Source organism: Gymnodraco acuticeps, unplaced genomic scaffold, assembly GCF_902827175.1.
Source record: "Gymnodraco acuticeps unplaced genomic scaffold, fGymAcu1.1, whole genome shotgun sequence".
Taxonomy (NCBI): domain Eukaryota; kingdom Metazoa; phylum Chordata; class Actinopteri; order Perciformes; family Bathydraconidae; genus Gymnodraco; species Gymnodraco acuticeps.
This window is the reverse complement of record NW_022991921.1, coordinates 1-71,930: the sequence shown is the minus strand read 5'-3', so window position 1 is coordinate 71,930 and position 71,930 is coordinate 1. Positions and strand designations below refer to the sequence as shown.

The 71,930-nt window shown below is 41.7% G+C and overlaps 4 protein-coding genes across 8 annotated transcripts; 2 read left to right on the top strand and 2 right to left on the bottom strand.

The window, feature by feature from the left end:
- Window positions 1-6,976: 6,976 nt before the first annotated feature.
- Window positions 6,977-9,138, top strand: LOC117535694 (GTPase IMAP family member 8-like). Its single transcript, XM_034200214.1, has 2 exons — window positions 6,977-7,649; window positions 7,729-9,138. The coding sequence occupies exons 1-2, from the start codon at window positions 7,094-7,096 to the stop codon at window positions 8,433-8,435; spliced, it is 1,263 nt and encodes a 420-aa protein (XP_034056105.1). The 5' UTR covers window positions 6,977-7,093; the 3' UTR covers window positions 8,436-9,138.
- A 3,236-nt stretch (window positions 9,139-12,374) lies between these two features.
- LOC117535690 lies at window positions 12,375-23,837 on the bottom strand. 4 transcript variants are annotated; one of them, XM_034200204.1, is made up of 12 exons: window positions 23,681-23,837; window positions 21,210-21,345; window positions 20,929-21,091; window positions 20,611-20,803; window positions 20,254-20,319; window positions 18,781-18,861; window positions 18,157-18,253; window positions 17,729-17,799; window positions 15,616-17,638; window positions 15,169-15,309; window positions 15,037-15,084; window positions 12,375-13,219 (listed from the first exon to the last, which is right to left on the bottom strand). In XM_034200204.1, the coding sequence occupies exons 2-12, from the start codon at window positions 21,319-21,321 to the stop codon at window positions 12,987-12,989; spliced, it is 3,228 nt and encodes a 1,075-aa protein (XP_034056095.1). In that variant the 5' UTR covers window positions 21,322-21,345; window positions 23,681-23,837; the 3' UTR covers window positions 12,375-12,986. The 4 variants fall into 4 exon arrangements, with proteins under 4 accessions (XP_034056095.1, XP_034056098.1, XP_034056096.1 ...); XM_034200207.1 differs by having other exon boundaries at window positions 15,037-15,081; XM_034200205.1 differs by lacking the exon at window positions 23,681-23,837 and adding an exon at window positions 22,418-22,463.
- Window positions 23,838-27,054: 3,217 nt separating this feature from the next.
- si:dkey-260j18.2 (uncharacterized protein LOC325231 homolog) lies at window positions 27,055-36,196 on the bottom strand. Its single transcript, XM_034200209.1, is given in 6 exon segments — window positions 27,055-30,441; window positions 30,443-31,421; window positions 31,865-32,092; window positions 32,657-32,735; window positions 34,189-34,342; window positions 35,797-36,196. Coding segments are annotated over 5 exon segments (1,956 nt in total). The 5' UTR covers window positions 35,797-36,196; the 3' UTR covers window positions 27,055-29,925.
- A 395-nt stretch (window positions 36,197-36,591) lies between these two features.
- Window positions 36,592-67,548, top strand: sars2 (seryl-tRNA synthetase 2, mitochondrial). Of its 2 annotated transcripts, XM_034200211.1 has the most exons (17): window positions 36,592-37,029; window positions 38,880-38,975; window positions 39,405-39,434; window positions 39,526-39,666; window positions 42,618-42,672; window positions 42,776-42,839; window positions 55,192-55,297; window positions 55,390-55,437; window positions 56,653-56,761; window positions 58,283-58,328; window positions 58,414-58,501; window positions 58,885-58,997; window positions 59,193-59,286; window positions 61,609-61,701; window positions 61,817-61,882; window positions 63,911-64,078; window positions 67,388-67,548. In XM_034200211.1, exons 1-16 carry the CDS (start codon window positions 36,760-36,762, stop codon window positions 64,049-64,051), a joined length of 1,560 nt encoding a protein of 519 aa, XP_034056102.1. In that variant the 5' UTR covers window positions 36,592-36,759; the 3' UTR covers window positions 64,052-64,078; window positions 67,388-67,548. The 2 variants fall into 2 exon arrangements, with proteins under 2 accessions (XP_034056102.1, XP_034056101.1); XM_034200210.1 differs by lacking the exon at window positions 67,388-67,548 and having other exon boundaries at window positions 63,911-64,352.
- The last annotated feature ends 4,382 nt before the right edge of the window (window positions 67,549-71,930 follow it).

Genomic DNA, 71,930 nt, shown 5'->3' with positions numbered 1-71,930 from the left:
ATCAGTACTTTGTAGGTTTATATGTACGTAATCTGCGTGACTTGCGCATCCACATCTCCACCTGCAGTGCTGCATAAACATGGCTGAGTCAGCGATAACTCTCGAGGGGTGGAGGTATGCCCATTATTTTGAGTCCATCCGAAGAATAGACAGGAATGTGACGGTGAGGTGCAAACTGTGTCTAGGCCAGAAGCTGTTATCCACTGCTGTAAACACCACGTGGTCAAACCTCAACAAGCACCTGCAAAGAACACATGCTAAGGTGAAGCAACCGCACAGCTATTTATACATATACACACTACCGCCGCCTGCTGGTAAGGAAAGTTATTGCCACTCAGGCATGCGCAAGTTCGTACGTGCTCGGCGAGTAAAGTAACGAGTTACTTTATGTAGATAGTAACGAAGTAGTGTAATATATTACTTTTTTAAAAGTAATATGTAATATATTAAAACAAATTAGTAACGACCCCATCTCTGGAGTTGGCGTTCTCTACTCTGATTTACATGAAGAACAACAGGAGGTCACGGGACTCACGGCTCTCTGTTGAACAGGACTTGCGAGTGGCCCTCTCCTCCGTGCCACCAAGGATAAAAAAAATCTGCGCACCCCGACAGGCACATGTATCTCACTAATTTGTAAATCGGCAAAAATATTTACAATAGCACATGTTTCAATGCTGATTGCTGAAATGTTAATTTTGTGACCTGTCTGGTTTAAATGAGTGTGTTGCTGCTTTGATGAAGCCTAATTTGATAAAGTTTCAAATTAATTTCTGAAATATTTCGTTAATAAATATTTCATGAGTAATATAGTTGTCTTTGTCACATTTTATTTGGCATTAGTAAATAATTATGCACATTTACAGATATTTTACATGATATGAGTGATAACACGTGTTATAAGGGCTATTTTGCACAATAGGTGTGCCTTGAGATTTTTACTTGTCCTTTGGTGTGCCTTGGGCACAAAAAGTTTGGGAACCACTGCACTATAGGCCTCAATATATTTGATCACTTACTTTTCTTTTGTTCAGTATAGATAGCCTATGCTACCTTAATTATGTATACCTACCTCCTTTGAGCTGAGACCATAATATAAATCAGCTGCCTCCATCAGGTAGTTTCTCAAAAGCATTTCCTGCTCTGTTGAGAACACCTTCTTTGGTGTCCAGTAGCCTACTCCAGTACAGGCGTACTGGAGTACAGGTGTACGGACCTCGGCGCAAGCGCCTCGGTCCTGCCGCAGTACTGTCGTACCAATAATGACGTTCAAGAACGGCCTCAAGTGTATGATTACGATTCTATAACACAAACTATCATTGTAATCAACAATATCGTAAAATAATTTCATAATGTGGGCTAATTTGCTCCCAAACCTACGCTTTCTGCTTGAGTTAATCTCCGTCAGAAAGTAGTTCCCAGGGTAACGATAGCCGATCAATCGAACACTCCTGCTACCCCGTTTACAGTTATTGATATCATTATAGTAGCCTAAATAATATATTATTAACCAATTTATTGAAAACAATTCTTGAATTAGGCTATTTAAATATCTGAGTAATCACTGTGTGGGATTAGCGCATTGATTGATTGATTGAAAAGTTTATTAACAGCTTGTATATTGGGTACAGTACAGTACAGCTCAAAACATACAATTGTTAAGGGGATGCAGACCAGAGAAAGACTTTCGTCTTGTTTACATCAGGGTCCCCCATTTCCAATTCATCATGTCATTTAAGACATATAAGACATATTTGACATACAGATGGCTTATTTACAATTCGCAGGGATGGGGAACCTCCGGCCCCCGGGCCGTATACGGCCCGCAAGACCATTTGGTGTGGCCCTCGAGGTAATTTATAAACACAAGCAAAAAAGAAAAAAAAAAATCTAGACCGCAAAATAATTAAACAAGTGAGTGCCTGTTTTTCCTGGCCAAGGTCAGGGTCCTTGAACACAACACAAGCCTACCGTGTCATCACGTGGTATATGTCTCGTCTGACAGGGGTGCAGTTCTGACGGAGAGCACCAGAACGCCGCTCCGCTCCGGCACTTCCAAAAATTGCAGTACCCATAAGGAGCCGTACACATGCTGCAGTTTTTGCGTGGCTGTGTCTTAGTTGTAAGCCCAGTGGCGATCTGTCATACTGATCATACAGTCAATAACTTTGTTGTTATTAGCATCTGGTTAGCTAGCTATGCTAACGAATATAATAAGCTTTTTCTACAACCAGTGAGGTAAAGGCACATCTTTATATGATCATTATAGTTATAAAACAAATAAGAGAATAAAGTAAACAGGTATAAAATACTATATGACAGTAAAACAAAGTTGTTAATTAATAAACAAGAATACAGTTTGAAAGGAGAGTGATTTGTAAAATATCCATAAAGAAAAAGAAAATCTGCTTACAGTTTCATCTGGGTGTTGAGAGATGTATCCATAGATCTCCTAATGTTGCTCTCAAAGTGCACCAGATTGATGCTTTTAACTTCAACATTTAAAAAACAAATCTTCCCGGGGGAGCATACCCCCCGGACCCCCCTAGAGGAGGTTAGGTCCCCCCCCCACTTAAATCATGTTCACAGGAGTCTAAATACATTTGCACACATCTTGTGTCCATATCTTTCTGTTGTGGTGGTCATGCCACAACCGTGCACGTGCATGCGTGAGTCATGGCAAGATATCTGGATTAAGAGGTTGCTTTTTCTTTGCACAGCATGAAAGAAAGGTGAAATGAGTGGGCTGTGATTTTTGTATTTTTAAGCAGAGGTCAATAATTTGTACGGCCCTCGGAGGATGTTGAAAACATTGAAAAGGCCCTTGAGAGGAAAAAGGTTCCCCACCCCTGGATTAGCGGAACAAATCAAATCAGGCTGTCCATGGTGCTGAAACAATTTGGGTTCAGAATGAAGGTGGATGCTGCCATTAAAAATGCAATTCTTGAAACAGCTCTCCATGAACTCCATGCCAGACTTTTTTGCAGGTGGTGCTGTGGTGTTCACGGATAGGACTACGTTATAGGAAGACCTTTCCTCCAGTGGCCGTTTCATGGCGTGTCCCGGACCGGCAAAAAGCGCGTTGCTCCACATCTTTCTGTTGTCTAGAGATGGAGCCCAGTAGCTGCGAAGCGATGACTCGTTTTTATGTCCACTAACGGACATGATTTCTCTGGCCGATTTCCAACGAGAGACAATGTATAACAGTGTAACGGCTGTGTGTCGCTAAACGTCGCTATGGAAACCACACGATGTAGGCTCATGGAAGTAGTTTCGGTAGGCTAGTGTCGTGTGTAGGCCACTGGATACTTTGTGATTAGGCACGTTCTATTTGATCGTTGTTTGATCGTGGAATCAAACACGCCTATTGACCAATCAGAGAGCTTGCTCAAACCTATGTGTTATAGAATAAGCATTTTAAAACGTATGTGGTAAGTTGCCAAAGTGCTTTGTTCTGAACGTTCATCAGTATTATAATCAAAAAGAGAAGAGGGGGAGAGGGGGGGCGTCTAAAGTCAAAGATTAATCTTGATTGGGCCCAAATTTGACCCCGAGTCACCCAAAACAATTCTGCTGGGTCTCCCCAGACCCGAACACCAAATTATACACACTATATATATATATATATATATTGTGGTGACCACCTATTAATACACTGGGACATAATTCATACATGGAACTACAGTTGGGGCTATTGTTTCCACACGGACATATATGTGTTGTTATCTATATATGTTGTGTGCCCTCCTGGCTCTTTCTCTTGTCGTCCCGGGCTGCGACCCAACAACATCTACATTTCTGCTGCTCATTAAAGCAAGCTTTGTACCTCCATTACACCGCCTCCGACTCCCTATCTCTCGGCACTACACTGGTGACCCTGACAGCGTCTTGGGAAGTTTCCGAGACGGACCCGAACACGGCAAAGGAAACTCAGGTTTCTTTCTCGAAATGCCGGGGATTTTTTGGAGTCGACCGTGGCTGCTACAGGCACGCGGACTGAGGCTCGGTGCGCGCCTCTTCGAATGGCTGGGGATGTTGCTCGTCATTCCCGCATCTGCCTTCCGACTACAGAGGGGACGATGCACGACCTGCTGGGTAGGGATGAACCCGATTGCTGCCTCGTGGGGTTTCTTCGGGGCGTGCGGCTGCACGTCCCAGCTGCGCTAGCTAACGACAACTAGCAGCTAACCACGTTGGCTAACTACGGCTAGCAGCTACCGATGGCTGCCAGCTAACGGCTATCTACCCTTTTGAGTTTTTGTTTTCTTTCTGGTGCCGGAGAGGAGGTTCGACCAGCCGGTTGACCTCATGTGGACACTCTCACCTTTTTCACCACCTCCACGGCGGTTCCAGGCGCCACTCACGTTTCCATCGACGCCTGGGTGGTGCACTCCTGGACCCCGTCTCGCCTCGACGGTTTTGGACGTCGCCCATGCTGCCATCGGCCCGTGGGTGGCGCGCTCCGGAGCCTGTCTGGCCTCTCCTGCCTTCCGGGGATATCCAGACGCCACTCACGTTCATCGGCGCCTGGGTGGCGCACTCCTGGACCCCCTCTCGCCTCGACAGTTCCGGACGTCGCCCATGCTCCATCGGCCCATGGGTGGCGCGCTCCGGGACCCTGTCTGGCCTCTCCTGCTTCCCGGGGATGCCTCCGCGCCTGCTGAGGACTTCATGCCCGCCGCCGCAGCACGTCTGCCTGCGGCCGGGTTTCTCTCCTGCTTCCCGGGGATACCTCGACATCTGCTGAGGACTTCATGCCCGCCGCCGCGGCACGTCTGCCTGCGGCCGGGTTGCTCTCCTGCTTCCCGGGGATGCCTCGACGCCTGCCGAGGACTTCGTGCCCGCCGCCGTTGCACGTCTGCCTGCGGCCGGGTTGCGCTCCTTCCTCCCGGGGGGACTGCTCCTTTCTTCCGGGGATACCTCGACGCCTGCCGAGGACTTCGTGCCCGCCGCCGTTGTGCGTCTGCCTGCGGCCGGGTTGCGCTCTTTCCTGCTGGGTTCTCCGCGACACCTACTGCGGCCCCCTTACGACGGCCCGCCCCCGGTGTGGGTGCCCTCGCCCTCGTTAGGGCCCCTGCGGCCCCCTTTTCGTGGCCCGTTCCATGGCCCGGTCCTCACCTGCGGCCCCACCCTCCTCGGCCCCTGTGGTGCTTCCTCCACGGACTCGAGGATTTTTTTGCCATGTTTGAATTCTGGGGGGGCTTGTGTGGTGACCACCTATTAATACACTGGGACATAATTCATACATGGAACTACAGTTGGGGCTATTGTTTCCACACGGACATATATGTGTTGTTATCTATATATGTTGTGTGCCCTCCTGGCTCTTTCTCTTGTCGTCCCGGGCTGCGACCCAACAACATCTACATTTCTGCTGCTCATTAAAGCAAGCTTTGTACCTCCATTACACCGCCTCCGACTCCCTATCTCTCGGCACTACAATATACACATTATAGACCTTCAGACTCGGCTAAAATTGTCAAAATCAGTTTAGTAGTGTTTATATATCTGTTGTGGAGGATATCATTAAGCCTTGTTCCGATAGCGTAGTTATTATATAATTTTAACTTGAAACAGGTCACGGGAGACCCGAACACAACATAAGGGTTAAATACTTTTTTTTGATTCCCATCATTTTTTATCTGTTTTATTAGGTTTTTTCTTTCTTCAGGGTTGGTTGACTGTTCAACATGTTATTACCCTAGACTGTTTTATAATATAAGAGATGTCTATTATTTTTTGTTTAATCTGGGAGAAGTTAAGGTGTGGTAGATCATATCAGCACCATATTGTACCCATCAGACACAGAGGTTTTAAATAGAAGCCAACTTGTTCTAGAAGTCCCCAACATGCCTGCACAAAACTGGACAAGCAGCTTTAAACACTGATCGAACAGAATGAAGTTGGACAGGTCAGAATGATCAGAGTTTGTTTGGACAACAAACTGAAAGTGAAAACAGCTTAAACATGTACTAGTAAGTCAAGTCAAAGTCAACTTTATTGTTAATCTTTCAGTTTGTGTGTACAGACAGAGAGATCCAAATACTGTTTCCCACAATCCAGAGGAATACAAAAAAAAAAATATATATATATATATACACACACACATAAATAAATAAATAAAGGCACAACAATCAATATATACCAAATAACAGTCACTTCAAAATGGATGAGGATGAATATATCAATCAATCAATGTTTATTTATATAGCCCAATATCACAAATGTTACATTTGTCTCAGTGGTCTTCACAGTGTACAGAATATCAGTATGACAATACGACACCCTCTGTCCTTAGACCCTCTGTCCTTAGACCCTCACATCGTACAAGGAAAAACTTCAGAAGAAAACCCACAGTTTAAAGGGAACATGGGAGAAACCTCAGGGAGAGCAACAGAGGAGGGATCCCTCTCCCAGGACGGACAGACGTGCAATAGATGCCGTGTGTAAATTGAAAAGATAATACATTTGCAACATAGGTAGTCCAAATGTTTGGAAATGCATGTGTGTATAATAGGAAGATGAATCCACGAGGATATCCATCCAGGACCTATGATCCAGGACCACAGCCACGACTCAAGATCCAGGGCTCGCGATGCAGGACAGAGGAGCGCAGGACCATCCATGACTCAGGATCCCGGCGTATATAGACACCAAAAAGAAAGACATTTGGGGAAGCTGGGTTAATCGGAACATGAGAGTACACAGGTATAGACAGAGAGAAGGAAGAAGTAAGATGTCCCCCGACAAACTAAGCCTATATCAGCAAAACTAGGGGCTGAATCTAATCAGCCCTAACTATAAGCTTTATCAAAAAGGAAGGTCTTAAGCGCACTCTTAAAAACGGATAGGGTGTCTGCCGCCCGAACACAAACTATATATGAATATATTACAGTGAAAGATGTACATTAGTGCAAACATTTGTAATCCTTTAATGCACTGGACTATAGGGTAACAATAAATACAACATGTTGCTTTGTTTCCAATGTCACTGACCATATTTACCATAACTGAGAGAAATTATTTTAAAAAAACAGTTGTCCATAATTCTTACATTGTTTCTCTTACATTGTTTTCAGGCTGACAAAAAAAAATGGCTTCAGGTCCAAGTTCAGGTCTCACCATCGTCCTTCTGGGAAACTCAGGTGTTGGCAAAAGTGCTTCAGGAAACACCATCCTGGGACGAAAAGCATTTGTGTCAAAACGTTCCTTCACCTCAGTGACAAAAGAAGTCTCTAAACAAACTGACAGGGTGTGTGGAAAACAGATCTCAGTGCAGGACACTCCGGGAATATTAGGATCCGAGAAGGAGGTTAGAACCTTGTGTCAAGATCTCCTGAAGTCCGAGGAACCTTGTTTGTTCCTAATAGTGGTTAAAATAGATCGATTCACTATTGAGCAGAAAAACGCTGTGGAGGCAGCGATCAGAGTCATTGGCGATGAGGGGTTTGACAACTGTCACCTGCTCTTCACATCAGGGGATGCCCTCAATGACATGGAGTTGGATGATTTCATCAATGACGATCCAGAGAGTCCTCTTCCAACACTTGTTGAAAGATTTAAAGGAAGATATCATGTGTTCAACAATGAAAATGGAGGACCGGAACAAGTCCGACATCTGCTGAAGAAGTCCGGTCACCTCAGTGACGGTGAGTATTGAAATAATGGTGAGACGGTGAGTAATGAAATAATGCAAAATATGTAAAACGTTTTGTTTCTTTCCTTCAGTGGTGTCCGATCCTCCTGGTGCTGCGAGGAGGATGGTGCTGCTCGGTCTGCCTGGACAGGGACAAAGTGCATCAGGAAACACCATAATGGGATCCAATCAGTTTGAATCAGGATGTGGCTTTAGTGGAGTAAGTACAGAAGCTGTTTCTAAAACAGCCACAGTGGAGGGTCGTCAGGTCACAGTGGTCGACACTCCAGGAACCACTGATAAAGATCCTGAACACCTTTTCAGGGAGATCATGATGTCAGTAGAAAAGGCTAAACCAGGACTGCATGCCTTCATCATTGTGTTGAGAATAAACAGGATCTCTGAAGCAGAAATTATGTTGTTTGAGATGCTGCCAACACTCTTTGGCAAAGATGTTGGTAAACACATGATGGTCCTTTTCACTCACGGAGATGACCTGAAAGGCAAGTCCATTGAGGATTTGATTAAGGATGAGAGATCTGTGTCTGACCTAGTAACCGAGTGTGCAGGTAGATACAGTGTGTTTGACAACACAAAGAGAGGAAACGGGGTGCAGGTTAAACATCTTCTGGATAAAATGGATGAGATGGTAGCAGCCAATAACGGAGAGCACTTCATCTCCGAGAGGTCCACACAGGTTCAAATTGCATCAGAAGGAGGGTCCGAAACAGTCAGCGAAACGACAACTTCTACGAGATGGCAGAAGATCGGTGAATGGTTCATAAAGATGCTCGTGTGATTAGTCACGGCTTTTAATAGAAGAGCGGTAACGCATTAACCTATGAGACGGGTAGTCAATTGTGGATGGTGGTAATGCAGAGGCTGCAGGCTTAGTAGCAGTGTGGGATGAGGTTTCACTGCCTGTTTCATGAAAACAACATTTATACAGCAAAAAGGTTTCACTTATATTTTTAAAAAGACAAGTACTTGATTTCTTCATTATGATCATGGGAGGCGTGTGGCGCAATGGATTAGTGCGTTGGTGTTGTGATCAGGGGGTCACAGGTTCAAACCCCACTGCAGTCAGCATGTCGTTGTGTCCCTGAGACACTTCACCCCAACTTGCTCCTGTGGGGATTGCCCACAGTATTGAGTATGTTAGTCGCTCTGGATAAAAGCGTCTAATATGTAATTTCATTTTCATTTTTAAAATGGAAGGAAGGGCTCAAGTCACCAGTTACTAAACCATACAGTTCCCTTTGTTTCCAAACCTGAACCAGAGAAATGGTTTAATCAGGATTTAGTGAAAACAAATGAAACACTAAGTCAGGAAATGTTTTGCAGATACATTGAAACATCTCCTGTTGACAGGAAAGGTAATGCGTTAAGCATTTTGTTTATTTTAAAGTATATTTTCCATTAAGTACGATGGAAATGAAGACAGTACAGTACACTCTTTTAGTAACTGAGTGGTTTGTTGTATGTCAATCTCTGATTTTCACTTTGGGTCATTTTATTCGTTTTCTACATGAATGTATTTTAACTAGTTTTAATGTGTGATGATATAATCCGAATATAAATGATGTCAGCTGTTTTGTTATTGGATGATTAAATGTAATAAACTCATATAGAATATGATATAAGTTGCTGATAAATGATATGAATGAAAATTAAAAAAATGTAAAACATCATTCCATCATTGTTACAGTTTGGATTTGGAGAATTTTATTTTGACTTAAGATGTAATATGATTTTTGCTTGATTGTATTGATTTCATACAAATCAAAATAAAATCTCTACCGTGTTTGTCTTTTCTTATTATTTGAATGTTGATGTGATAAAAACTAAATCTGTTTGAACTTTTCATGCTTTAAAACTTCACCTCACACCGTGAATGTGCATTGATCTCTTGTGTTTTAATATAACTGTACTCAAGTTAGTCTAAATGGGGGCGCTAGAATATGAAAACACAGTTATAAATAAATAGAAAAGGGCCCTTAAAAGAGTGCAGACTTCAAAACAAAGAGTTGAATCTCACTCAGTTGTCCCTCTAGTCAAGCTGTTGTCGAAAACGGACGTTTATTTATCTTGTAAAATATTATTATTATTATTAATAATGCATTAATGTGTTCATCACAGCTGGTAAAGGTGAGCTGATTTTATTTACTTTGTATACTACAGCTGGAAGGTTTAACCCATATTTATTAGTTAATAATCTGAATCTGTAAAGTAACTAAAATGTAGTACAAGTTTAAAGTATCATAAAATGGTGTTTAAATTACAAGTACCTCCAAATTGTTCTACAGTACAGTACTTGAGTAAATGTTGAGTTACATTCCACCACTAGTAGTATGTAAGATTACAAACATACAGACAGACGGGCCGACATGTTGTGGACCTGTTACAGAAACATATTGTGACTTAGTGAATCAGTGCATGTGTGTTTTCAGAAGTCACTCACATGTTGCTCCTGGATGGGCGGTGTGCAGAGGCTGACCAGCAGCACCAGCACGGAGGTACAGAAGAACAGAGTGATGGCAAAGTGCAGGTAATGGATCCCACACACCAAGAAGGGGCAGCTAGAGGGGAAAATACAGCTTCCAGAACCGAACCAGAACTCAGGCAACATCCTGCAGACCCATCAGCAGGCCCCCCATCAGACCCCAGAACGCACCCTGCAGCGAAGGAGAGACTCAGCGTCTGAACAACAGCTATTGTATGTACCCTTTTAAAAAAATATATATAACAGAAGTCTTTAATACAGGGGAGTCCAAACTCTTTTCACCGAGGGCCACATACAGAAAAATATACGAAGGGCTGGGCCGCTCACTAGAGGTACATCGCCTCATAGGTTCAGTTATAAGTTAGCAAAATCAATCAAATGTCGGTACATGATGCTCGTGAGTGTTGGCAGCTCATCCCTCAGATTGATTATAATAAGGAGAAATATGAAAGGTGTATTTCAAGCTTGTAAATAAGTCATTGGGATTTTTTATCATCAACTAAGATATGTTAGAAAATGTTTCCAACTTTAATTGACTGGATTTATTTGAAAAGTGGTCTTATTACCACATGAATACTACGGTGTAATATATTTGTACATCTATATTTAAGAAGTACAATATAAGACGAGCACAAGTTTCCTTTGTGGGCCATATTCCATTATACTTTTAAAATTGGCTGAGGGCCGATTCAAAATGTCCGAATTTGGCCCCCGGGCCGTAGTTTGGACACCCCTGCTTTAATATAACACTCGTTTTAAAATGATGGACGGTATTAATTACAATACAACTATCACTTGTGTACTTGGTTTCAGCTGACAATCTTAATGGCATTTCTTCGGCTACATTTCCCACTGAAGCGTTCATTATTTAATATTTGTTATCTTGTCTACAATAGGGGAGAAAATGGTATACATAACATATATTTTGATCACCAAATTGTCACATTTTAAAACATAAAAATGTGCAACTTGATGCAAAATCCAAAAATGGGTCCTAACCTAAATCTTAAAAAGACGTCAATGCATATAAGTTAGAACAGGGGTTCCCTACCTTTTTTTCCAAGAGCCCCCCCAAATGACTCCTGTTGGAAGTTGCGCTCCCCCCCCCCCACACACAAGGGGGGGCGCAACAGCGGTAATTAAAGTTTAAAAGTCTCAAATGCTACAACTACTGTCACAAACTGGATGAATGTGAAGTATTTTGTTAAAGGAGGATGAAAGCGTAATTGGAGCACTATTGGAGTGACTTTGATGGTTATTGGACAAAAACAAAACTCTTATATTTTTCACACATCACCCTAACCACATCACATCCATGGTAATGTATGGCTTGGTTTGGACATTGTGCTAAATATAATCTTTCTGCATGTTAAACAACACTGTTAAAGTCAGCACACTGTATTCTGTGTCCTCTCCTCCTCGGCTCTCTAGTCCACAGTTGTTTTCTGACACTCAGGACATGAGTCAGCTGCTGAGTCAGCACTTTCCCCTCCATGCTTCACCACTTCTCAAAAGGACCCTAACCCTCCTGCGCTGGTTTGAGACCGTTAATATGTCGTCTGCCTCCTTCTTTGAGTGTCTGTAATCTACAGCAGGAGAACTCTGATGTACACTGACTGTGTGCAGAAATCAATAAGGCTGCAGGAGGGGTTTGTTTTCTGTTTGGCTTCAGATGAGGAGTTTAAAGGTTCTGCAGAGTCAGCGTTTCGGCAGATACATGAATGATTACTGACCCTGGTTAATCTCTTTGCTGCTGGGGAGGGACATAGTGCAGCCTGGAGGGACTGACAGGCGCCAAAAGTGTGTGTGAAGTGTGTGTAGGGTGAACAGAGAAAGCCTTTGGAAGATGAAATACGATGCTGCATAATTTACTTTCAGTAGCCGGTAAGGACGAAGGCTCCAGCGAACCTGAACACACACGGTTTTATGTAATAGCCGCACTTTTTCCCAAAACCGGCCCGGTGGTGGTTTAGATCGGCTACCTTTCCTGAGGTCCTACAGCTATGGGAGTTGGGTCAAAGTACTCCGCTCACTTTAGAGCTGATACACCCTTTAAAACACACCTACTTATATTGTGGTATACCCAGACATGTCTACTGAAAAAAGTGTGACTTATAAGGACCAAAAAAAACCTATGGAGTCTTTAAAAAAAAAAAAAAAAAAAAAAAGGGCCATTAAGGCCACTCCCACACCCCTCCAAATTTACATAAATACACAACCAGACAGGACACAGCATTATGGGAGCAGTCACTTTAATTGTAAAATAAAAAAGGTAGCATCAACTCTTCTCAAACAAATACATTTATGTTTAAACACATTCAAGTATACTATGCAGAAAAAGGTCCAGTTAACAGGCCATGTGACAAAAGTTGGAGCAGAGTAAACTGTTAAGACAGACCAACAGATGAGCTTGCTAGAGATAGACATACAGCTACACAGATCAACAGTCAGACAGTCAGCGACATACAGATCGACAGTCAGAGGAATTGTTGTTTGAAGGCAACCGAGAGAGCAATGAAACATGGTTACTAGGTTTCGATAGACACCAAAACACACACGTCAATGGGTTGTTGGCGAGTCAATGGCTTGCTTTTTTGAAGGAAAAATCTGCATAGTTTACCATTTAAAACAAATGTCAAAAAGTGCATTAGTATGAATCATTGGTTTAACATACAAAATAAAAGGGATTAGAAAACGGCCGGGATAACGTCCAAAATGTTACATAGCTTTGCTTTCCCATTATAATGCAATTTTTATCCAACTGACCCTTCGGTTGGACATGGGTGCTGTAATAAACTTGAAGTCCTCAGGATAACCACAACATAATACAAAACAAAACTGATGGTTTCACTGTGACTGCCTCTTTCGGGCGATTCCGCGATTGCGAACAAAGTCTCTTATATTTTGTACCGTTCGTTCATCAAGCACTTTGCCTTCAACCAGCTTGCAGTGCTGGCACTCAGATTTGGTGGCCAGATGTCCTTTGGCAATATAAAGCTTAAAATGCCGCATTACTGCAGCTACCTCATTCTTGGCCCACGCTTTCTTGATTGTTTTTCTGGCCTTTTCATGATCCTTTCCTGAAAGATATAAAAGTAAAACAAAAAATCAAATCAGTAGAATCAAATTTTAGTTGGAAATAACATCTGCTTTTTATCCGAAAACTGGATACGAGTAGCACCAGTGTTTCCGCCAGACCAGGGCTGAGAGGGGGGGGGTGACGTCATGTTGTGTCACGTGACTTGAGCCGTCCCTTATAGATACTATCTCTTTGCGTATTAGTGATGGGAATTCCGGCTCTTCTTAGTGACTAGTCAGTAGTCACTAAGAAGGGCCGGCTCTTTCGGCTCTTCATTTTACCACAGAGCCTCAGTTTTGCCGCTGCGAGGCTAAGGCACTCGCAGTTCACGTGCGTGCTCCACTAGCACTCCCCACCAAGGCTCGCCGGCAGTACACTTTCCGTCACAGGAATACGCTTTGCTGGCGGCGAAAATAATCCCACCAGACTCCTTTGCCCGTCCAACTAAGGGATGTCCTTGTCGTCATTTCAAGCGATAAAAACTCTTGATCTTTTTTTTTTTGGACGCCCTCGGCTCGAGTTCAGGGCGTTCCGAGCTAAATGACGGCAAGACGCCCCCCTGGCGGAAACGCTGAGTAGCACATACATGCCACCCTCTTCTCATTCTTCCTCCTCATGCCTGCCTCCTAGCCTTAACTTTAGGACAGCAATCCAATAAGCAAAGTGGCTATTGAGAAATCTTTATAAAAAAGGTCCTGTATTTTTTATTTATGAAATTGATCATTCTGGAGTTAAGTCATTACACATGTACATCGTACTATATGATGAAATTGAAAACAAGACTACTGGGTTTAGGATTGGGTTTTCAGTTTAAATTGTATTGAATTTACATTGGCGGTAAACGTGTTGCAATGAGTCGTTCTCGACCTTGATAATAGTATAATAGCTTACACCGCAATCTTCATTGGAAATGTTTCTTAGTGTAAGTGAGTACCACATTCGAAATTACAATTTGAAGTGCTGTGCTCCACATGTACCAGCCATTGTTAACCAATCAGAAGTGGCCCATGATAGAAGGTGATAGACAGATTGATCCAATCACCTGCCAAGTGCTTCTGAAAGTGCCTGCCCTTTCCAAATGGCTTCCAATGGAGCTTTAGATGCTTTGGTGAAACAAACCACCTGAGTCAGGTTAGTAATGCTCCATCACGTGTTTCTATTACAGGGTGAGTCTTAAACTGAAGCTTGACTTTAAAGCAACCCAACGGAAGTTTCATGTAAGTTTAGTTCTTTCACTCGTAGCTCAGGCTGCGAGGGTGCTAGAGACGGGAGCACGTTGATACGACCTTCCTAGCCGGAGATATGGCCGCATTTTACAATAAACTTCCGTTGGGTCGCTTAAAAATAAATATCCCAAATCGAATCGCAATATTTGTCAGAAAAATCGCAATTAGATTTTTCCCCAAAATCGTGCAGCCCTATTCGAAATCAATAACTAGTCAAGAAGATTGGCATTGTGTGACTCTTACCCCATACAGACGGACACAGCAATGTAGGCCAGACCCAGGGAGCGTCAGCCACAGTTGTCATATCAGAAAAAAGGGTACAGAAGTGCTACCCTTTTTTTGCCACTGTCTTTTAATAAATGAATTGAGGGTCATATATTCATACCTCCTATCTTTTTGGACAGCAGGGGTAGAATGATGGGTTGGACATTTAAAAAGTCCTAGGCTGGAAATGCATTCTAGTAATAATTGACCACTCCCAAAAAGGAAACTAATCAATACATTTCTGAAGATCAAAACTGTTTTGGCTAGGTCTTAACACCGTTTTCTTATAAGCTTATCTCAATGCCTTTTCCAAGTTCAACAACCTTACCTTCATAGGGAGGAGCCGTCTCACTCACTGTGGATGACAGCGTTTCTGCTTAACACACAAATGTTTTTGTTGTTAAATATATAATTTGTATTCTCTATTCTGTCAGACACAACTATAAGTGAGGCAACCTACCCAAATTGTCAATGTCTTGCTCTGTGATAACAGATGTGGATGCAGCAGTCACAGGTTCGCTAGTTCCACACTCTGTTGCTGCCGTCTCATCATCATCAGAATCACTGTTTACGTCTTCAGCGTCACTGAATGAAATTTCATCTAGGAAAAAGTAAAGGTAAAACTTGCATTAATATCTGGACATACATAAATAAAACATACCTGAATTATTTTAGCTTTAGATATATACAATTCTGTAATAGTTTAAACAACGCAAACTCAAGAAGCTTATTCGATGTAAGTGCACACTTTAAGAATCAAAAGCCAAAGTCAACCTCACTCACAATGCATTTCATTTGATTGGTTAATGTTGTTTGGGAATTCAACGTTTTCCTAGAGCATTCCAGGCTGGTAAGGATGAGTGCAAGCATGTTTTTGTTTAAAAAAATAAAATGTTTCTGTACAAACCTTCAATTTCAATCTCGTCCAGTGATTTCCCCTGAATGCTGGAAAGCTGTCCTTTCTCCATAGATAACAGCAGTTTGGAAATCTTGGCCAGTTGTGTGGTTGGAACTGGTAACCTGTAGAAATCCTGGTGTACCCGGATATCATGACCCAGGAAATCAGCTACCTGGTCCAGTTCATTGTTTTTTAAATTAAGCACCTGGGAGAGTGTTGCGACATGTTTTCTAAGGTGTGTCGACCTGATGTGCTCAGGGTGCTTTGCACCACACTTGCTTGAATGAAGACGCAAGCAGTCCTGTCCTCGGTAGCAGCTCATACATTTGGGTCTTGCAAACAGGAACACATTGGTGGAACAAACACCACATTCAGCTCTTTTACTCACAAGAAGGGACAGGGCATCCAACATGCTTGGTGAGAGCAGAACTGCAACCTTTCTGCCCCTCTTTCCCGTGATTTCAACTCGGCTGAAATAGTTGCAGAGCCTCTGTTCAGTCTTTGACAACCCCTTGACAACATCTTGATGCAGTTCTGCGTTGTCTCTTTCATTAAAATGTTTGAGGTGCATTTTTGAAACCTCCCCAGTACGTCTTCGATTAAACACTATGACTTGTGCAAGTGCAACTTTTGCAAGTTCAGCATAGTTCTGAGGTGTCGCCTCCTCTTTTAAGTTGCAAATGGCACTTTCTGCAGACTTGTCAAGGTGCCGATGAAGGATCTGAACATCTTCGGTGAAGGGTAATGTTGATGGTTTGTTGTATTTTGCACCGCTCAGAGTGTTCAGAGCACCGTGAGACACAAACTCAGACGACTTCGAGGTGTACAGTTTCTCGAACATTTTAGTTGATTTGATCAGTTCATCATCTTCTGCCATAAGGGCCCGACAGTGAATAATGTCATTTATTTTGAGTAGTGTATGTCCAAGTTTCAACGCCAGGCTTGGTGTTGAATATGTGTGGTGTTTATCATCAAATCCTGACACTTTCTTCACCGCTTGCACCACTCTTTGGAAGTTAGCAGGTTTAACAGCCTCCTCAAGGTTATAAACCGAGAATTCTGTTTGCAGACAAAGCAACAAACGTCCAACTTCACGTAGCTTCTGACGTATGTATTCATGCTTAGTAGGGTCTTGACCGTGTTTGTTGTAGAGTGACTGGGCAAACTGAATAATAGAGAAGTCATTTCGGACAACTGACGCAACATCATCCTGTCTCATCGCATTGAGTAGCTTCCACACTCCACTTGAGATCTGCTGAGAAAAAACTGACTCTTGAGCTGAGGCCAAACCCAGTACTTTGGTTCTTGCAGGTTTTTCTTCTTCTTTGGTTTCTGGCTTACAGGGGCATCTGCGGACATGTCTCCAAAGGTCCTTGCGGATGTACAATCCTTTACAGTGCATGCAGTGGATGAATTTTCCTGCCGGTGCTTCAGCCTTTGGTTTTCTCTTTACTTTTAGCTTCCCTGTTCCACTCTTTAAAACTTCAGTGTTGTGTTTAAAATTTCCTTTATTCCTCATTTTTTCTATTAATATCTTTCGCTCTTTCGAGTGTTCGGGAAGGGAAAAGGCATGTATAATTTCAGCATGCGTTTTGTGCGTTCTGAAATGGCGGGAAATTTTGCTTTGTGGTTCTCTACAAACGAAACAGTAATTTTTAGTGCTCAATGTCAGATGTTTGGGAAGCTCAGCTTTAGCCTTTTTCTTGTACGAGTCTTTGTTAGAAATCGATGGACCAGATGTTGTGGCATCGATAGCCATATCAAGAGGGGGCCAATCCTCGGATGTACTGGGCAATACTGGGAGGCTTGTGTCCGATGGATCATTTTTTCCAACATCAGTTAGTGTTTCAAATTGAATCCGTCCAGCTTTTGACTGACTAGGCATTAAGGGGATACTTGCATCTGAATAATCATCATCCCCTTGTGAGTCGGGTATGTATTCCCCACCAGACATGCACTCATCGGATATTTGATCCTTTTCTGAATCTGATTGGATTGACTGCAGTTCATCTCTGAAACTGTTTTCAGAAGGCTGTTGGAAATGGAAAAAAAAACGACATTTAGTTTTGACGTATAGTTATAGACAGCTAAAGGTTCAACAAAACCTTAAGCTCATGCTCACCTTAGGTAGATAATGGAGGTTATCATCCTGGATGTTTCTGAAGCAGGATTGATGCCAGACTGTTGAACACTCTGCAACACATTTTTTGTATATTATTGTAAATAGTACGGGTCTATTGAAAAGGTTTTGTTTGCACAATGAAATACAAAAGCGGGGTCAAAAAGATCTTCAGCATTAAACCATAAAAGATAAGGAAGAAAAATAAAACATTTGTAAGTAATCCAAACAATATACCAGTCTACAACTATTATAATTCAATAATGACCTATTTTTACGCAGCATTACACTAATAGTTGAGATATATATATATATATATATATATATATATATATATATATCCAATGGTGTAAACCAGGAATAATTTCCCCAAGGTGTATCATTCTAAAAAGTATACCAAACTACTGCAAATTCATACATGACTATCTCACCTTTGCATTCATATCCAAGCCACTTGGAGGAGGACACAGGTCCCACACAGGAAGCACACCTGTCCAATGAGGATACAGTTGCGATCCTCAAGCAATGCTGTTGGCAAAATGTAACAATTTTGTTTTTGAGCAGCAACAATTTCACATTGACATATTGATATCTACTTAAAGCAAATCCTTTAATAGCGAAGATCAATGTTTAATTAAATTTGCTTTTACAAGTCTCAAAACATTATATGAAAGCATCTAGGTTGTGTTTCTGAAGTCCAATGCAGTTCTGCTCGACAGGCCAAATGATTACAGGTCTTAGGTTATAAAAAGTATAATCCTTAAACTTACTTTTCACTTAGGAATTCAGGATATACTACATTTAGTTTACATTATATCTTGTCATAGATTACATTTATCATTACTTACTGAACAACTTAACATACAGATCACAGGCAGGCAGTGCAAGCATGAGTTACAGTCATGACTTACACTTTGAAAAGCATTTGAAGACGATGTCCTCACATACCATTGTCTTTATAAACCATATGATATTCAGACTACTGCATACACAGCCCAAAGAAACATGTCGGTATGTAAATAGATACAATCAAGTAGTATTTAAATGTCATGTACCTTTTCGGCTCTGCTGAGGGGAGAAAACACTTGACCTGTCGTCTTCGTGTAGCTCTCAGTGCAGTCGCTGTTAGTCACCATCTGTAGCAGATAAAACACAAAGAGAACAATCAATACAACAGAAAGTTGGAAATGTACTATCAGAGAATATTTGGAATTGAATAAAAGAATGGTCCTACTGATGACAGAAAGAATGAAAGGAAAACTTAGTTTAAAACCTTACTGGATCCAAAACAAAACATCAATTTGAGATATTAAATCTATGTTTAAGGCGAGACACGGCAGAAACATCGTTTTTCAAGTACTGATCAATTTTGAGATTTTGTGCTATTTTGATTCCATAACATGTTTTCTTTCAGGCTTTTGGAAGGAAAACGTACAAATACACATTTAAGTGTTTATTTTACTATAGTTTGTCTATTTGCGTCTGTAGATTTCTCCTAAATTCACCAAAAGTTAGCATTCTAACGTAACATAAAGTACCGCGACCGCTGTGTGCACCATGTCAACAGAGGTATCGCTGAAAAGCTCCGTCTCTCCTGCACAATCTCATCGGAACCAAATATGGTCATTTCCTTTGTATCAGCAACCAATCGTGAAAGCACAAAGGGGTCTTAAACCAAGAAACGAAATCTCATTGGCTGGTGTCAATTTCTGACAACGTGATTCGTTCAGATGCGTCACGTGGTGTGTTAAAACACTTCCTGGTTAGCTTTCAGCTAGAAATTGAAATCTCAAAATGCCAAAAGAACGGCGAAAAAAACGTTCACAGAGAAGACGACAACAATTGTCACTTGCACGAAGCAAGGTTATATAAAAAAAAATGACCCTGAACATGAAATACCTTCACGGAGTGCGTCGATGCGCAAGCTGTCATCCAAAGAACAGGAGGGTTTAGCTAGCGCCTCACTGCAATCTTTAAAGGTCGTTTTCTCAAAATGAGTTTTTTTCTCCTACTCTGAGCTCGAAATTTCAACTTCAGTAGCACATAGAGACACCAAACCTTCCAGTTATATTCCTATCAATATTATGAAGGCTTTTACAGAAGGGTTTGTTCATATATAATTCATAGCCTGAATTATACAACATTGTATACCTAAAAACATGGCGAAAATGGATATTTTAGGGCTGTTGACAGTATTTTCTGATTTATGGAATGATAAAAAGAGATATCCAATATCCCTTCTGTAAAAGCCTTAGATACTAATATGACTACAAAATGAAACAAGAATTTTGAATCTGGCTTTATCCAAAGTTCAGATTTAGATTCCTGAAATGTGTTAAAATATGTGCATATTTAATGATGATAATGGATAATTTGCATATTTAAACATGCTATTTCAGAAAACTTGTAATACAAAAGACAATTGCCTTATTGTAAGTAATTAACTGGAGAAATTTCTAGCTGATACCTTTAAGTTAAAAAATGTACCCTATTCACCTGGGGTGTCTCGCCTTAATGTAAAAAAATACCTCTTCAATGTTCTCATTTGGAGATGTGGCCCCACAGGTTTCCAGAGGCATCACTTCATCAAGACCCTGCCACACACACACACACACACACACCATTATTATTATTAGATGGGGCGTTCCCATGTACCTAAAGATTCTAAACCATCCATAGTTTGTAGTAACATGAAATTAAAGTTATTCAGATATACATTTCAATAAACACCCTGTAGTTATGTTTCACTATCAGAAGTATATTTAAAAAAAAATGATATTTACAATATTTATACTGAAATAATCATAATCAAAACTAATGCATTGGATAATATGTAGCATTTACGTATGTGGTGTGATGGTTAGAGCAAGTACAATGTTGACCACCTTGCATCTCCACGGCCAGTCTGAATCACCGTAATTATAGGTGATCTCCTCTCCTGGACTTATGTCTCGCTCAGCGAACAAACAAAGATGGGGCTTCCCTTGCACGGATAGTCTTTTCATCTTTGCAGTCGGGTTTCTGTGATTGTCATTCACAAGTCTGCCTAGAGACTCGTGCTCTTTTGCTGCATCGACGCTACAAAAACACAAGTGAAACTTCATTGCAAAACAATCAATTGAAGTGAAAACAGCTAGCTAAGCTGTGAAAATAAATCCAACTTCATTCATTGTGCTCAGACTTATCATTGACATAATACGCACCACCACAGTTTTCCATCAAAATGGAATTCGAACATGAACCCCTTGAGCCTGACAGGATAACGTTCCAGTCTCGTCTCACATTCTTGTTGGCTTATGAGTTCACCTCTATATTCTATCAAAAAGTCTCCTGTTTGAAATGGTATAGAGGTGAAGATGCCGCGACCTACAAGGAACACAAATAACAAATAAGTGAGAAAAATAGCACACTAAAGTCACATATTTTATGTTTATACTTTAAGTTAAATCATGATTAAACAATCAGAACTGAAGAATAAACTCACCTTTGATGGCATTGATGTATTGGACGTCAAGCCCTGCTTTGTCCCCTCCAGTGTCAATATAACATTTGGCATCATCCTTTGGATTGCTGCATCTCCGTCTCCGCCTTTGCATCTTGACTTAGATGGTTTATTATAGCTGTGAAAAAGAGTAATAGTTCATACCTCCTGTCCTCAGTTCCAGTTAAATACAATGTTTACATCACATAAATAAATCCCCTCCTCGGTCCTCCGGTAGTGACCCGGAAATGAATTTCAGCGCGCCATGTTGAAGGACATCTCATTTCTCTAAATGCGCTTCGAGGACCGAGGATCGAGCGTCGAGGAGGCTCTCTGGAGGAGCTATAACCGAGGATACACTGATGGGTCCTCCACGGCTCCATCGTGGATGCAATTCCGGGAACAGAGATGTTTCAAAGAGTCGTGACGCACGGCCGGACTTATCTCAGCCAATGACAGCTCTCCATGCATCCTCTGGATATTATTTTATTAACTGCTTTCATCGCGATGTGATGTTTACAGTGAGAACAGCTGTGAGGTCCGTGCAGAAAGCAGAGCAGTGTGTATAATATATATCACTCAGTATAACAGGCCTACTCTATTTGCTTTAGTTTAGTAGATATCTACAAACAAAGAGTCCATATTTTTCTACAACCATTTAGTGCTTCACATAATAAAATACAACGGCTGTAGCCTGTTTTAGGAGCTGTAGGTGCATGTGTGTGGTGTAGGTGTGTGTGGTACATAGTGCTGGGGGGAAACGATTATTTTGAAAACGATTAATCGGGCGATTATTTGATCGATTAGTCGACTAATCTAACGATTATTTTTCTGTTGTTCAATTCATAAAAAACGTAATGTAATGTTTTTTTTCACGATACTGTGTCTCAGGGGATCTTAATATTTAAGAACCTATTAATGTGTTATACCAGATTAACGGAAATAATCTCAGCTAACTGACGATACAAACCATGTTTACCAAAACAAAACACAAGTCTCATAAGAAGCATCTAAATGACCCCTGAGCGAAAAATGCTAACGGACATTGGCACAGAACTCAAGATAAAAGTACCCTTATTACTTATCGTAGCTGCACATACAATATATCCGATTAAAGCTGAGACTCCACAGATTATGTAGGTGCATAGTATCATCACTGAGTGATCCGGACTCGCGACAGGGGAAGCAAATACAGTCATCACAACACGTACCTTCACAGAGCTTCTAGGGAGATCGTCTCACCACCGTAGCTGTCAATCTGATCAAAAGACGTGTTCAATGGCATTAAAATGAGAAAAAACGCGGCTGAATCGGTTAATCCATAGGTTTTTAACGTCTATGTATAAAAAAATGATTGAATTTATAATCCATAATTCCATTTTATGTAAAAAATCGGAGAGCAAATGCTAGCTGCTAATGGTAGCCACCACAGCTAGCTGCTGCTTCTGCTAGGCTATGCAGCAGTCTCAGTGAGATATAAATATATAAATATCTTTGCGTTTTGGACTAACTTTAAAATATTCCCATGCTTTTGAAGACCTAGGGCGAGATGTTTTCGTTTGGGGGCTTCGTGCGCAATCCTGTGAGGAGGAGGTGGTAGCCGTTTCAGTCTCCATTGTGTTTGAAGTGCGATTGAGAACTGCTTGTTGCTTTGGGTGACCCACGTGTGTGCGTCGATGCGGAAATATGTCGTCGACGATATTTTGAAGCATACTCTGAGTCTGAAGCACACGCAGTTAGCTCTGGTGCTACTAGTTCAATACAAAAACATGTACACATGCTAGCATACTCTGAGTCTGAAGCACACGCAGTTAGCTCTGGTGCTACTAGTTCAATACAAAAACATGTACACATGCTAGCATACTCTGAGTCTGAAGCACACGCAGTTAGCTCTGGTGCTACTAGTTCAATACAAAAACATGTACACTACACATGCTAGCATACTGTGAGTCTGAAGCACACGCAGTTAGCTCTGGTGCTACTAGTTCAATACAAAAACATGTACACATGCTAGCATACTCTGAGTCTGAAGCACACGCAGTTAGCTCTGGTGCTACTAGTTCAATACAAAAACATGTACACATGCTAGCATACTCTGAGTCTGAAGCACACGCAGTTAGCTCTGGTGCTACTAGTTCAATACAAAAACATGTACACTACACATGCTAGCATACTGTGAGTCTGAAGCACACGCAGTTAGCTCTGGTGCTACTAGTTCAATACAAAAACATGTACACTACACATGCTAGCATACTGTGAGTCTGAAGCACACGCAGTTAGCTCTGGTGCTACTAGTTCAATACAAAGACATGTACACATGCTAGCATGTATGCTAGCATGTGCTACAAAGTTGAACTACTAAAAAAACATTTACACGTATGCTATTTCATCAGCTGGTAATCAATAATAATATGGAGGTTAAGTTTACACTTACTCATGTAAAAGAAGCAATATCTACAAGTATGCAAGCTTACCTGTTTGTGTTTAATCAAGTAGGCTGTTGTAGCTCCATTGTCCATGTGTCTTTCCATGAGTGAACGCAGCTGCGAGCATGCATCTTGAGGTGACTTCTTGCTACCGCCCAATGTCTAAACCAGCCAATCAGAAGTACCTTTCAGTTGATGGTTTGTAAGGACGCAGGAAACCAGCCAATCACAGGGCAGCCAGCCCGTCATATGTGACTGTTTGCATAAACAATGTGTATGGAACTGCAAAGCTACCGACCACCGATGTGATGCGCTGTTCTATACACTCATGGGATACACTCAAAAACAGGTTTAGTGGTAAAAAATGACTTTTTCAGAAAATGAGGATTTATGTTAGTTAGACACTAATAAACATGGATACACTCTTTGTTTTAAGCCTACTTCGGCATAGTCCACGTATACCACCAAGGTTCGCGTAATGACGGTGGGTAGTCAGGTCAAATGGTGGGTATACCCAGAGCCCTATAATAGAAAGAGTTACGATCTCCGTTCACTCCAATGGACCATTTGTGTACAGCAATGGCGGATCGTGGAGCCTCTCAATAGTTCCTGGAAGTTAGCGGCAAGGCTAGCCGTAGTAGAGTTGCAGCATAATAGACCGTTCGTGATGGACTTTTAAAGGAAAGAAGACGTTTAAAGATTTATATTGCGGATATTATCAGCACATCTGAGTCAAATTAACATGTGTATTAAAGGATGTTAGTGGATTATCCCTAAATCTACCGTTTACAGATAACATTAGGCTAGGATTCCGGTAAAAGTTAGCAACACACGTTAACCATGAACAGCCTATTAATCCGTTCTCCTAATGTTATTTCATCCAACGTTGTGGAATTAGAGAAAAAGGGCTTCTTAACGTGCTTTTATCCGGGGTGGAGGGAGTTACATATGAGTTAAATATAACATTGGTGCGCGTGATTGTAGTGGGTGGAGGTGAGGAAATTAGGATATCCATTTTGGAGTTCAAGCTAATATAATTAACGTTACACAATAATAAGGAAGAGAGCTATTTTTGTGATACATTGCTATTGATATGGATTTAAAGTGCGTATTTGAGACTTCCAAACAGTAAACAAAAACGTTACTTATGAGTGAGTGTTTTTAGCAGAGTCGTATAATGTCCTTGTGATTCTGTTGATTATTAACTGTCTGTATTATGTTGCAGCTCAGCTGATTTTGGATTGATGGCAAAGGGAGATGGATTTAAGCGAGAGTGAAAACACAAGGTAAGTTTAAAATAGTTACATTTCCCATCCTATAGGGTTGCTATATAGATGTATCTAACCCTTTCTCCTGTCTTTGTCTCCCTCTTTCAGCACAAGAACCCCAGGGGGATTCAATGGAGCCTGAAGACCTGCAATGAGACCCTGAGCCTGAGTCTCAACCCCCAGAGTTTTGCAAGCCTCTCCCTGTTCCTTATTTTTATTAAACAGACATTACGCTTCCCAATGGTGTGGTCTTTGTTTTGTGAAAAATATGATTAGGCCTACCTCACATATTTTGTTGTTGTCTTTTGTGATGGTTAAATTGCTCCTGCTGACTTGAGCCAGTGATTCTTTCCTCCTCTGTGTCAGTAGGGGAAACCGTACATTTGTACTCCTTTCTCTGAGCGATTGGAGCAGCACAGCAAACCATGGGGGAGACTATATGCCAGGACAACACAGAGGAAAAGGGACAGACAAACTGCATGATATGCTATTCAATGTTTATTGAATTCCATTTATTTACATGGATGTTCCTAAAACAACACATAAACGTCATCATGCTGCTGCTGCTGCTAGTCCTTTGACTCATTGTGCTGTCAGTTGACAATCATTGATAGGCACGCCTGTTATTAATAGAGAGAGAGAGAGAGAGAAAAAAAAAAAACTTTATAGATTTCATATTGCACTTCCATATATTTGGGGGCTTTGTAGGAGACGTTTGAAACAAAAAAAAAGAGCAAGATATTTCTGGCTCTTAAATCCAGTTGTGCCCCGAAAGGGAAACTACAAGGAGCACAATCAAGTTATTGGTATCTTTCAACTTATACATCTGATGATATATGCACCGTAACAATTATTTCTTATGCAATACATAAGCAACAGGGTGGGATTGAAAAACAGGACACACAAGATTAAAGATATCATTTTATATAGGTAAGTAACTGTTCATGAATATACACTAGATATATTTTACATGTATGTGTGCTGGTACAAAGTTATTGTGAAAACAGTGAATATTTTATGTACAGTACTTGTGTTACATTACATGTGATACTGCCATTTATAGTAGATTTTGTGTAATTAATGCATCGATCCAGTGTTTTAAAGAAGACGTTTGATTACCTACGTTCCACTCAAACCCCCCCACTGTGATGCCACTCGCTGCCCCGGTGCCGGCCAAACCCACAAAGTGACCACTGCCAATGTTGCTAGCAAACAGAGGCACCCACCTGGATTTGAACAAAATATGTCAAAGAAAATGAAGACCTGGAGAAGTAACGTGACATTAGTTAGTGAGATGACTATAGGAACATTGATGCTCAAAACAGAGACAAAGCAAATTGATCTTGCCAATAAAGCCCCTTTTCTGGAAAACACATCAAGACGTTGTTGCTTGTTTAAATAAAAAAAAGACTTGGACCAATTTTGTCTTGACTTCCTTCCTTTCATACATGGATAGATTGAACTGAATGGGGCCTACTGGGCACAGAACCAGTACCGGCCTTAACCTGCAAAATACCACTTAAAGAATCCTAAACGCTTACTATTTTTAAAAAAACAGGCTTTCGGTCATCATGTTTTACAGGATTTTAAAGATTTGAATCTATTTTGGGCTTTCGAGGGTGAAACTTTGTCTTATCTCGGTGTTGACAGAGAAAATCCTACATTGCACTTAAAGAAGCACTTCCTGTTTCCTTCTTAAAAGTATTCAAACTGAATCAATGTTCAACAAGTTTGACTATTGTCAATGATTATTAACACCATGAAAGACAGGCTTTGAGCATTTTCTACAGGATTTTAAAGAAGATTTTAATCTATTTTGGGCCTTTTTTTTTATCACCAAAATCTACCATAAAACAGTTGAGGTGGTTCGGGCACCTAGTTAGGATGCCACCTGGGCGCCTCCCTAGGGAGGTGTTCCAGGCACGTCCAGCTGGGAAGAGACCAAGGGGTAGACCTAGGACCAGGTGGAGGGATTATATCTCTTCGCTGGCCTGGGAGCGCCTTGGGACCCCCCAGTCAGAGCTGGTTGATGTCGCCAGGGAAAAGAAAGTTTGGGGCTCTCTGCTGGAACTGCTACCCCCGCGACTCGACCACGGATAAGCGGGAGAAGATGGATGGATGGCATTTGCAAAGAAAATTCACAAGTGAAAAACAATGTATCAAACAGTCGTTTAATCATTAGACAGCAGGGCTCTTCATTAAAACATCCATTTGCCTTTCAGTTCACAAACTTGATCCGATTGCATAAAACGAGGGCAGCTGCACAGGTTTGGATGTGTGCAAAAAACAGATTTACGCCTCAATAGAAAACATGCGCACGCACACACACAAACACCTTTCACATGTCACACCAAGGAAGACAAATGGTTAATTTGACATGATTCAGAACATGTTATTGGAAAAGCAAAAAGTGACAGATGTTGTACTATAAGTGTTTAGTGATAGCTGGGGAGTTCATGACTGTATCACTGTAGCGTTAACCATCTGCTGCTAGCTGGAAAATACAGGGAAGTTCCACCACTGTGTCAAGACAGTCATTGCAATACTTTCTAATAGCTGGAAAATTATGAAAGTACTAGCATTTTGATTCTAGCAGTGAAAGCGAAAAGCAGATTTACGAGACAACCCAGTCTGATTTGAGTCTTTTGAGGGAGAAACATGAATGTGGATCAGGTTAACATGTGAAATCTTCTATTTCTCACCAAATTAGTGCTTATTTCTGAGTTGAAATACTTAAGCAGCGACTCAGAGTGAATTTCGTAAAACTTAAATAAATCAACTCTGCAGAAGTAGAGTGAAAGTTTGTCTTATCTCGATGTTGAAAGAGAAAATCCTACATCTCTTAAAGACGCACTTCCTGTTTCCTTCCTAAAAAAAAGTATTCAAACTGAATCAGTTAGCCAACTATCCAAAGTTTTAAACCCAGTATCTGGCCTGCAGTTATGAGAAGAATGTATTGTTAAGATGGTGAGGTCAACTCAGCAAGATGAGTGAATTAACTAAAGATAATTCCCAAGCATTTTAAACACAGATCTTTAAAAAGGTCCCATGTCATGCTTTTCCGGTTATCACCCGTCCCCTTGTGTGTTATGTAGCGTTTTCTGCATGTAAACGGTCTGCAGAGTCACAAACCCTCAAAGTACACCCTGTAGCGAGTAAAACTCTGACACAGAAAATACCTGTCTGTGCTGCCCCAGAACGCCTCGTTGGAGATTTTTCTTCTTTTTCCGAGAACCAAGTGACGTACCGACGATCCAAATGGACCAATCCGTGGAGCTCCTCACACACACACACTCAGCCGTATATTTTCTCAGTCGCGATACTCCGCGGAGTTTCGCCGGCACACTCACGTGTGTGTGCTCAGGCTGAGTTTCGCCGTATCTCGAGTCTCGCAGACCCCACGCAGCAACCAGGAAACGACACCAGTAACACAACTCACACTGTCCGCTCTTCGAGCCCCGCAACGTGCCACCAACCCAGAATCCACGCAGCATTCTCATCTGTTTGTCATTTTCTGGTGTCATTTTCTGGTTGCTAACAAACGCCATTGTAAAACATAACCACACATCAGAGCACACTGGGCTCATAGGGAGGGGGGGGGCAGGAGCTCCAACAAGCCGTTTAGGACAGAGAGTGAATACACATACTATACAGAGATGCTGTGAGAAACCAATGTGATTTTGGAACATTGAACAATTTAAATATATTCTAGTAGACCTCAACAATGGAATTATGATCAGTAGAAATGGCCATGACACGGGACCTTTAACACATCTGCTCCTGTCTGAGCTTATCTCTCCGCCCTGCAGTCAGAGCAACATGACATTTCACAATAAAACCTTAGAGATACATCTGAATAAATTAGGTGCAATGCTAAAGTGTTCAAATAATGCATAATACTCCATGCCTAACACATTCACACGCTCTGTGGTTGGAGCAATGGAAATAAAATTGTTTTGACACAGCTGCAGAAACACAGCTGCAGAAACACAGCTGTTCACCTGGAGCTCTAGGAAAGTTAGTTTAGACACAAGGACTCTAACACATGTACCCTCGGACACTGTCCCATGCTCTATATATAAAACACACTTTGTCATATATGTTAACCTTTAAAATGGTTGTGGCTATCTTTAATCTTCATATCATGATGCCTTATCTGCAGAGGTTTCTCCTCACTGAACATGAGGACAGTCTGTACCGAGTAAGAAGACTTTATCTGATGTGTGATTAACACATGGGTTGCCATATTTAGGGTTTTGAGTGTCTGGATTAACCCGTTATGAATGTAGTAATACATACGAATACTGTTTGTTTGTTTTAAAATGTCGATTTGTCACGTATATTCTGTATGGCTGCCTTGTTTGTGGTAATGAAATACCACACCTTGTGTGTTTCTATTATGTAATTAAAATAAAATGAGTGAACAAGTCAAAACTGTCTATATGCAAATTGTTTATGAAAAGTATCTTTGATAGGTTCCCACTCAAATAAAGGGCATTCGTAGAGCCCTTAATGCAGTTTCAAAAGGCCCATATTAAAGAAAAAAGCAATAGAACAATACAGTGAAACATAGCATGGTCAGAAATGTGCCGATGTGTCCTGTGTCAACTAGGGATTTTTTCCCAAAATCGTGCAGCCCTAGTGTTAACGCAGCTGAAACTTCATAGCATTGAGATGTTGTGTGGTTAAGCAAAATGCTGAAAATAACATTGCACTTCAAGAATAACATTTCAAAAAAGGCCCTTTCCTTTCTGAAAGGACTTTACTATTTGTGGATAAGGTTACATTCAGGTGCATATTGCCTGACTGTCTGTTCTAGCTACACTTGCCCTCTGCCTGACATCTGATTTAAAACACAAGATCTGCCTGTATCTTGTCAATAAAGACTACCGTGTGCTGCACTCTGTATAAAATGGCCTCTTACTAGTGACTCAACCTCAAAATGTTATGAGGTTAAGGAGGAGCTACTTCCTGGTCTGTGTGTCACATGATCAGCTGCTTCGTCTTCAGTTGGTCCCTGTGGAGCTAGTCGGCGGGCTTCTTGCAGTTTTCTTTGGCTAGTCTCAGTCTGGACAGGATGTGTTTCTTGGGGAATTTTAAGGTGGTGCACCCGAATTGGCTCACCCCCCCTGTGTCTCCGGGGAGTTTCTCTCGTCTCTGGACCCAGCTGCGCCAGCCGGGCTTCCAGCAGTAAACACTGTCGTAGAACCGCGACCCGTTCTCGCCCCCCAGGACGTAAATCCTGCGTTTCCACCGGGCCACACCCCCCGCCGCTATCCTTCGCGGCAACCCGGGGAAAACTACCGGACTCGGGGCACGGTCGCTCCCTCCTCCTGCCCCCCCCCGCTGTTCGGCGCTCACCATCACCCCCCCCCCGGTTACCTCCCTATCTGCCCCGGACCCTCGCCCTTCCCTGAAGAACAGAACCCGCCCCGTGGCGTCTAAAGTCTCCAGGTTAGTATAGTTTCCGTCCAGAAACTTGGTGGTGTCCCTCATGTATCCCCCGATGGCGCAGACGCCCCCTCGGACCGCGACCCCCCCCGGCGAGGCAGGTGGCCCCCGAGTCCAGAGCCACGCGAGTCCAGCAGTCTGTGAGGGTGTGATAGACGAGGACCCCTGAATGCACCACAGCCCGGTTTTGTTCCAGCGTGGTTCCACCCAGCAGGTAGAGACGTCCACGTAGAGCAGCGCAGGCGAAGGCTCTGAGAGGCAGCGGCAGGCGAGGCCCCGGGGCCCAGCGCAGCGTCGAGAGGTCCAGGGTCTCACTGGAGTCCAGTAGGGCAGAGCGGTTACTGCCACCCAACGCAAAGATGGAGTCCCCGCAGCCCACCAGGCCCAGCATGGCCCGCGGCTGCACCATGGGGGGCCGCTCCATCCAGCGGTCCAGCACAGCGTCGTACTCGTGCACGGCTGCAGACACGGAGCCCGTCCTCAGGATCCCCCCCGCCACGAAAAGCCGGTCCCCCACAGCGGTGCAGCCGGGGCTCACCAGGGACCCGAGGGCCGCCAGCTTCTCCCACTTCCCTGTCCGCGGGTCGAAGCAGTCCACGGTGAGGTCTCTGGAGGCGGCGCTCTCGTCCTCCCGAGGCGTCAAGTCCACGCAGACGATCTTCTTCTCGAACATGCCCTCCCGCGGCCTCAGCGGCCCCCCGAGGGCCTCGCCGGCAGCGGGGCCGAGCTCCTGGCAGAGTCTCCGGCTCTCCTCCTGGGACAGCAGCCCCGGACGGAGGTGGCGCAGCAGCGCCGGCATGTGGGCGTAGCGATCTAAAGGCTGGTGCTCCGCCCAGCGCCGCGCCGCGTCGTAAACCTCCGCCTCCGAGTCCACGCCCAGCCGGTCGGAGCTCAGCAGGCTGCCCAGCGTGCCGTGGTCCAGCAGCAGGAAGTCCTTCTGACGGGCGACTCGGGGGAAGTGCTGAGCCACGAGACGCAGCGTGGCGCGGAGCAGCAGCTGGTCGTGGTGAGAGCGAGCCAAAGAGTACATCCCCAGGCAGTTATCCACCGAGAGGTGCTCAAACAGGAACCTGGAGAGGTCAGAGAAGAGAAAAAAGTGGAGGAGGGGGGCGAGTTAGAGTATATGAGACTAGGGGTCTGATATCCAGAAGACAAAAGCTGGGTTGTAAAACCTAACGTCAAAGTACTTGACAGAGTGCTTATTTTTTCAATGTCACTCGACATATTCTTCCCAATTTAGGTCACTTGCAAAGCACCTGGATATTCAAGATCACCTGAAAATCATGAGATAATGGGAGAGTAGCTATCCTGTAATAATAATAATACATTTGATTTATATAGTGCTTTTCCTGGTGCTCAAAGCGCTTTACAAACAAGTAAAGAAGAAAAATAACTACTACTACTAACTACTACTGTAGGAACAGTATTGCCAATTCTCTACCGATGAACACATTTCTACCTGAATCTTGGCTGTAAACCTGATCACCTGTCACTTTTCCTACAGCAGATTTACCTGGAGCACAGGTCCTGAAGGGGCATGACCTGCAGCCGGTTGGCGGCCACAAACAGATCCTCCGCCGTGTCCAGAGAGAGCCCCGCCTCACCGGTGTAAACAAACTGGATCACCGTCTCCATGACGGACGGCGTGACCTCCTCCAGTCGGATCTCAGTGAGGCGGGACTCCACCAGAGGGCTGGTGAACATCGCCCGGAAATACGGACTCACCGCTGCCAACAGGACTCTGAGGAGCGAGAAGGATAGGAGATAACGTGTTTATATCATGAGGAGAAGGCAATGTACATTTAACAGTACCTTGTTTTTGTCTCCCTCCAGCTCACTGACAGACCAATGCGTTTGCTATCTTGTTATATGAAGAAAACTAAATAACACAATAGAAATATTAATAGACACAACTAGAAACAATACAACAACGATATGACCCTAATAGCACATATCTGTGGGAGAAAAAAAATGTTGACTTCAAGATACAAGCTATTTTTAAGTAAATATTGTTGGCCCCAGCTTTCTCACTACAGTATGTTTCAGTTTGATTTGACCATACGGAGATGTCCTTAATAAATCTGAATTAGGTTTATTGCTCGTTAACACTCTGCTGGAACTGCTACCTCCACGACCCGACCACGGATAAGCGGGAGAAGATGGATGGATGGCTCGTTAACACATACAAGGTTTTTGCTTTAGTGGTACAAACGCAAGAGGAGGAATTTAAAAATAAATGTCTTCAATCAAAATCATTAATCTCGTTTTTCTGTATCAACCTGTTTGTAGGGAAAAGCAGTCCTACCTGTGGCACATGAACTGCTTTCCCTCCACAAGAAGAGTAACATCACACAGCTGCTGAGCATCCAGGAGCTGCTTCAATCCTAGAAACAGAGCAGGACGAGATATCAGGGAAGCGGGGGGGAACAGAAGAAGTGAGATTTAAGGAGGCAGGAATAAAGACAGTTAAGGTGTTATAGCAATGCCTATAAAAATAAAACTGTGTGCAATATACCCTCATGCATTTCACGCTTATTTATCAATCTGTGAACAGAACCATCTACTTCTATAACATGGTGTCTATTATTAATAACATGCGCCTACTTTTTCATATAATACTGTATGCAAGTCTACTCTTTTGTATTAATCTGCACTTTACTCTTGCTGCTGTAACATCGTGAATTTCCCCATTGCGGGACAAATAAAATAATTATGATCGTGTTTCTGAAGACAGGTGAAACTTAATGAATTCACTACAAGGTTCATTTTCCAGAATTCTCTCTCTAGCTTCATGAGTCCTGCTCCCAAAAGATATTGAAGTGACTGTTATTTTGTATATATTGATTGTTGTGCTTTTATTTACGTCTTAATGTGTGCATATGTATAAATGTGTCTGTTGATTGTGTATATATATATATATATATATATATATAGGATATACATATTTTTATACATATTTGTATTTTTAGTATTCGGGATTGTGGGAAACGGTATTTCGATCTCTCTGTCTAAGTCATGGATGATGAGGCATTGCAAACAGCCTTATGTGAAGTGGAAGCTATAATGAATGATAGACCCATCACAACCATAACCAATGACTTGAATGATGTGGAGCCTTTAACACCTAATCATCTGCTTCTGCTCAAAACTCATCCTGTTATGCCACCTGGACTCTTCGTGAAGGAGGACCTGTACTCAACACACTGAAAGATTGACAATAAAGTTGACTTTGGCTTTGACCAGGGGTGTCCAAACTCTTTTCACCGAGGGCCACATACAGAAAAATATACGAAGGGCTGGGCCACTCGCTAGAATCGAGGTACATCGCCTCATAGGTTCAGTTATAAGTCAGCAAAATCAATCAAATGTCGGTACATGATGCTGGTGAGTGTTGGCAGCTCATCCCTCAGATTGATTACAATAGGAGAAATATGAAGGGTGTATTTCAAGCTTGATATGTAAATAAGCCATTGGGCTTTTTTCTGATCAACTTAGATATGCTAGACAATGTTTCCAACTTGAATTGACCTAATTTATTTGAAAAGTGGTCTCATTAACACGTGAATACTACTGTGTAATATATTTGTACATTAATATTTAAGAAGTACAATATAAGACAAGCACAAGTTTCATGTGTGGGCCAATTCAAAGTGGACCACAGGCCACATTTGGCCCCCAGACCGTAGTGTGGACACCCCTGATATATAGGTATATACATATCTTTATAAATATATATATTTGTATTTTTTGTATTCGGGATTGTGGGAAACGGTATTTCGATCTCTCTGTCTGTGCACACAAACTGAAAGATTGACAATACAGTTGACCTTGACTCACCGTGTGTGATGTAGTCTCCCAGCGGCGTGGTGCTGTCGTCGGGGAAGTCCTCCTCCTCCGAGTCACTGTCGGACAGAGGCTCTCCTCCCCCCCCGTCCCCGTCCTGCCACGGCTGGGGGCGCCAGGTCGCTGTGCCCCCCCGCACAGCGTTCATCTGAGCAACAACATAGAATAGAATTCTTTAAGACATTATACAAGTACAATGAGATGAGTAGAGCTACTCCCTTTTTTGTAAGGTGCCATCAAAAATACAAACAACAAGCATTCATACTTCAATATACAGATAAAGTTAAAAGTGCAGGAATATATCGGTTTAAGTAAAATAAATGTGTTTTAATGAGTATAAAAGTATATATATTGTGTCAGTGCAAGCTGGAGGTTAGTGCGATTATTGCTCTGGGGAAGAAATTGTCTTTAAGTTGCATATACAGAAACACAGAGACATTGTTTACACTATAACCTTTACGACACCTGTCTGTATGACAGGAATATGTAGTCCTATAACAGATCAGAATCACAATGTATTCGTCCCACAGAGGGGACATTTACATTTGTTACAGCAAGAGCCAAAGATAGCTTAATATCACTCAAGAAGCGCGCATAAAAATATTAAAAGATAATTAACTAGAAATAACAACGGTATGACCCTGATAGCACCTTTCTCTGTGGGAAATATTTTTTTTTTTAGTTCAAGATACAAGCTATTTTTAAGTAAATAGTGTTGGCCCCAGTTTTCTTATTGCATAACGTTTCAGTTGTATTTTACCATAAGGAGATGTCTTTAAATACCGTCCTTAAATCAATCAGAATGAGGTTTATTGCCAAGTCTGTTAACACATGCAAGGATTTTGCTTTAGTATAATGGTACACAACCACAATGGAAAAAAACAAACAAATATATTTCTAAAATATACTAAAAAGATATTTAAAAAAAATACAATTATACAAAAAGATAAGTAAAACATAGAAGAGGATTAGAGCCGGTTAAGGAACCTTAGTTTCTCTGATTAGGTCATCTCTCTAAGGAGTGAACCTTAAAGGTATGTGTGGTCAACAGTGTTTAGGGGGTGATGGTTTTGAATACTGTGTCTGAGGGGTATCTGTATATCCCATTGTCCTGTAGGGTGTGATGGTTTTGCATACAGTGTCAGAGGGGGTGTGAGCTGGCCTCCCAGAATGTTGTTGTAATGTACATCTGCTTTGATGTCCAGGCTTTTAATACGAATATTGTGTTGCTGTCCGTTTGTTACCTAACTGAGTATTCTCTCTAGACCACAGCTGATTTTAAAGCTGCTACGACAGGCCACATCAGATATTTTTTTTGGGGGGGGAAATTTGTTCTGAGATTGAAGACAGTTTCGAGGGAAATAAAGTTAAAAATGTAATTAAAAAAGTCTCAGAATTTTGGCCCTAATCCTTTTCCGTAGAATAAAATAGGTGCAGTAAATGAGAATTTAAAGCAGTCCCAAACAAGCTAGCCTAGAACAGACATGTGCAGAACATAAAAAGGAATATGCATATACATACTGGAATAACACACACAAAGCAGGCTGTTTTTGTAGCATCAGTAAACAGGTCAAATGTGGATTTTTCACAGCTCAACATTACCTTTGCTCTTCTTCTGGTTTCCACCGTGAAGCCGGATTGGGTCTCTCTCAGCAGGAATGTGTGAGGCAGTTTTGGGGGGAAGGCTGGCTGTAACTAAACCCGGTTGTGAGGGTTTAGTTAGGCGGCCTGTGAAGCAGAGTCTGCTCGGTGTTCATCCAGCAGCACCGGTGCAACAACATCTATAACAAAACTAGCTCTCAAAGGCGCATTGTGCACACCGCCTCTGGTCTTCACAAGATGTCAGTCCACCATGATATCATCCCCACACGTCCTACTTTGTTGCAAAGCAGAATATGTGTTTAAATAGTGCCGTTTTTCAGAGGCTACAAGGGTAAAATGTACCACTGACTTCAGGTTCAGTCGGCCGCACGCACACGGGATTACCGCAACGTATAAACGTCCGCTCATCTGATTGGACGACCTTTGACTCGTGACGTCAGTGAAGAGATACAATACAAATAAACAATTTCTGTTCGTTTTTTAAAAGAAAAACGAGATAAAATGTACAACTACAGGATAGAGATATGTTGTACACACTTCAAAGGTGACAGTATGGACGCAGATTTTGTTGTTGTTGTGGAGTTAATTTAATTTTTAGGGAGATGTGCCTATATAAAAAGAAATGGGCTAACTGCAAACCTCATTTTAAACATGTTTCATTCACCAAGAACTAAAACATTATAGTAGCACTGTTAAAAACAGTGTGAATACAAAGGCAATCAAAACGAATTGTGTATTTAAGAAATATTTAATAAAACGTTTTATTTTACGTGCATTTAGCTTAAAAGTTAATAGTTAGAGTTAATACAGAACATTTACATTTTTATTATATATTTTTATTTTAGGTCCACACTCCAATACAGTAGGCGGTGGTAATACACCTTCAAACAAAGAAGAAGACTTCTCGTTTACACAAGAATACAGCTCTGATTATTCCCACGCACCTTTGAACGCAACATAAACATGGCGACCTCCATCGGCATGGTCTCCAGGGTTGGAGCCACTGCTCTGACAGCGCTGAAGCCGATAACAAGGCACTGTTCCCGGCAGAGGATCAGGGTGTTTATCCGGTGCTCTCACGGAGCCCGGAGCAGTTTGTACGATCATTCCGTTAAAGGGTACAGCGACCTGCCGGAGCTGGACATGACGGAAGTGTGTGAGCAGACCGAGAAAGTCATAGCAAATGTGGAAAACAGGAAGGGAGAGCTGAAAGGAGAAGATATCAGGAAGATAGTAAGTGTTTCCTTATTGTAAGTCGCTTTGGATAAAAGCGTCAGCTAAATGCAATGTAATGTAAAAATGTAATGTTTCTGTAGTTGTTAATTAAGATGACAAATTATTTCTGGGGTTGACAGTTGGCTGGTTGGATGCTTAGTAGGTTGGATGCTTAGAAGCCAAAACATAGACTTTAATTCAGTGGTGTAAAGTAACTTAAGTACATGTACTGTAAAAACACTGTAGTTACTACACTACAGTATGTCATTTGTTGCTACTTTGTACTTTTACTCCACTACATTTATTTAGTACCTTTAGTTACTTTACACATTTTGGATTAATGATGTGAAATATAACCAAGTGTTACTTCTACTTCTACTAAAGCACAAGATCAGAGTACTTTTACCTTTCAAAATGTATACCTGCAGAGGTATAATGGGAAAATAGCTTTCTGTTGTCAAACTGAGTATAGTTTCTGCAAGGAGAGTCAAATGAAGTAAAAATAAGCAAAACAAATACATTTTTGAGTGGAGGGGGACTTTAAAATGCCCTCCCAATGTTCAAGTCAGATAAGAACATGTCATTCAAAGTATTCCTGTGACCTGACTATGCAATTCTGTAATAAATCTGTTTTCTGGTTACATTTGTAACACCTATAATAATCATATCCAGTTGGCATCACAGCAATGGTTTTTCATACCACTGCTACGCTGACGACACCCAATTAATTCTGACCCAGGTCGTCGCACGCATCTCTGCTTGTCTAGCTGACATCTCTCAGTGGATGTCTGCTCACCACCTCAAGCTCAACCTTGACAAGACTGAGCTGCTCTTCCTCCCGGGAAAAGATTGTCCCACTCTTGACCTAACAATCAACATCGGCACCTCTGTTGTTTCCCCGACTCAGACTGCAAGGAATCTGGGTGTGACCCTAGATAACAACCTGTCCTTCACTGCAAACATCGCTGCTACAACCCGTTGCTGCAGATACACGCTTTACAACATCGGGAAGATACGTCCCCAGCTGACCCAGAAAGCGACTCAGGTTCTGGTCCAGGCTCTCGTCATCTCACGCCTAGACTACTGCAACTCCCTCCTGGCTGGTCTACCTGCATGTGCCATCCGACCTCTGCAGCTCATCCAGAATGCAGCGGCTCGTCTGGTCTTCAACCTTCCTAAATGTTCCCACACCACTCCGCTCCTCCGCTCCCTTCACTGGCTTCCGGTAACTGCTAGAATCCACTTCAAGACACTGGTACTTGCTTACCATGCTGCGAATGGATCTGGCCCTTCCTACATCCAGGACATGGTTAAACCGTACACCCCAGCGCGTGCACTACGCTCTGCATCAACCAAATGACTCGCTGCACCCTCGCTGCGAAGGGGACCCAAGTTCCCATCAGCAAAAACACGTGGGTTTGCTATCCTGGCTCCAGGATGGTGGAATGAGCTCCCCATTGACATCAGGACAGCAGATAGCTTGCACACCTTCCGGCGCAAACTGAAAACTCATCTCTTTCGACTCCACTTCGAGCAATAGAACTATTAACAAAGCACTTTTATACTAATGAAGGACTGGCTTACCTAAAGCCAGTTGAGTAGCACTTGAAATGTTTTTGCTCTATGAAGCCTGATGTACTTATATGATTCTGTTTTCTTCAAGGTTGTATTTTGTTGGTCGAACGCACTTATTGTAAGTCGCTTTGGATAAAAGCGTCAGCTAAATGCAATGTAAAGACAAGCAAACAAACATAACAGCTATAATAAGCAAACAAAAGCATGGTTATGAAATGTGGAAAAATGTAACTTGGTTTCCACTGTTTTCCTGCTATTTCTAATAACTGTGTTTAAATGTGTGTATTGTGCAGGTGTGTGTGTGGCAGGAGCTGCAGGCGGTGAGGACGGAGATCTCTGGGCTGGAGCAGCAGAAGGTTCAGATCGGGGAGTCGGTCAAAGCATTAGTGGTCAGTTTTTTGATTGATTTGAACATAGAGACTTGATTTGTGGATGTGATTTCATTTTCACTTAAAGCAAATACAAGGAACTCAGATTATTGTGGTTATTTGTGGCGACCAGTGTGAACAAAACACTGATTTCACAAGGAGTCTGACCCCTGGACAGGCATTACGAATAACTATTGAATATGTTTGGAAGAATATCAATCAACCAATCAAATGTTATTTACATAGCCCAACATCACAGATTACCCATTTGTCTCAGGGTGTGTGTCCAGCATACAAAACCCTCTGTCTCCCAGGAAACATCCAAAGAAATACCACCATTACCAGGGAGAAAATGTACATTTACAACAAAGACCCAACCCAAATGCTAGAAAAGATAATCTGAGTAAAACTGCATTTATAACCGTGACATAATTCGTCTTTTCCTCACAGACCAAGAGCGACAAGAAGAGCCTCAGCAATGTAAGTTTTAGCATTTTTAACATTTAAAACTTTGTGCCCTGCTCCGTGGTAATGTGGGACCAGGTTCTGATTCTTTCTTTTTGTCTCACAGCTTCCAGAATTCAACCAGGCTCTGCAGAAAGGGAGAGAGACCCGCAAGAGACTGAACCAGCTCTACCCCAAAGAGACGGAGCTGGACCAGGAGCACTACGGACGAGCTCTGAGACTGCCCAACAGCTCACACCCCGATGTGGTGAGCACACACACACACACACACACACACACACACACACACACACACACACACACACACACACACACACACACACACACACACACACACACACACACACACACACACACACACACCTGAAATGTATCTATTTAAAGTGATCTGTCTATGTATGGTATGGCAGGGGTTCTCAAACTTTTTGTTTATGTGGACCACTATTTATTATCAAAGATTTTCGCGGACCACCTCATATGCAAACCGTAAAAATAAGTGCATATATAAACGTAGTGTTAAAACGCCGATATTTTTTTACAGTTAATTATAGACAATCAAAAGTAAATTGAAGCCTATCTGATGCTTTTGTGAGCGGTGTCTGTCTGCGTTGTGTATGTCTCTCAAAGAGCACGGCGGACGGTATTTTAATTAGGTCATCCCAAACAATGCCACTAGTGCGCACGCGCGCAGTGCACTCACAAAACGGGCACTCACAAAACGGACAGACAGGTCTACAAAAAACTACCGCTATGCTTAGTCCTACTTTAGTTACTGTGCTGCAAAAAGCAGACGGCGCTGCGCTCAACACACACACAGACTTAAAACCATGGACCCACTGGCATATAAGTAACATAAACAATGTATAGGCCTAAGCTAAGTTGCATAAAGGCTTGAGCTACAGTATTGCAACTAAGCAGACGGCGCTGCTTCTCTCTCTCTCTCTATCTCCACTTTCAAAAGCTATTTAAATCTAAAAAAAAAAAATCCCGAAGTTGTCCTGAAATTAACTTATTAAATAAACGAAACGAAAAATATAGCTCAGGGGTGGATCTAGAAAAATATTTTTGAATTTTAACTGAACAATAACTGAATTAGTTTGTTTCACTCTTAGACCAGGGGTACCAAATATATGCAGACTGCTGCAATAAGTACATTAATTAACTGTCTCATCGATGTTTGTCTGAATTAATATGATAATATTAACAATCATATTATTCCTATCAGCTGTCCATCGGGCCCCTACACACGGCGGCGTGCGTTGCCGCTTCAACGCTTCTGCCCATTCACTTTGAATGGGGTGACGTCACGATTCGCCGAACTGCATTGTGGGAGCAAAGCGTAGCTTCTCTCGCGGTGCTCGCTGCAAAAGTAGAGCAATGTTCTACTTTTGCCGCCTCGACGGAGGCGTCAGCCAATCAAATCCCGCGTATGCAAATCTGACAGTACAAGCGCTAGCCAATCAAACCGCGTGTATGTTGGGAGAGCCAGACCGCAGTTATTTCCCATATGTCAAAAAATGGAGGAGAAAATTATCGTGGTGGTAGGGAATCACCCGGTACTATATGACCAGTCCCTCTTTACATATAGGGATACAAACCGGAGGAGCCAGGCATGGGGGGAGGTGGCAGAGACAGTGGGTGAAACTGGTAGGTTTTCGCCTGTTTGGGGAGTTTATATCCAGTGTACTTCGTTTGAATGGACAGCTACAAGCATAGACAGTATATTTAGCCAGCATGGATGTAGCATGAATGCTTTGCTTTGTATGTCCGGGGCGGGACATTCATGTGATTGGTTGTTGGTCGCGTTGCTCGCGTTGACTCCCCAAGCTCAAGACACGCCCACCGCCAAGCGGCAACACACGCCTCCAAGATCCAAAGCTTTAGTGCGTTTTGATTCAATGCTGAGTACAGCCAAACTTGACAGTCTCTTCTCTGTCATTGTAGACCGCAAATACCTCGTTCCTTCCGTGTACAGTACTTGGGTCCGGATGCTTCTCGTTTTGCGCCGTCCAGTTCAAATGAAATCGCCGCCAATCATTTCGCCAATTCATTCGATATTCGCTCGCACAGACGGCTACACACGGCGGCGTGCGTTGTCGCTTGCCGGCGGGGGGGGGCTGAAACTCGACCAAGAACCAATCACATGAATCTCCCGCCCCAGACACACAAGCACGTGGTTTGATTGACTAGAGCTTGTACTGGCATAGGATTCGATTGGCTGACGCCTCCATCGAGGCGTCAAAAGTAGAACATTGCTCTACTTTTGCAGCGAGCACCGCGAGAGAAGCTACGCTTTGCTCCCACAATGCAGTTCGGCGAATCGTGACGTCACCCCATTCAAAGTGAATGGGCAGAAGCGTTGAAGCGGCAACGCACGCCGCCGTGTGTAGGGGCTCGTGTCTTGTGGTGCATTCATTTGCACTCGGACATTAGATATTTTCTCTCATAAATGTCCGATGAGCATAACAACCACTACCCCACTGCCTGATATCATTAGAAAGCTATGAATCTCCTCTTTCCAACAGTGTATACAACTCAAAATGTGTCTTCGGGTCAATTCGACTGATTTCGATAGAGCAGGTCACATATGAGGTGGTCCCCGAAAATCCTTGATAGTAAAAAGTGGATTTTATTTAGCTTTTTTCCACGGACCACCTGCAGTACACAGTTTGAGAACCACTGGGTCCTCATCACATAACTAACTTTTATATGTTGGGCAATGTGCACAATTAGCATAGGTTGCGTTAATTATCATAGGTAGATAATGGGCGTGGACAATTTTGGAGGGGTTTTGGAGGTTATCTGGGATATTGAATCAATTATAATTCAATATCCCAAATATTCAAAATAATTACTGACATGAGAGTGGCAATTTTTGTACTCTTGCTGTGCTGATTCGATGAATTTTGGGTAGATTTTAAAGTTTTAGGGGACTCAAAACTGCCATTCTTGATCCTTCAAAGGTCCGAAATAGATTCAACATCCTAAATAACCTCCATAACCACTACAAACGTGTCCAAATCGGCCATGCAATTTCTTTAGCTGTTGTCTGCATATGCTAATTAATGCAATTTATGCCAATTGTGCAAATAGCCCATTTATATGTGAGTTAGCATCCGGCAGTTTCTATGCACTGAGGACCCGTACTGTACATTTCTAACATACAACGTTGGGGTAATTTGTCTTTTCCTCTTCCAGCCGGTTGGAGACGAGAGCCAGGCGAAGGTGGTGGAGCTGGTTGGAGAGAAACCAGGTGGTTGATCAGGAGTGTCAGATCAATGATAATCATCCAAAGTGCTTTACCTGTGTGTATTTAGAAAACACCAATCCCATAATCTGCTCTCTATCTGCTGCAGAGTTTGACTTCCAGCCCAGAGGCCATGTGGAGCTGGGGGAGGAGCTGGGTCTCATCAGGCAGAGGTGAGGACCGCTCTCATATCTCCCACTTTATATTACACTTTCACCTGTGCACTACTCTTTTTGACACTTAGGTTAATATGTGTTTAATAAAACTGAGGGAAAGAGGACGTTAGTTTCGTCTGTTGAATCAGCCTGCAAGTGAAAGCAAAGAAAGTAAAAATGTGACGAGCAATTTGTATGAAAATTGTCAAAATGTTTTAATAATTTGTCTAATATTAAAGGAATGGTTTGATGGCTCTTATACACAGTCTATTACTTACAGTACACGCCGGTGAACTGGACCCCGTTTTGGAGAAACAGACTTAAGTAACGGCACAAGAGCTGAACAATGTGCTGCTGTGGACAAAGAGCAGTAAAACGTATTCAAGCTACCTAAAAAATCCATATAAAACAAATAGTATGCTATATTTGTACAGCTTTTTATCAGCCATCAGAAAGTGCTTTCCAACAGGGATCTTCTTTATCCATCCATGCTCTCTTCAAAGCCACAAGACTAACAAAAACAGTAGTTTTACCTTTCTGAACGCGGGAGTAATTGACGATATTATTTGCCTTTTATTTAAAGAATCATAGACGATAAATCGGCCTATTTTTTGACAAATGTCTTCTTCCTATAGCATGAGTATGATACTGATAATACCCACATTTAGCACTCTCCTCTCCTCCTGACTCCAGATCTGTTACAACATCCTGCAGCTGTGTCTCAGGGAGGTGTTTGAGTTCAGGTTCATGCAGACCGATCCAAACTGGGCCAACTTCTTCTACAACGCATATTTAAATGTGTCTAATACTTTAAAACATCAAAATCACACGATAACACAAACTTACTAAGTGACCAAGGAAGCAGACCAGCACCCATGTCATGTGCAATGTAATGTAATGTGTCCTCTAAGGAATAAAATACTGTTTAGGTCAATGGAGATATGTCAAATATAGAATACATTTACATTAATATAGTTTTTTTTAGGTGGTTAAAATGTGTTTCACTGCTGCCTCCATCAACAGCAGAACATTGCTTAACTTACACAGTGGTACACCCGTCTGTGTCTCCAAAATTGGTGCGAGCTGACCTCCATCTTCTGGAGTCATTCACTGATTATGGATGAGAACGTCATGCAAACCCTCTTAAAGGAAGGCTCCAGTCATTAGATAGTTAATCAAAACTTCAGTATTTAGTGAAACATTATGTTTAAACCATACCCTGAAGAAATCAGCGATATTCCGGTAAATAATGATTTTATAGCTCTTTTTGATCAAAACCTGTATATTCCGTCAGGCAGCTGCCATTTTGACCATTTTCAGTAGTCACATGATCCGAAAAACTAGGTTGTGACGTCATCTATGCGTTCACTTTGTAAACACACGACGAAAACATGGCGGAGTATTCGAGTTCGGACAGTCTATGGTTCGGACTCGTCAGCCGAGGAAGAAGTTTAGAAAAATAAAGTCCAGGCGGACTTACTTTGAATTATCACTATAGGTATTCATTCCATCCAAATACAACTGTAAAAAAAATAAAAAACATACTCTGTTATCCTCTTAGGCCCCACGGACCCGGTTCCGGGGCCGAAATCGCATCATTTGCAGGAAACAACGTCTAAGGAACCTTCATATTTAATAAACTATGAATATGTTATATCCATATAACGGGAAAAAAGCTAATTTAACTGATCTTTTTCATTTTTTTCTTCAAAAAAAACACACAATGCTAACAGTGAGCCTCTGAATTAGCCCCGAGCGAATTACTGCACCGAAAATCACTCCTAGCTCCCTTATTACTTATCCTAGCTGCACATCCAACACATCGTTTATGATCGTAAAGACACAGAATCTAACGGTGCTCACCTCAACACTGAAAGATACAAACTCGCGACGTTATCAACAAAAACGTACATCAAAACAAGTGGCGCTAGGTACTAACATGCGCTAGGCTAACATGGCTTACCTTGGTCTGGTCTAAATTGGTCTTCAATGGCATTACAACGATAAAAACGATGATGTAGTTAATCCATAGGTTAATATCCAATGGGGCTGTGTCCCCTTTGAAATGTTCTGATAATCTATAAGCAATAAAACTGCAATTCCGTCATCTGCTGTCCGCTCTGTGCTCCGTAGGGTTGCCAACCGTCCCGTATTAGCCGGGACGCCCCGTATTTGAGCCAAAAGGGGCGTGTCCCGTACGGGACTTTGTTTGTCCCGGACTCCCGTGTAAAGGGAAACATATTAATATTTTTCTGTTTGCGCGCAATGCAGTCTGGCTGCGTGCCTGTGTGTTTGTGTGCTGTATGCGAAGGGCGCTAGGACCGCGGCATCATCGTGTGTGTGTGGCATGTCAGCCTGTTCAGTCGTGTGGGAAAATGAGCGCTGCCGGTGGAGGAGGTGATAATGAAAGAGGAGAAGAGAGAGAGGATGTGGTTCTGGGCCCTGGCCCTTGTAAAAAGAAAAGACTTGTGTCTTACAACAAACAGTGGAAGAAAAACACAGTTGGGTAAAGCCCGTGAGTGGAGATCTGTCTCGGGTCTTCTGCGTGTGTGAGAGAGTCAGTCAGCTGATTGATGGGAAAATGCTGGGGAAATGGTTGGTTGAAGGATAACATTAAGTTTAATAATGATGTACCGTGCATGTTCACATCATGTATACTTTGCATTACTTAATACCATTTTTCAAATATTTAATTTTTAATATTTTGGACAAAATAGCCAATTGTACATCGAGGTGCCCAGATGTCCCGAGTGCCCACCTATCCGATTTGAACATGCTGATGTACAATGTGATGTAGTAGCCTAATGCAGGTGTAAGACCATTGTGTTTGTATTGTGTTATAGGTATGCATAGTTTTCTATGCATTTTGAGGGTTTTGACTCCCAAAAACATTTTCGAACCCTAGGGGCTGGCTCCCCCAAAAGAATTAAATAACATAACCCTAAACCGAAATAAAGTAACAAAAAAAAGTAACTAAATCCGTGCGCGAAGATTTTCGGGTTTCTGGCGGACACATGTATATGTCCCCTTTCTCCATTTCTGGAAGTTGGCAACCCTAGTGCTCCGTGCGCTCTGGGTCCTGCAATTCCTGCAATTCCTGCTTCCTTACGTAGTAAACAATAAGTAAAGTCTGCAGCGTAATGTGCTTACGCTGGCTGGCATTGGCAGTGCACTGCATCCCCATTAAGTAATGGTTGATTAATAAATCCCATTTTATGTTTCATCATACTCTCAGAGTAGTCGTCCGGAAACTTGAAATGTTCGCTGCATACATGCGCCTGTGGATCTTTCGGTTCGGGCCGAGCACATTTCGCTAGCCACTGCCTCCGAACGTACTTCCTACGCTTACCCGTTGGCAACAGATGGAACCGAGCATTCCGTGGTTTGTTCCTATCAGAATTGTGGCAATGTTTCGCGATACAATGAGGCATAGTTCTATAGAATTGTATATTTCAATAGAGTAACTAGAGTAAACAACATGAATAAAGCACATACGTCAATTTGTCCTCGACACCAAACGCATAGTTCACGTCACTTCCGGTAAAATAAGTCATGTGACTCGTCAAAATGGCGCCGCCCACAGGGTTGATGTTATTTCGGTAATTAATCAGCTTAAAATCACTGATAACGTCATCGGATTAAAAAAAAAAAAAAAGACTGGCAGAGACTGGTCTGCTTTATCGGATGATAATTATTTAAAAATGCGTGTCATGAGTGTAGAGGAAACTTCTGTGTAGCTATGCACTGGGAGTCACCGACTCAGGAAGGAGACACGGGAAGAGCAGTAGCTTTGATGTCAAACACATGATGGTTTATTTGGAGTTAACGGCCGGAGGATTCACATCACAAGTCCAAGAGTCAGAGGTTCTGACTTCACGGTAGAGTTGCCACGTCAATTCTGAAGAACTCTACCCCAGACCCGTGTATTTAGCTAGTTCAGAGAGCATCATCAACATGCTGCATAACAAGATAGAATGATAACACCTCTATCAGCTGACGCCAACAGGCAGGAACAGGGAGACAGAACACTGAGAGCACAGCAGCCAAGGTTACAGGTGCCTGTGCTCAGTCAGGACAGTTTGAACTGATACACTGGGTCAAAGTTATGGGCCTTGGAAAATATTTCCACAACAGTTTCTTCCTTTTTATCAATTTTGATAATCTAAAACCCTTAGTCTAATAATATTTAGTTCAATACTTAAATCAATGGGAATCTTCAGATTTGAGTGTGGACTTACACAACATCAATTACATCAATAACAATCACATTAAGATTGAAACATTCAATCACAATGATTGATACAGCCAATCATAATAGGAAAAATCATCTCTCATCAGTGGTTTGATCATCTTTTGTCAAAAGCATAATAATGAACACACATAAAACACAGGTGCACAATGGCTAAATATTTGTTTTTAAACTAATATATTTGATCATTTACCATTAGTTAATTTCATTCATCAAACTATAAAATCAAAACCAGCTTGCCGCTTTAAAGATTTACTTCAAGGCAATCACTAGTCAAAAGCATTTTAAAACTCAGGATCGTAAGAGATCCAGCTAAAAATTCACAGTTAGAGTATAGAATTCACACTGGGGATTTGATCAATCTGTAATCTGCAAAAGTGCAGTGTCCTCAATTTTAGGATTACTTTTACGTTTACTTAAATATGCTTTAGTCAAGAGTAAGGCACTTAGTGGAATCAATACATTCATTTTAGTCAAGTACATTGTTCAAAATCTGAAAAGGAAAAGTTAGGCAAATATTCAAAGACGTTTGTAAAAACCTGGAAAGGAAGGATTAAACATTTTTAAACCTTGAATTATTACATTTGTAAATGCTACCACTGATCTGTACCAAATTAAGTCTATCAAGTATTCCTATTAGCCATACTTACCTGAGCTACTTATGGTACTTGGAAAGGATTCTTCTGTGTTTATCTAATGTTGAGAATATCAATTTCTTTAAATTATACTTCTCTAATTTGAGGATCAAATATGCTACATAATTGTTATATGAAATATTATAAATATTTGTTTTGGGCCAAAACTGAAATGAATCCAGTACTTGAAACATCATTGTAGGTCTTTCTATGCATGGATAATACATTAAAGAGTAGTGTTGTTAAGCCTGATTGCTGGATTCAAATCCACTAGAGTGCATGTACCTATCCAGAGGGGAGCCAGAACTTGATAGAGCTTGTCGCCGCACAACCAAACGTAATCTTGTGGCGAGCTAAACCCCACATCACTGGGCCAGGCCAGTTGTATTGCTCACGGTTGCGTTGTCTCAGGCGAGCCGTCATCACGAGGTGGGAATGCTCCATGGGGTGTGTGTGTGTATTCCTTCGGTCGATTTTGTGACACGGACAGTCAGACTCCGCACACCGGTAACACAAACGAGGAACCAGAGAGCATATGGAACCGCTCAGCTGGCACTTGCCTGTGACACCTTGTGTGTAGTGTGTTTTGGTGTATGTAGTGCAAGTGTGGTGCAAGTTGGTGATTAGGACACATCACTTGTTGTCATCTACTTTTGTTGGTGACTAGGACACATCACTTGTTGTCATCTACTTTTGTTGGTGACTAGGACACATCACTTGTTGTCATCTACTTTTGTTGGTGACTAGGACCTTGCAGTGGCTGGCGTGGACCCACGTAGCTCTCTCTCTGACCCTTGGCCTTCAGAGCTGTCCTACTGTAGTTATTGGGTTAACACTTGATAGGGATGTTTTCCTGAGTGCAGACAACTCAAGGTAATGGATTAGCACATTATCATTTAAATACAAAAATATGATAGGCCCCTCAGAATTATTTGGGAGCCTTCCTGAGACATGCACATGCATAAATGTAAGGTTTGTGTTAGTCATTTAACATGCAAGAATCATAAACTCATCAGTCCAAAGCAGAGAAATGTTATTGTAATTTAAAGGTGAGCTAGTCCCTGCGGATATCACCCCTTCTCAATGATTCTAAATGTTATATTAATTCACCATTTACCGTTTGATAAAATATTAGTTTATCAGAAATATTTTCCTCTTCCATAAAACAGGTTTGAGAAATAAATGTTCCAATATAAAATCAATTACTCAATATAATTGACTCTTCCCTCCCTTTTCTTACATATGTCTCATATGAAATAATAACTTAGGAGTCTATTTAAGCATGGTGTAATCTATTACTCGAGAAGACTCAGTATCACCTGTGTGCAGCTTACAAAAAAACAAACAATTGTGAGAAACATATATTATGCAGGAACTGTATACCTTTGTTAAAAAAACAAAGCATATCTGATTTGGGAGGAAAAGCTTCATCCCCCTTAACATCTGAGTCACTACTGATGGCATAGCATAAATGATAGTGGGTGTCTGAGGGTGTTATTACTGAGAAATGTCAAACACATTCAAAACCTTACATTTGAAAACTGGTTTGCATTCCTCCACTTAAAATGACGTTATCATTGGAAACAATAAAAGCTAATTGTTTTGATGTAGAATCTATCAATTGAATTGTTAGAGCAGAACAGAATGGTCGTATTGTAGCCTGAGTACCGTGCAGCCTTCAGTTTCACCAAGTGGAAACATTGTCCATATAATGTGAATACATGTAGAACTAGACATTAAGAGGCCCCTGACATTTAGGCCTATTTTAAAAAATAGTAGGGGCTTTTAACAGCTTGCCAACCTACAGGCATCCTCTGCATAGCAGTATGAATAGCCTTAAAAAAACAACCCACTCTGCGGTAACGAGAGTCATATTTCTGAACCAAATGCCCTAAGTTAAGCCGTTAGTCCCATCTGACTGACCCAAGGGTTGGTGCTGGTGTGACCGGGAGGCTTCCAGGTGTTCAAAGCAGATGTCAAGCTTTCAGTTCATGGCTTGGTGGGGGGAGTGGCCCACGTGAGACAGTATTGTTCAGTCTGAGGAGCGGCATTGTCTCTGGAAGCAGGTAATGGTGTCCATTCTCAGACCAGACCATTAATGTCATTTCATGTAGAGCAGCATCTCTGTGACTGCACTCAGAACTGTGTCAGAACTGGGTGATTCTTAGTGAAGCCGTCCAAGGCCATAGACAGAATGGAACCATGTACCAACAAAAGGGACACAAGGTCATCAATGTCTCTCTTTACCATTGGCCTAATTGCACAACAAATTAGTGGGAAAAATGTGGAGCACTAATCCATCATCATGTGAAATGTTGAGTTAATCTAAATAATTCCTTATGGGTTGAAATCAAATTAACATTAGAACTAAAGTCAGTCAAAATTGGACTTTGCACGGATCCGAATCTAAGCAATACACCATTTCCCCAGCTCTGTAATGAAAAGGATAACAAGATTAGGTACATCACAGGAGTGTTCCACACCCAAACATGCACACTTATCTTATTCTAGTAGAGATTAGAGGACAAGGTCTAATGTTGTGAACAAAATGATCAAGTCAAAGTTATTTTGTTTATTATATGTTATGTACCTAATTTAATTTAATAATTAATCTTGAATTACTAATAACTTTAAAGAAGGCAACAATTTACAATTTGGATGAAGTGATTACTCATCCAAAGTGTGTGTGTGTGTGTGTGTGTGTGTGTGTGTGTGTGTGTGTGTGTGTGCCCAAGGTTTAAAACATTTGGGACAGCACAGCATTGAGAATGTTATGAGAACCAATCTGTTGTTTATACTAAACTCGAAGGAAGCTAGACTGGAACATTTTAAATAAATCAAAACACTTGCACATTAATTAAATACATTTCACATTTAGCTCGAGCTGGATTCAATACTTTTCTTTATGGTATTTAAAATTGGGCTCGAGTAGAACCCCTGGATTTGGCTTGCAACACAAAGTGATACTGATCTCTGTAGGACTTGGAAGTGTCATGATTCAAAGTGCCTGTGGAAAAGAGGCTCTTGGAAAACAACACCTATTTTGTAACTGTAATTACTTATTTTAAAGAAATTGCAACATTATACTTTTAAAGAATTGCTCAATTAATTTAACACATTTATTATGCACACAATAAAAACTTCAACAAATATATTGATCCTGGCTTAACCAGCGACCTTTACTCTGTTGTTCATAAGCTCGGTTTCAGAAAACTTGTCAGTAGTTTAACAACTATTTTAATTTTAGTAATGTCTATGGAGACCAATTGGTTTCAACAACAATTAGTATTATGTCTGAGTCTAGTTCTGTCTTATCTGCTTTGTTTCGGAATGTGTTCAATACATTACGTTTTTATTCATTATTACTATACAATACATAGATTAAGAATAAATGAAACAAATAATACAACATTGACCTAAAACCAGATTTTGCAACTCTGATCTCCTCAGGCAGGTCTCTGAGGGTCTCGGGGCGCAGGACGGGGTATAGGGTTTATACAAGGTCACAAAGATATCTTAACATTCCAGCAATACCATCTAAGAATGGATTCTTAAAGCAATATAATCTTCTATTCTTCTTACACCTAGCGCTCACCCTGAACAGTGTGCTTCTTGTTTACATGTTCCTCTGCACTCAGAGGCAGGACATAAAAACACTTTTTATTTTTCTCAGGTCATTTACTTTTGGTGAGATAACTAATGTTTAGTACATTTTACCCTGTCTATGGACTGATTCATTATTGTTACAAAACATACACAAGACGGCGGGACAAACCAATATAGACCCCCATACAAACAATCAGACAAACAAAACATGAACTCTTAATAAACACCAGCGCGACAGCAAAGCTCTTCAGCTCAATTTAGTCCGGATTTTAGAGATCTTAGAGGGGGGGGGGAATTAGTGGGGCGTCTTCTCACGCCTCACCCTTGCATACAAGTGATTTATCGGTGCCTGAAAGCCGTCCAAGAGCGGTAACTAGCTTATCCTCTTGCGACAACCACTAGGCTATTTGTTTCTAGTGGCGCTGTGCCCCCCCCGATCGGAGCCCACAGACTTTTCCCCTGCCCTTTCTCTCCAAACAACAGCTCAGTTGACTGTAGTCCGTACGACCAGCCTATATCTACTCGCCATCGAGTTCACCTCAAGGTGAAACACAGTTTGCCTATGCTTGCTTGCCACTACACACCTCTGATCAATTAGCCTATAATTGTATGTATGCACTCCTGACCGCCACCTGCTCCAGAGAGCCGTAGCGCATCGGGTGATGCACGCACTTCGCGCTGGCCCGTCTAACCATGAGAAAAGCGGTCCTAAACAACGAGTGCTTTTAGACCGTCCCGTTTGAAGGACGGCGGTGCCGTGAGTTAAAACCTATAGGCAATAAGCTGTGACTTTCTCCCTCTCAGCCTGCACTGCTCCAGCCCCACACACACACGGTGAGGTTTCTTTTACACACACACGCAAGGCTGCAGCTGGAGCCGTGTTTTTACAGAGAGGTGATAGCAGTAAATATCTCTGGCTGCTTATTTTCAACTGCTATGTTTGGCCGCTAAGACCCTCAAAATCCGGCGATTTGTCCAATACAAATCCTCTACATTGCTTTCAATTCACACAGAAGCTCCACTTCACTGATGCCCTTTCCTTAAGGTATCTCTAAACATGAGCTGTGTATGCCTGTATGGCCCTTCCGTCCCGAGCAGCACACACAGAGGAAATAAGCCAGGACTGAGTCCACACTGATCCCCTGGGTTTATCATCCCCAAATGTTCATTAACCAAAAGGAAACGCAGCCGATCAGTTTCACAGGTAATTTTAGGATACCGTCAATCACAGATTCTGGTAAGGCAATGTCCAAATGTAGATTTGAAAATCACACTTACCAGCTCTGTAGATCTGTTGGCATCCTGCCGACAACGCCAATTTGTAGAGGAAACTTCTGTGTAGCTATGCAGTGGGAGTCACCGACTCAGGAAGGAGACACGGGAAGAGCAGTAGCTTTGATGTCAAACACATGATGGTTTATTTGGAGTTAACGGCCGGAGGATTCACATCACAAGTCCAAGAGTCAGAGGTTCTGACTTCACGGTAGAGTTGCCACGTCAATTCTGAAGAACTCTACCCCAGACCCGTGTATTTAGCTAGTTCAGAGAGCATCATCAACATGCTGCATAACAAGATAGAATGATAACACCTCTATCAGCTGACGCCAACAGGCAGGAACAGGGAGACAAAACACTGAGAGCACAGCAGCCAAGGTTACAGGTGCGTGTGCTCAGTCAGGACAGTTTGAACTGATACACTGGGTCAAAGTTATGGGCCTTGGAAAATATTTCCACAACAATGAGGATTGCCTCCCTTTAAAGGTCACCTATTATGCAAAAATCCTCTTCTTCATGTCTCTTCTACATCAACATGTGTCCCCTCTTCTTCATGTCTCTTCTACATCAACATGTGTCCCCTCTTCTTCATGTCTCTTCTACATCAACATGTGTCCCCTCTTCTTCATGTCTCTTCTACATCAACATGTGTCCCCTCTTCTTCATGTCTCTTCTACATCAACATGTGTCCCCTCTTCTTCATGTCTCTTCTACATCAACATGTGTCCCCTCTTCTCATGTCTCTTCTACATCAACATGTGTCCCCTCTTCTTCATGTCTCTTCTTCATCAACATGTGTCCCCTCTTCTTGATGTCTCTTCTACATCAACATGTGTCCCCTCTTCTTCATGTCTCTTCTACATCAACATGTGTCCCCTCTTCTTCATGTCTCTTCTACATCAACATGTGTCCCCTCTTCTTCATGTCCTCTTCTACATCAACATGTGTCCCCTCTTCTTCATGTCTCTTCTACATCAACATGTGTCCCCTCTTCTTCATGTCTCTTCTACATCAACATGTGTCCCCTCTTCTTCATGTCTCTTCTACATCAACATGTGTCCCCTCTTCTTCATGTCTCTTCTACATCAACATGTGTCCCCTCTTCTTCATGTCTCTTCTACATCAACATGTGTCCTCTCTTCTTCATGTCTCTTCTACATCAACATGTGTCCCCTCTTCTTCATGTCTCTTCTTCATCAACATGTGTCCCCTCTTCTTGATGTCTCTTCTACATCAACATGTGTCCCCTCTTCTTCATGTCTCTTCTACATCAACATGTGTCCCCTCTTCTTCATGTCTCTTCTACATCAACATGTGTCCCCTCTTCTTCATGTCTCTTCTACATCAACATGTGTCCCCTCTTCTTCATGTCTCTTCTACATCAACATGTGTCCCCTCTTCTTCATGTCTCTTCTACATCAACATGTGTCCCCTCTTCTTCATGTCTCTTCTACATCAACATGTGTCCCCTCTTCTTCATGTCTCTTCTACATCAACATGTGTCCTCTCTTCTTCATGTCTCTTTTACATCAACATGTGTCCCCTCTTCTTCATGTCTCTTCGACATCAACATGTGTCCCCTCTTCTTCATGTCTCTTCTACATCAACATGTGTCCCCTCTTCTCCATGTCTCTTCTACATCAACATGTGTCCCCTCTTCTTCATGTCTCTTCTACATCAACATGTGTCCCCTCTTCTTCATGTCTCTTCTACATCAACATGTGTCCCCTCTTCTTCATGTATCTTCTACATCAACATGTGTCCCCTCTTCTCCATGTCTCTTCTACATCAACATGTGTCCCCTCTTCTTCATGTCTCTTCGACATCAACATGTGTCCCCTCTTCTCCATGTCTCTTCTACATCAACATGTGTCCCCTCTTCTTCATGTCTCTTCTACATCAACATGTGTCCCCTCTTCTTCATGTCTCTTCTACATCAACATGTGTCCCCTCTTCTTCATGTCTCTTCTACATCAACATGTGTCCCCTCTTCTTCATGTCTCTTCTACATCAACATGTGTCCCCTCTTCTTCATGTCTCTTCTACATCAACATGTGTCCCCTCTTCTTCATGTCTCTTCTACATCAACATGTGTCCCCTCTGTGGAAAGAGACTCTGAAAGTTTCAGGAACAAAGATTGTCTCTCTTTTTGATCCATTTCTATAAAAACCTGTCTGAAAATGAGCTGATCAGATTTTGGCCACTTTATGATGTCATAACGATGTTTTGTCTTGTGTAACCATTAGCCAATCAGCAACCAAGGTAACCCCCCCCCCCCCCTTATCACCTGAATCTCCTCCTAGAGCACCATTGAGTTCTTTGTAACCAAATGTCTCTCAGAGGGGCGTGGGGAGGGGCTCCTTATTTTCATCTAAAGTGACAGACAGAGAATCAGCACTTTTGGAACAGGGCTGAAACAGAGGGGATTATGGGTAATGCTGCAATGATCTGTTTGGTGTTTGGAGCCAAACACTTCAGAGACATGTTTTGTATATATATCTGTAGTATAGTATATAATAGTATATAGGGGGACCCTTTAAAAAAAGAAAATAAAAAAAAGCCAACTATTGATATAAACGGGGATCATTAATCTTTGTTCCTGCAGACATCTGGCTCACATCTCGGGCCACAGGTCGTACTACCTGAGGGGAGCGGGGGCCAGACTTCAGACCGCTCTGCAGAACTTCGCCCTCGACACCCTGCAGCGACGGGTGAGCATGAGAATATAAGATATCATTTCTAAATGTTTATTATTATTCTGTTTTGGAGAGCTAACGTTGAGTTTTTCCTCTGACTCCTGCAGGGCTTCGTTCCCATGGTCGTGCCTGACATGCTGAAGGGGGCAGTGTTTGTGAGTCGCAGAGTTTATATTGTTTTAATCTGAACGATTATATGTACAAAACAACATGGCTCTTTCACAATGAACCAACAGGATAGAGCAAGTGCATAATAAAGAGAACAATAAACATATCAGACATTGCTATGTACAATAAATAAGAATACAATAAAGTAAATGTATTAAATATTTACTTTATTGTTTCATTTCTTATAATTAGCTTCTAGGTTTTTTTATTATTAAATAAAATCATGAAATACACAAAATGTAGAATTTGTAAACTTAGATTTGTGTATATAACATGTACAAAGAAGAGTAGAGAGTCCCGCCCATCTACTTCCGCCCCATGGGACCTTATTTCTGAAAAATGATGTATTGAAGTCAATGGAGAGAGAAAGATTATCTTTCGATCCCGTTTGAATTGTGCCACGAATTACATATGATGTTTGTCAATCTTAAAAAATAATTTCCATGTCAAAAAAGTTACAGTTTGTCGTAAAACTGTTGAAATATAAGACTATGAAAAATACGCAACTAGAAAGACTACAAATCCCAGAGTCGCGGTCCCGCATGCTGGCTCTTAGGAACCGACTAACTCCCCTTGTGTGTATGCACAGCTCTCAACGTGCCCAGACTTGGAGTGATTTTCACCTCTTTTAATACTTTCCGCCTCATTCTGAAAGAAAGAAGTGAAATGTTCCAACGTGACGGCCGTCTTGGTGTGTGGTGCGAGACGGGAGATGTAGTTCATTGAGCGGTTTCACACAAACAAAGGGTTACTTCACAGTTTTACGACACATTTTTATTTTTTTGACTTGAAAATGATCTTTTAAATTGACAAACATCATATGTGTAATTCGTGGCACAATTCAAACGGGATTGAAAGATAATCTTTCTCTCTCCATTGACTTCAATGCATACTTTTTCCGAAATAAGGTCCCATGGAGCTCCCCGGAAAGGGAGGGACTTCGCCTCTCTATGATAGTAGCTGAACACTGTTTCTAACATCCCTGATATTGTGTTGACACGTTAACGCAATAAGATTTTTAATCCAAAAATGAGATTAGATTTAAATGGGCATTAATAATTGAGTAAATATTTTGCCACAAAACACTCAGACGTAACCGTTTAAAGACCAAAAGTTCAGTTAAAGTCCTTTTTAAGCCATCACATGTCCTACACTATGTAACTACTGTTGTGTTTTTTAATAATTTGTTCGTCCCCCTGCAGGAGGGCTGTGGGATGCAGCCCAAATCTCACCGCTCTCAGGTTTATTCTCTGGACCCGGAGCTATTCCCAGACCTGAACCTGGCCGGCACCGGAGAGGTCGGAGTGGCAGGTATTCATCACTAATGTTTATGTGTTAATGTGTTGCAGTCACAACAAGATTTTAACAATAACTAGAAGTCAGGGTTCTTACGGTCATTAAAAACCTGGAAAAGTCATGGAAATTCAAAATGCTAATTCCAGGCCCTGGAAAACAATATTTTTCCCAAAGTTTTGGAAAATTCATGGAAATTTAACTAAAGTTGCATCAAATATATTTGATCTAATCGCCGAAATAGTAATACTATAACGATAATAAATACTGTATCGTATAGTAATGAAACGTAAAATGGCATTTAACTGACGAGGTATTTTGCTGGTGAGAGATTTGAGTTGCTTTAGCGTGTAGAAGCTGGTTAGCCTACTATTGGATTTGTTTTAGATAGGCACAACATTATTATTATTTTCCTGTTCCATGTTAAAATAAACCATTTTCAGTGGTACCGCTGAGAAAGAGTCATTTTTTTGGTCATGGAAAATTAGGTAAAGGTCCTGGAGAAGTCATTGACAATCATTGGTAGGCGTGTGGCACAGTGGATAGAGCCTTGGTGTTGGGATCAGGGGGACACAGGTTCAAACCCCACTGCAGTCAGCATGTCGTTGTGTCCCTGAGACACTTCAAATTGCTCCTGTGGGGATTGCCCACAGTACTGAGTATGGAAGTCGCTTTGGATAAAAGCGTCTAACAAGTGACATGTAATGTAATGTAATTAGTGAAAAAGTGTATGAACCCTGAGAAGTGGTAGAAGTACTCGAGGAGCAATAAGTAAAGGTTCTGCTCTCAAAATCTTGCTTCAGTATAAGTACAAAAGTATCATCAAATGAAACCTAAAGTACCAAAAGTACTCAACATGTGTAATATTCAGAATCGTAAACAGTACATTACTGGATTATGATTATCGATGCCTTAATGTGTTCATCACAGCTGGTCAAAGTGGAGCTGATTTATATTTTACTTCATGTACTATATATGATACTATATATTGTTGATGTATATTTTGTATTGGCTAATAATCTCAATCATTAAAGTAAGTTCTCGTTTTTAGGATAACTGTAGTGGAATTAAAAAGAACAATATTGTCTTTAAAATGTTAGTGTAGTTGTATAAAGTAGACAACATTGAAATAAACTTACGTACAGTCCTTTAGGTCCAGGTAGTTGATCAGGACCAGGGAATGGTACAGCTACACACACACACACACACACACACACACACACACACACACACACACACACACACACACACACACACACACACACACACACACACACACACACACACACACACACACACACACACATACCCTCACCTTCATCGACATCAACATCTGCCCAGGTAGCTACACACACATGCACACTAATACAACACACACACACCGACATCAACATCTTCCCAGGTAGCTACACACACACACACACACACACACACACACACACACACACACACACACACACACTAGCATATATCAGAAGTTAGAGCTGGAAACATCCATGTCACATGTGGGTTGTTGTTTAATGTGTCTCTCTGCTGCAGGTTATTTCATGGATCATGCAGTGAACTGGAAGGACCTGCCTGCCAGGTACTGAGCAGAACCCCTCACTCTTAATTCTCTACAGAAACATAACAAGTTGTATTTGATCTGATGATGTGTGACGTGTCTGCAGGACGGTGTGCAGCAGCACCTGCTACAGAGCAGAGACCGACACCGGCAGGGAGACATGGGGCCTGTACAGAGTGCATCACTTCAACAAGGTAACACACACATGTATTACACACACAGGAATCACTCTCATACACATAGGCATTTACATATTTGCTCATGTGCATTGCTGACTCATTTTGTGTGTGTGTGTGTGTGTGTGTGTGTGTGTGTGTGTGTGTGTGTGTGTGTGTGTGTGTGTGTGTGTGTGTGTGTGTGGTGTGTGTGTGTGTGTGTGGTGTGTGTGTGTGTGTGTGTGTGTGGTGTGTGTGTGTGTGTGTGTGTGTGTGTGTGTGTGTGTGTGTGTGTGTGTGTGTGTGTGTGGTGTGTGTGTGTGTGTGTGTGTGTGTGTGTGTGTGTGTGTGTGTGTGTGTGTGTGTGTGTGTGTGTGTGTGTGTGTGTGTGTGTGTGTGTGTGTGTGTGTGTGTGTGTGCAGGTAGAGATGTTTGGAGTGACGGCAGATGAGACGGGAGAAGAGAGCGCTCAGCTGCTGCAGGAGTTCATCTCCTTACAGAAAGAGATGTTCTCTGCACTGGAACTACACTACAGGTGAGTACACACACACACACACACACACACACACACACACACACACACACACACACACACACACACACACACACACAACATCTGAATGGCCATGTTCTTTCCTACATGCATTACATTTGAAGTGACATTGAGAGTATACACAGACTCCTGGCTCTATCTTGAGCTCCATGCTGTATGTGTGTGTGTTCCACTCAGAGTTCTGGACATGCCGACGCAGGAGCTCGGTCTTCCGGCACACAGGAAGTACGACATTGAAGCCTGGATGCCCGGGAGGGACAGCTACGGAGAGGTCAGTCACATACCTGCCACAGATGGAGGATATGATGTCAACTGAGATATCTGCTGACTATGAGATTTATAAAGATGATTATTTGTGAAAATCTCTCCTACAGCTAAACTTCCCTACCATATCAGCGACCTCCTTTTATCACTCAAAAGTTCAGTGACACGCTAGCAATCACATCATTTCTCGAAAATGTAATTCTGTCAACATTTGAAAGAAAGAAAAACAGACAGAAATCACAACGTATGCTTTACCACCTCAATTTCCATCTTTGGGTGAAAAATAATTTGGTCCTGAATTAGTATTAGAGAGCAGAATCTGTGTCATGCATGAACACAGTGATGTGTGAGGAAAATGTAGCAACTATTTAGACTCTATTTGGCTAAAAATGGAACTGGCTTTCAATATAAATCATTCAATCAATCAAAGTTTATTTATATAACCACACATTTTACATTTGTCTCTTTGGGGATTACAGTTTGTACAGAATATTAACACAGGATGTCTGGCGTCTTAAAAAGTATTAAAAATGGATAAATTAAGGCTATTAAAAAGTATTAAACAGCATTTTCCAAGGTATTACATTTTGTAGCTTGTTTTCAATAAGTATATAAATGGTCCAAAGAGGTTGTATTCTACAGTCTGCCTGAATGTAATCATTGCGTAGGTGTGTAGTGTGATTCTGTGTAGTTTATTGATGGCCTCCCGTTGGATTTGACGTCATCTGAACAGGACATCGCGCGCTCACTGCTTGATAGCGCGCGAAGGTCCGTTTACGCCGGTTGCTAAGCAACATCGTTATGGGGAAATGCAAGTCTGCGTCCAAATGGTTGGAAGATAAGGAGGAAGGACAATCAATACTGTATATAGTCAATGTGAGGTAAAGTGTGTCGCCAAGGTAACCGGTTAGAACTCGAAGTGGCGATGAGGTCTTAAAATGTATGGAGAGGGTCTTAGAAAAGGTCTTAAAAGGAATTACATTTGACTTCAGGATTCCTGCAACAGGAATACGACACCCTCTGTCCTTGGACCCTCACATCGGACAAGGATAAACTCCCAAATAAATGGATAAAGAGAGTCAATAAGATGTGATTATTAAAATAGTGAAGATGATGATGATGTAATTGCAGGTTTCATGAACGTCAATCTAGTGCAGTGGTTCTCAAAGTGGGGGGCGTGACCCCCCAGTTGGGCGCAGAGGCATGACAGGGGGGGGCGCGAGAGACCAGGAGGAAAAATGGTTAAAAAAAAAAAAAGATTAAAAAAAAAAAATCATATTTTGAAAAATTATTGATTCGAAAATAATATGATGCAGTACTATTACGTCTGGGTCTCTGTGTTTCATTAAAGCTCGGCTCTGTGTGTGTGTGTGTGGAACGAGCCATTTTGTGTGCGTGCGAGAGAGATAGCGTACCGGAGATCGTTGTTGTTAGCTTCTGGTGTTAGCGAGCAGACGCTAACGGATATAAGGAGTTTTTTCAACTACAAAGTGGAGGAGAGTCCTCTCCTGTCAGACTGAGAGGCTCAGTGAACTAAAGGACTCTCTCAGTGTTATCTCAGTGGGTCTCAAACGTTTTGGTCACCATTAATGTAAACAATTATTTCCGAGGCACTCGTTTATATGATCATTATAGTTATAAAACAATAAGAGAATACATTAAAAACAAGTATGAAATACTATATGACAGTAAAAAAAGAATAAAGTTTAAAAGGGGAGTGATTTGTAAAATATCCATAAAGAAAAAGTCAATCTGTTTACAGTTCTGTGTTGAGAGATGTATCCATAGATCTCTTCATGTTGCTCTCAAAGTGCACCAGATTGATGCTTTTAACTTCAATATTTAAAAATCTTCCCGGGGGAGCTTGCCCTCGGACCCCCATTTATGAGGTCCACACACCACCTATAAAAATAGCACTTGACCCCTGCTTACACCTATATGCCGTGAGCTGATTATCGAGCCTTCATTGTAACAGTTGTGGGTACACTGTGTATTTGCGTGGGGATTGTTGCAGTAGAACATTCCACCGTAGCGCCCGGTACATTAATGGGAAACCCTAAATGTTTGAGCACCCTCTATGAAACGTCAAGCTACCCCACAGCACCCCCAAGATAAATCTCTGGCGCCGCCACTGAGCCTGACTATTTGTGTTGGGGGGGCCCGACTTTTTTTTTTCTCCAAAGGGGGGGCCTGACAGAAAAAGTTTGAGAACCACTGATCTAGTGTCATGGGGTACGAAAAAAGTTGAACTAGGCCTGCATATTGTCACCATGTCATTGATCCTCACAGAGCTGTGTGTTTCTGACCTCACTTCTTCTCTCTTTATCAGATCTCCAGCGGGTCTAACTGCACAGACTACCAGAGCAGACGCCTGAACATCCTGTATGAGCGCGAGAACGGCCTCCTGCAGTACGCCCACACCGTGAGTCAGAGAGAGAGAGTGTGTGTGTGTGTGTGTGTGTGTGTTCCTGTGTGTGTGTGTTCCTGAGTCTGACAGCACTATATCACCTCCATCATGTCTCTGTTTCTCTCTGCAGGTGAACGCTACAGCCTGTGCCATCCCTAGAACCATCATCGCTATCCTGGAGACCCACCAGACCAAAGTAAGACACAAGAGCTCACTTTTACCATGAGAGGATCCCAAAACCTGGATTATTTAATGCAAAAAGTCATGGAAAACTAGAACAATGATTGAAATGTCCTGGGCAAAATGAATTGTGTTGAAAAGAATGAGAAACCCAATTGTTTGTAGAGGCACTCAGGCCTTTTTTGTGGATGTGTTCCTTTACTATATGCTAAAAATGGTATGTTATCCATAATAGCCGTCAAGAAAGGCCTCAATAATATATTTGTATTCGTGTCCCTGCATTATCTACTAGCTGGGAACGTTGATACATCTTGTTGTTATGCATTAACCCAGCTCACAACAACACATTCAATCTTAGAAATTCAAAAAAAAAAAGCTTTTTCAGACAAAGTTTGAAATATTATGAGTAAAAAAAAAAATCTTTAGAAAAATATCTGAGTTGCTTAATCTTCTATTTTTGTGTTTTCTATCAAAACTACACTATTTCACATCTTTGCATGCACCTGTGTTGAAGTGGCTCCCCCTTGTGATTTTTGTCAGTGAATTCTGTAAATACAAATGCATTTGATAAGAAATGCTGAAATAATGATCTAGTAGTAATACTGCAGTTGCCTCTACTTTGCAAATCAGTTTTACATTTTCCCGAGGCAATACATAAATAAATTAAAGTAACTGGATGGCCTACCTGCGTGTCAGCCTTCCACCTGTGCACAAACTTATCTCGTGCCCTCAAGCGACTCAGGTTCTGGTCCAGGCTCTCGTCATCTCACGGAGACTCACGCCTAGACTACTGCAACTCCCTCCTGGCTGGTCTACCTGCATGTGCCATCCGACCTCTGCAGCTCATCCAGAATGCAGCGGCTCGTCTGGTCTTCAACCTTCCTAAATTCTCCCACACCACTCCGCTCCTCCGCTCCCTTCACTGGCTTCCAGTAACTGCTAGAATCCACTTCAAGACACTGGTACTTGCTTACCATGCTGCGAATGGATCTGGCCCTTCCTACATCCAGGACATGGTTAAACCGTACACCCCAGCGCGTGCACTACGCTCTGCATCAGCCAAACGACTCGTTGCGCCCTCGCTGCGAGGGGGACCCAAGTTCCCATCGGCGAAAACACGTGGGTTTGCTGTCCTGGCTCCAAGATGGTGGAATGAGCTCCCCATTGACATCAGGACGGCAGATAGCTTGCACATCTTCCGGCGCAAACTGAAAACTCATCTCTTTCGACTCCACTTCGAGCGTTAGAACTATTAACGAAGCACTTTTATACTAATAAAGGACTGGCTTACCTAAAGCCAGTTGAGTAGCACTTGAAATGTTTGGCTCTATGAAACCTGATGTACTTATATGATTCTGTTTTCTTCAAGGTTGTGTCTTCCTGGTCGAATGTACTTATTGTAAGTCGCTTTGGATAAAAGCGTCAGCTAAATGCAATGTAATGTAATTGGTCACGTGCACGTTCGTGTGTGTTGGAGGAGGGGCTCTGTAAGGAAGTCCGATTTTTTTCAGCTGTGTACTTTCAAATTCTAGCGCACTCGAGCTGGTTTCTCCACTCTTACCTACCCCACCTTTAACAGCCCACAAACTCCCACATTTCCTTACGTCTTCAAGTGTTTTTTAGTGCTGTGACTTGATTTTAATGGGGCATGGAAAAAGTGTAGAAAAACTATTAATTTAGGTATTATAGTAAAAAAAACTCAGTCATTTATTAAGACACTGTGATACAAATATTAAGGAAAGGCAGTATGTGTAATGTATTTATGTTTATTTCATAGAGATATGAACCCTTTTTCACAATGTTTCATAGAAATGGACAATGCCTTATATGAGAATGAATTTTTAAAGGACTCTTAAACTTCTTAGGGATTTACTGTAACCCTATTGGTGGAATATAAATAGATATATATTTAAAAAATAATATTTCATTTATTTCAAACCCTTTTTTAAATCCAATTGACTTAAAATCACAGTGTTAATAATTATGAAAACCATTGTGTTTTTAAATGTTGTGTTTACCACATCCTTTCTCTCCGTCTCCCCAGGAGGGATCAGTGCGAGTCCCCCGCGCTCTGCAGCCTTTTCTGGGCCTGGAAGTGATCGAGAAGCCCAAATACACTCCTCTGAAATACATCGGACCGAACCAGCACAACAGACCCCCCCGACCCGCTCCCAAGAGCAGATGACACACACACACACACACACACACACACAGAAAGCAGACGTGCATCAGGAGGTTTCACACACTGTCTGTTGAGAAATATTTCCATTGTTCTTCAGATTAAATGAAACACACTCTGACTTTTTGAGTCTTGAGTGTCACTGTTTTGAGGCCACGGATCAGACCCTGCAGTTTCCTGTCTCTGTAAATATATTTATGTCTTATTTTGTTGCTTTTATACGCTATGAATTGGTCAATGAACGCAAGAATGTGTGTTATTGTGGGTCATAATGAGGAATATCCAATAAAGATAAGTGTAATGGCAATTTTCATATTGATGTTACTTTGTGTTCTCCGGTTGTCACACAGGTAGATGGAAGTGATCGTACGCGACTAGGGATGTAACGATACCAAAAACTCACGGTACGATAATATCGCGATTTAAAAAGTCCACAGTACGATATTTATCGCGATATTGAAAAAGAAAGACATTTTTATTTTTTTTAACTTGAATTTGTTTTCTTTATTAAATAATAAATCTGATTTGTACAGCATTTTAGTAGGATAGTAGTATTTTAAAGTGTCAACAATATAATAATCAGACCCTGCAATAGAATAACGGCCCGTCTACACTACAGGCGTCGAAAAAGCTTGAAGCTGGGCGTGTCTGAGGCTTGGCGATTTTTTGCGAGCAACGCGACCAACAACCAATCACATGAATCTCCCGCCCCCGACATACAAAGCAATAGCAATGTTAAAACGAAGTAAACTGGATATAAAATACCCAAACAGGCGAAAACCTACCAGTTTCACCCACTGTCTCTGCCACCTCCCTCCATGCCTCGCTCCTCCGGTTTGTATCCCGGTAGATGAACAGAGACTGATCATACAGCACCGGGTGATTCACTACCGCTATAATGAATTTTCCCTCCATTTTTTTAATATGAGGAAATGACCTGCGTAGTCTCTCCCAGCATACACGCGGTTTGATTGGCTCGCTTGTACTGGCAGATTTGCATAAACGGGATTTCATTGGCTGACGCCAGCTTCGAGCAAGCATCGAGCCTTAAAAGTTGAACATTGTTCAACTTTTGACGCCGATAGACGCTCGCGATGCTTGCAACGCCTTGCCATGCTACCCACAATGCAGTTCGGCGAAGTTTGAAAATATCCTACGTCACCCCATTCAAATGAATGGGCGAAGCGTTGAAAGCATTTTTTGACGCCTGTAGTGTAGACGGGCCGTAAATCAGGTTTCACTTTAGTTTTTCAAGTAACTCAACTCTAACTCACTCACTCAGCATCATCAAGGTTATCTTTGAGGAATATGAGCATATCCACATTTCCAGGTAGAAGCTGGGATGTTTGGGCGTTTACAAAATCCCCTGCTGTGGAAAAAACTCTCTTGCTTGGTACTGATGTTGCTGGGACAGAGAGATATGCTTTGGCCATGGATGACAGCAGTGGGTCAAACTGTGCATTGTCTCTCCACCATTTCAAAAACAATACAGTTTTTGCCAAGAAGGTGAGGCTTATTGACAGGGCGAGATATACATATAGGCCTACTGTTGGTACTTGTCAATGTCTCTAGGTATGTACATGTAGCCCTGTAAATACGATGTCCTTTTGTGTTTTCTGTTGTTTTATGTTCATGTTGTAACCTACTTGCTGCCATGTTGGACAGGTCTCCCTTGAAAAAGAGATTGATGATCTCAATGGGACCATCTGGTTAAATAAAGGTTTAAAAAATAAATATATATATTAAGAAATAAATCGCGATATTCGATATATCGTTACATCCCTATACGCGACACAATACAGAACATTTTCCACTGAGCAGTTTGGTTTAAATTGTTGTACGTTACCAAGTTTCCAATGTTGAAAATGAGTGCACAATATAGGTAAATAAGATGGCGTTACATACCATAAATAAACAATAATGGCTCCTACAATAAGTGTTTAATAATTGCTATTTCGATAAATGTCTATCTCGATATTAAGTTTGGGTGTACTGTGTTGTATCTCAAAAATGTACAAAGTAAATAGTTAGATACACCTTTTTTACATTTGTTTAAATTGGTTACATCTTGCTTACCATTCATTAGTAACCCCTGTTCTACGATGGGTATCATATTGCCACGTTTTTATCAATACACTGTTCATACGATGGCAAACATACCGATGTCAGTGTGACCTTGAGGATGCAGACACAGCAGGTGAGTCCTCTCTATGTGTGTTACACTATACAGCTGTTATAAGGTGTCAATTATTGATTATTGCTAAAGTGATTAACCTGCAGTAGGGGGTGATGCAGGGACTATGCATATATAATGATATTTGAATAGGCATATTTAGTGGAATTGTGTTGAAGTTGGTTTTTCTTAGTTGTGCCCCTCTAAAAAGGGATATCTAACATGGCAGTTTAATATTACAGGTCATTTGTATACATGTCATTTCAAGTGCAGTCAACCATGAGGATGGATTGTGTAAATGTGGAGAACCACAAACTTATATTAGAGATGTGTTCAAATGAATTGTGTGCTGTTAGGTTTTGAAATATAAAAGGAAGCAAAAGAAAGGAAAGACCATCAGGAAATAAACAAAGGATAAAAGATTATTTGATAAACAAAAATAGCAAAGGAAAGAAGGAAAGGACAGGAACGTTAACTTTAAGCAGATATGTTTAGAATGTATTTGATGTATTATCTTAATAGTTATAGTTAATTGTATTTCACTGTACAATATTTCATTCTGTTTCTTTCACCTGCACTCTTTTTTCTTCAAATGTATCGTACTGTGTTGCACTATTTTATTATTATTATTATGTTGTTATTTTGTTGTCTTGTGTCATTTATATAATATGTTGCACTGTTGGAGGAGCTCGGGACCTAAGATTTTAAATGCCATAATACTTACTGTGCTAATGATAATCCAACCTTTGCGTCTTGAATAAGAAAAGACTAAGTGGAGATTACAAATAAAGAAAAAAGAAATAATAACATTTTAAGGTGAAGTATCTGGACCAAGGAGAGTTTGCAGGGACTGGGATTGAACCACTGACCCTCTGATTGTAATGTTACTATATTCTCAGACACGTTTGTTATTTTTACATTATCATTCTAGTTTGTTGATTTGTGAAGCCCTCTGAGACAAATGTGTTTTGTGATGCTGGGCTATATAAATACATTTTAATTTAATGTGATTGAATGTAATAGTAGATGCTCCTCTCCCCCCTGAGCCACAGCTGCCTCGTGTTTATTTCAGATCGTGTTGTTAACACACTGTAAGTACAGGACGACCAACTGACATCATGGCACATTAACAGGGTTTTGGCTCTGATCTGGTCTCAAGTCACCTGACAACACACACACACACACACACACACACACACAGGCTCCACCTCGCTCGGCGGGTGTGTGAAGAAGCCCGTTATATTTCAAGGTTATCTCCTGCAGGAACCTCTCTTTACGGATCCTATGGGAGTTCTGATAACCGCAGTGTTCCTGTGGGCTGCTGTCGGAGGTAAGCATTAACCACATTCATCAAACTGCTAATGTGTGTGTGTGTGTGTGTGTGTGTGTGGGGGGGGGGGGCTCGGTGTGAAACGATGGTAGTGCGTGTGTGTGAGTGTGTGGGTCTCCCAGCAGGCTCATCCTTCACACACTGCCTCAACTGTCATTTTACCGGCATGTAGCCTGTATGTGTTAATATAAAGAGGCACAATGCGGTACAATGTGATTGACATGGTTAACAGAAGGTGTGTTTGCTAACCCTAAAGCCTCGGGGGTTTACACTAATAGGCTAAAATAAAGCGTTGTTACATAATTCCTCATGCATGCGCCTATACCTTTCTGTTTCTGCCGGACTGAGGCTGTTGTTATTGTCATGGTGCACATTTTAAACACAATCATGTTGGTTAAACAGTCATGTTAAAAAAACACTAATGCGGATTAAACCGCGCACATGTTAAGCGGAACAGAGCACATGCTGCAAGGTGCGAACTGTGTGGGAAATACGGTGATTATTAAATAAGTGTTGGCTGCTAAAGTGTTACACACAGAGAGGGTATATTAGTCTGCAGTGCTGATACCTGCTGAGTCCTGAGGTAACACTGCAATAACATACATTTAGCTTACAGGATGAATAGGATGAGCATTGTTGTCATTTGGTTCAATCAGAGAAAGATGAAGTACTCAGATATTGTCATTACTGTAAATAAACTCAAATGAATTCATCTAAATTTGACTCAAGTAATAATACAACAGTATTAGCATCAGCGTATAAAAGTACTCACTCTGCAGAATGGCCCTTTTCACATTACATGATTGTGTTTTAAGTTGTAATGCATTAATGTCAATGTTGTGCTTTAAGGTGGGGTTTAATTGGATATACTGCTGGGTATCTCAACCTATGATTAGCTTTAGTTATAGTAACTAAAGCTGTTAAATAATGTAGAGGCGTACAAATTAAATTAAAATGCCCTCAAGAAGTGTAAAAGTTGCATAATGTAAAAATACTTGAGTGAATGTGATTTGAATTTTTGCGTGGTGACTAGTGCTGCGTACCTGGACTCACGCAGCACTAGTGGTGACGTTCATTAAAACAAATTATACATGCAGTAATAAAAGAAAGCAGCGTCAAAACAATAGGCACAAGCATGATTAAATGTACATATTTAAAGATATGAAATGTTATAAATATTAACAAACGAGCAGACTTCACACTCTATATTTGGCAAAAACCTCTCTTATGAAGATATGTGTCTTCTACATGTTCAAATAAATAATCACCACCACAGAACCAGCATCTGTAGGTAATAACAATCCTACTGCGCCACGTATTGCCAGTGCAGACTTCAATTTAATGCAGAGAATCCTGCTATAAACTCTTGTGCCTCTCAGCCCCTATAGGTCCTGACTCAGATGTGGCTTAAAGTTACACAAGGCAACATGTTTTTGCAAAAATACGTGTTTTATTTCTGATTTCTGAACATGGGGTTTAGCTGGGCAGCAGCAGAGGAAGCTAATACACTGCTTTGTAATGATGAGGTCGAGGTGTACCAGCTTACACACACACACACACACACACACACACACACGTCTCTACGAGGGTTCATCAGTGGTCGATTAGCCTCATTGATCCTGATCTGTGTTCTGAGGTCACAGATCAACAGCTTCGACATTTGTTAAATCAATGATTGTCGCCCTGTTGTGTTTCAGCTCGGAGTTGAATTTAAAGACAATTTACTAAACAATCAGAGAAGACTGGGCTCTGGTTTCAGACAGAGGGTGAAAAGAGGTGCTGCAGCACAGTTGGAGTATATGAATAGAATAGGTGAAAATATAGACAGTATTTTTAAATATATGAGTACGCTATAGGAATAGAATAAGTAACTAAGACTACTTTCTAAAGTCTTCTATAGCACTGCTGTGTTATTTAAAAACACAAGGTAATGTTTAATTGAATCTTCATTTGGTTTGAAAGTGTTAATTTGACATCAATTGAAAATACATCTTTCCACATTGATCAAACAGGACCTTTAGACCGAGACGCAGACATCGAACAGCCTCATACCTGTCTAATATATAATCATCAAATAAAAGTTTTCTGAGCATACATGGATAGTGGATGTATTCCGACATGTAGGTCCTAGTTTGGTTCACTGCATCTCCGTGAGAAAAGGCGCTGACGGCACAGCTCAGTGTGTCGTTAATGATCCAGTGCCACATTTAGCCCTGATGGGAAACTACCTGTGAGCTAGAGCCTCCGGGAGCACCCTGCAGATAGAGAGGGGGGGGGTAAGCTTCTTTCCTGCGTCACTTTAAGGTAGCTGTGCTGACCTTAATGAGGGAAAAGCTACACCCACGCCTGTGCAACACCAACATTACTAAGTGGACAAAGTAGTTCATCTGTGATGCTCCCTGCAGCTGTTGCTTCGCTAAAAATAGTCACTTGTGTCGTACTAGTATACTATTTTGAGTTACTTGTACTTTAGTGTTTTCATTTTATGCTGCTTCCTCACTACATTTCAGAGCCACATATCATACTTTTTACTCCACTACATTTATTTACCACTCTAATTACTTTTAAAACAACAAATAATATGCGTAGTTGGTATGATGCAGTACTGTAATCAACCCAGTATTTAAAGAGTCCTCTCCTGCTGATGTTCAGGTGTATATCAATATGTAGTGTCTCTACTTTAAAGAGTCCTCTCCTGCTGATGTTCAGGTGTATATCAGTATGTAGTGTCTCTACTTTAAAGAGTCCTCTCCTGCTGATGTTCAGGTGTATATCAGTATGTAGTGTCTCTACTTTAAAGAGTCCTCTCCTGCTGATGTTCAGGTGTATATCAATATGTAGTGTCTCTACTTTAAAGAGTCCTCTCCTGCTGATGTTCAGGTGTATATCAGTATGTAGTGTCTCTACTTTAAAGAGTCCTCTCCTGCTGATGTTCAGGTGTATATCAGTATGTAGTGTCTCTACTTTAAAGAGTCCTCTCCTGCTGATGTTTAGGTGTATATCAGTATGTCGTGTCTCTACTTTAAAGAGTCCTCTCCTGCTGATGTTCAGGTGTGTATCAGTATGTAGTGTCTCTACTTTAAAGAGTCCTCTCCTGCTGATGTTCAGGTGTATATCAGTATGTAGTGTCTCTACTTTAAAGAGTCCTCTCCTGCTGATGTTTAGGTGTATATCAGTATGTCGTGTCTCTACTTTAAAGAGTCCTCTCCTGCTGATGTTCAGGTGTATATCTGTATGTAGTGTCTCTACTTTAAAGAGTCCTCTCCTGCTGATGTTCAGGTGTATATCAGTATGTAGTTTCTCTACTTTAAAGAGTCCTCTCCTGCTGATGTTCAGTATGTAGTCAGTATGTAGTGTCTCTACTTTAAAGAGTCCTCTCCTGCTGATGTTCAGGTGTATATCAGTATGTAGTGTCTCTACTTTAAAGAGTCCTCTCCTGCTGATGTTCAGGTGTATATCAGTATGTAGTGTCTCTACTTTAAAGAGTCCTCTCCTGCTGATGTTCAGGTGTATATCAGTATGTAGTGTCTCTACTTTAAAGAGTCCTCTCCTGCTGATGTTCAGGTGTATATCAGTATGTAGTGTCTCTACTTTAAAGAGTCCTCTCCTGCTGATGTTCAGGTGTATATCAGTATGTAGTGTCTCTACTTTAAAGAGTCCTCTCCTGCTGATGTTCAGGTGTATATCAGTATGTCGTGTCTCCTACTTTAAAAGAGTCCCTCTCCTGCTGATGTTTCAGGTGTATATCAGTATGTAGTTTCTCTACTTTAAAGAGTCCTCTCCTGCTGATGTTCAGGTGTATATCAGTATGTAGTGTCTCTACTTTAAAGAGTCCTCTCCTGCTGATGTTCAGGTGTATATCAGTATGTAGTGTCTCTACTTTAAAGAGTCCTCTCCTGCTGATGTTTAGGTGTATATTAGTATGTCGTGTCTCTTCTTTAAAGAGTCCTCTCCTGCTGATGTTCAGGTGTATATCAGTATGTAGTTTCTCTACTTTAAAGAGTCCTCTCCTGCTGATGTTCAGGTGTATATCAGTATGTAGTGTCTCTACTTTAAAGAGTCCTCTCCTGCTGATGTGCCAGGTGATATCAGTATGTAGTGTCTCTACTTTAAAGAGTCCTCTCCTGCTGATGTTTAGGTGTATATCAGTATGTAGTCGTGTCTCTACTTTAAAGAGTCCTCTCCTGCTGATGTTCAGGTTGTATATCAGTGTGTGTTCTCTACTTTAAAGAGTCCTCTCTGCTGATGTTCAGGTGTATATCAGTATGTAGTGTCTCTACTTTAAAGAGTCCTCTCCTGCTGATGTTCAGGTGTATATCAGTATGTAGTGTCTCTACTTTAAAGAGTCCTCTCCTGCTGATGTTCAGGTGTATATCAGTATG

Coding starts and splice junctions, on each gene's coding strand:
- LOC117535694 (XM_034200214.1), top strand. CDS start 7,094: ATGGCTTCAGGTCCAAGTTCAGGTCTCACCATCGTCCTTCTGGGAAAC. Junction 7,650..7,728: donor GTCCGGTCACCTCAGTGACG/GTGAGTATTGAA, acceptor TCTTTCCTTCAG/TGGTGTCCGATCCTCCTGGT.
- LOC117535690 (XM_034200204.1), bottom strand. CDS start 21,321: ATGCAAAGGCGGAGACGGAGATGCAGCAATCCAAAGGATGATGCCAAA. Junction 18,254..18,780: donor CCCTCAGCAGAGCCGAAAAG/GTACATGACATT, acceptor TTTTGCCAACAG/CATTGCTTGAGGATCGCAAC. Junction 15,310..15,615: donor GGACGAGATTGAAATTGAAG/GTTTGTACAGAA, acceptor ACTTTTTCCTAG/ATGAAATTTCATTCAGTGAC.
- sars2 (XM_034200211.1), top strand. CDS start 36,760: ATGGCGACCTCCATCGGCATGGTCTCCAGGGTTGGAGCCACTGCTCTG. Junction 37,030..38,879: donor GAGAAGATATCAGGAAGATA/GTAAGTGTTTCC, acceptor TGTATTGTGCAG/GTGTGTGTGTGGCAGGAGCT. Junction 42,840..55,191: donor CTGGGTCTCATCAGGCAGAG/GTGAGGACCGCT, acceptor TTGTTCCTGCAG/ACATCTGGCTCACATCTCGG.